The sequence below is a fragment of the Miscanthus floridulus genome, chromosome 17, assembly GCF_019320115.1.
Source record: "Miscanthus floridulus cultivar M001 chromosome 17, ASM1932011v1, whole genome shotgun sequence".
Classification (NCBI taxonomy): Eukaryota; Viridiplantae; Streptophyta; class Magnoliopsida; order Poales; family Poaceae; genus Miscanthus; species Miscanthus floridulus.
Genome location: NC_089596.1, coordinates 4,381,795 through 4,453,883, shown reverse-complemented (window position 1 = coordinate 4,453,883; position 72,089 = coordinate 4,381,795). Strand labels below are relative to the sequence as shown.

The 72,089-nt window shown below is 42.9% G+C and overlaps 1 protein-coding gene and 1 pseudogene across 3 annotated transcripts; one reads left to right on the top strand and one right to left on the bottom strand.

Annotated features, from left to right (window-relative positions):
- Positions 1 to 35,709: 35,709 nt before the first annotated feature.
- LOC136517520 (uncharacterized) lies at positions 35,710 to 39,243 on the top strand. 3 transcript variants are annotated; one of them, XM_066511109.1, is made up of 2 exons: positions 35,710 to 36,519; positions 39,035 to 39,243. In XM_066511109.1, the coding sequence occupies exon 1, from the start codon at positions 35,772 to 35,774 to the stop codon at positions 36,513 to 36,515; it is 744 nt and encodes a 247-aa protein (XP_066367206.1). In that variant the 5' UTR covers positions 35,710 to 35,771; the 3' UTR covers positions 36,516 to 36,519; positions 39,035 to 39,243. The 3 variants fall into 3 exon arrangements, with proteins under 3 accessions (XP_066367206.1, XP_066367207.1, XP_066367208.1); XM_066511110.1 differs by lacking the exon at positions 39,035 to 39,243 and adding an exon at positions 37,518 to 39,026; XM_066511111.1 differs by lacking the exon at positions 39,035 to 39,243 and adding an exon at positions 36,651 to 37,493.
- A 7,609-nt stretch (positions 39,244 to 46,852) lies between these two features.
- LOC136515112 (3-oxoacyl-[acyl-carrier-protein] synthase II, chloroplastic-like) lies at positions 46,853 to 47,762 on the bottom strand (annotated as a pseudogene).
- Between the last annotated feature and the right edge of the window lie 24,327 nt (positions 47,763 to 72,089).

The following is a 72,089-nucleotide window of genomic DNA, read 5'->3' as shown; positions in this document are numbered from 1 at the left end:
CATGATTAAGGTTCTCTAACATAATGGTGTTGGTGGTTGATAACTTCTCAAGATCTTTCTTTAGCTTCTCATTCTCATTCTTGATCTTGACATACTCATTATAGTCATCAGACTCAACCACTTGCTTGCCTTTGCTACTAGAACCTTGCTCAATGCTCTCAATAATCAAGTCATCACATGATGCAGCTATATCAATCTTAACAACATGGTTAGTAGCATCATGTGGCTCATTGGATAAAAACTCTTAAGAGATAACAAGATTATCATGATTGATCTTGAGATTTGTATATTCATCTTTTAGCATTCTATAGCTAGTGATGAGCTCATTATGTATCCCCTCAAGTTTATCATGTTTATCTTTAAGCTCTTTCTTAGAAGATTTGAGCTCCTTGAGTTTAGATGACATAGCATCATTTGCTTCTCTAAGCTCAACACAAGCCTTTTCCGCTATGTCACATTTAGCTAAAAGAGAGTCATTCTTAATTTGAAGCTTTTCATTCTTAGCTCTAGTCTTTCTAATGATCTTAGTGTATTGATTTAGCAATTTAACAAGATCATCATATGAAGGTGATTCAAATTCATCATCATCACTATCACTATCACTATCATCATTGTCAGCATGATCATCACCACTACTATCATCATCATTTGATACCTTTTGTTCACCCTTGGCCATAAGGCATAGGTGTGTAGAGGATGATGGCGGTGGTGTCGGTGAAGATGATGAAGAGTCAATCATAATAGCGGCCACCTTCTCGTTCTCACTATCATCATCAGATGAGCAACTTGATGAGTCAATGTCCGTGAGCCAATCACCGACGATGTATGCCTTCCCATTTTTCTTCTTCTTGTGGAAGTCCTTCTTCTTGCCATCTTTCTTGTTGTATGGCTTATTTTTCTTCTTCTCATCTTCATCTTCATTACTTGGTCATCTTTCTTGCCCTTGTACTTCTTCTTGTACTTGTATTTCTTGGGCTTGGTGCATTGTTGTGCTAGATGACCAAGTTCTCCACAATTGTAGCAATCCATCTCTGAGATTGGCTTCCTTCTAGTGCTAGTGAAGAACTTCTTTTTCTTCCTATCAAACTTGACGCCATTCTTGTTGATCTTCTTTAGCATCTTGGCAGTTCTTCTCACCATGAGAGTAAGACTTGCATCATCAACTTCATCATCACTTGAGCTCTCATACTCAATTCTTGCTTTGCCCTTCTCTTGGCTAGCCTTGAATGCTAAGCCTTTGTCTTTCTTCTTGGTAGAGGATGAGCCATCTTGTGGTGTGATGTGCATGTACATCTCATGAGCGTTGATCTTTCCCAAGATTTGAGTTGGTGTAGCGGTGGAAAGATCACCTTGATGAAGCATGGTCACAATATGCCAAAATTTGTCAATGGGGAGGACACTCAAAATCTTTCTTACAACATCAGATGGTTGCATTTGTGTAAGTCCAAGCCCATTGACTTCCTCTACAAGAACATTCAAGCATGAGTACATTTCATTAGCACTCTCTTTAGGAAGCATCTCAAAAGAATTAAGCTTTTTCATTACGAGATGATAGCGTTCCTCATGCTCACTCTTAGTTCCCTCATGGAGTGCACAAATATCCGACCATAGTGCATGGGCGTCTTTGTGGTTCCTCACCCGATTAAACACATCTTTGTAAATGCCTCAAAAGATGGTGTTTTTATCCTTTGCATTCTATTTTTCGTAGTTCACTTCATCGCCTTGAAGGTGTGTGGGATCCCAAGGTTTTAGGAATCCTTGTGAGGTGGCTCTAAGTATTCCAACATCTAGAGCTTCTAAATACGCCTCCATGTGGATTTTCCAATAAGGAAAATCATCTCCCTAAAAGATAGGAGGAGGTCCATCCCCGTGAGACATCTTTCTCTAGGTGGTTAAGCCTAAATAGGTGAGCATGAGGCTCTGATACCAATTGAAAGGATTAAGATGCCCAAGAGGGTGGGTGAATTGGGCTAATTCTAAAATTCTTTGCAATAATTAAACTCTACACTTAGCCCACTTTACCCCTGGTGCCTAGAATGTGTTTCTAATATTCTACCGCACAAAAGTTTTGCAACCTAAGTTCCAATCCTACTCTAGCATGACAATTCTATGAATGTAAAGATAAGAATTGAATTGCTCAAAGTAAATGCTTAAAGTAAAGAGAGGAGGAAAGCGACGATATTTTGCCGAGGTATCGGAGAGTCGCCACTCCCCACTATTTCTCGTTGGAGCACCCACGCAAGGGTGTAGCTACCCCTTGATCTGCGCAAGGATCAAGTGCTCTCTATAGATTGATTCTTCGACACTCCGTCACAGTGAATCACCCACAACCGCTCACAACTTGAGTTGGGTCATCCACAAGCTCCACCGAATGATCACCAAACTCCCAATCACCACCAATCCATCTAGGTGATGGCGATCACCAAGAGTAACAAGTAAGAACTCTCACTTGACCACAACAAACCTAATGAGAAGAGTGGATGCACACTTGCTACTCTCTTTTCACTAATGAGGCCTCTCTCTTGGATTCTCAAATCTCAATCACCTTACTAGGACCTTGCTCTCCTTGGCACTCTTAAGGGTGTTTCTCAGCTGTTGAAATAAGCAAAAGTCATCCCTTGAGTGAATAGAGGAAGTATTTATATCCCCTCATTCAAAATGAACCGTTATGTGCCTCTATAGGGTGGCCGGACGCTCCGGTCAAGTTGACCAGACGCTCCGGTCAGTTCTCCCCACCACTGAGCCGTTAAGTTGTGACCGGACTCTGACCTACGTCCGGTCACAAAAACTGCTCTCTGGAACCTTACTGATGTTGACCAAACTCTGGCACCCAACGTTCGGTCACTTTGCTGCTCAGCGTCCGGTCAGTCGCCAAAACCTGACCAGCGTCCGGTCAGCACTGACCGGACGTGTCCGATTATTCTTGAAATTAGGCATGGTGGCTGATAATCTATAGGATGCCCCTTCCTGTCCAAGCTTGGAGGATCAAATTTAGTGTCCTAAAAAGGTCTATTAGAACAATTGGCAGGAGAATTCATCAAGTAATTTTCTAAAAAGGAAATGGTAAATTACCTCTCTGTCAGAAGTAAACTCCCCATCTAGAGCTGTGCACATAGGATGGACCAACCCACAGAAGAGATGTGAATGCCATTCTTGCCACTAGGAGTCGAAGAGAGTGGAAGAGAAGCTGACTCTTGTCCAATTGTCTAGGCAAAAAGAAGGAAGATTTGATCCTAGTTGGAAAACTCTGGAGGCTTCCATTACCTCATTAATACCCTTTCTTGGCCTCAGTATGTCCTTGAAGAACAGTTGAGGAGACAATTGACCAAGACCAAACTGATGGGCTGTGAAAGAGGGATTGTAAAACTCATAAGTTGGAAGATTGCCTAGAAGAAAGGAACCTGTAGCCATTTTTCCATGGCCATAACGAAACTCAGCTGGAAGAACGTAAGGTTTGATAAAGGAATTAAAGATTGCGGCTGTCGTTTCGTCCGAACAACCTGATTCAAATCAAAATTTGAATGGGAGGACCAGCTCATTGTTCCCATTCTCATCATAGGGAAGCTAAGTCAAGATGTCTGCATCAGATCCTCTATAAAACTTTTTGAAGAGATGGCCAACATTGACATCAATTGTTATGGCCGATGCAGCTTCACCATAGCTCATGCACTAACGGGTTCTCCCTTCTTCACCTCTATATTCCTCATCAAAGTTAGAGGAAGGAAAGCTCAGGTTTCTAAAATCAGGCCTTACAATCTTGGACATATATAGGTTCAGCCATAGCTGTATCAACCACTAAGGGCCACTAATAGTATGCACTGGTTCATTCTTCAGCAACTGGGCAGTTACCTGGTGCATCAAATGGTAAGCAGCTCCTAACAGATACTTTCGGAGGGGGATATCCTTGCCCACTGCCAGATGCTCTGCCATAAGTTTGTGATTATAAGTTGGGCCACAAGATGACTCGCAGAAGATGAATCTTTCTAGCCACATATTCAGAAAAAGCCACATATTCACTTTCACCAATAGTTGATCCGCCTCCAATATGGTTCAGAATGTAGCTTGCCCATCCTGTGCATTCCAATATCTTGGCTATTTTTTTGGAACCAACACTTAAGTAATCATAAGGCTGCATTGATCTAGTTATTCTAAGGCCGGTCAATATGTAAACATCGGCCAAAGTAATGGTCATTAGACCATGACAAAAAATGAAGGCATTCAAGGCATTAGACCAGAAATAAGATGTGAAAATCTAGAGTGAATCATTCCTCTCCATCCTAGATAATGAGAGTATCAAACATTGATTCAAATCATAAACCTCCTAATCTCTAGCCTTTTTTCGGATACCCTACAAAACCAGTCTCTCCATACCTTAGGCATTTTAGGTCAATTTTTGAAGGGAGTTTTGATATTCTAGGAGGACAAATCCACTACAGACTGTTTGAAGGTGATTTGATTGGTTTCTTGGTAGATAAAATTAGATAGATCAAGGTCACCCATAGGCCCAAGAAAATAGACATTGGAAACAACAGCTGATGGAATCAAGATTTCGTTCCTCATTTCCTAGAAATCGGATGAAATAAATTTGAGAAGAAAGAGTTTGAAAAGATACTATTGAGATATTATATAAAACTCGGGCCGGGAAGTCAGGAGTCACGCGTATATCTCGGAACAAAACAGTTGCGACGTGGTAAACAGATGAATAGGAATTTTGAAATAAAATCATTTTTATCCCAAAATTGGGGGGGCATATGTTTACACCAAAATTTGGGAAGAAGAACGCAGGAACTCAAAGCTTCTAGAATTATGCCGATCAAGGAATCGATTGCATAAGGATTGATATTAGCTGATTTAGATACAATACTAGAATCGGCTCTCTTTGAATGATGTCAGTAGATAACGATAATGAGCTACGGTTGGCGTTGGAAAATACATATTGGACTCTACAAAAAGGGAAAGATTAGAGTCCAAGTTATCTTAGATTAGGAATATTTTCTCTTATGCCAAAGATTGTAATGAGTCGTGCTTAAGTAGGATTCATGCATAGGTTCCGGATATAAATATTGGACCCCGGCTATTGTAAAGGACATCCAATCAATCAAATACAATTTACCTTTTTTCGGCTCCGGCCAACCCTTACGAGTAGGAGTAGAGTAGATCTCGGCGAGTTCTTTAGCAAGCAAGGCTGCATCGGTTCGGTGAAAGGTCCTTATGCGGTTTTGGTAATTGAGTGACAACCTAGGTGGACTAATTATGTTTATGTGAGATACACATGTGATTAGTCTACAGGTACATGTGTGTGAGCAACATATGCCATGAAGGTGAAAATGGCTTAGAGATGTTGCAAAGCTCACACATGTGATCATGAAGGAGCTCATTGCAAATGAGACATGACATTGAGTCATGTGATCAAGGTGGAGAAGATCAAGACATGACTTGGCTTGATGGACCGGTTGCAAGCATGAAGGGCAAGTTGGAGGCTTTGGAGTGATGGACCATGTGGCGGTGAAGCTTAAGCAAGACTTGGCGCCGATGGACAAAGGCAACGGTGAAAAGCAAGTGAAGTCAAGATCGATGAACCAATATGATCATGTGATAATATGAAGTGGATCATATCATTGTTGATCATGTTGGTGCATGTGTTGCATCGACATTGGAGGAGATGGAATAGAATGCGCAAGGCAAAGGTATAACCTAGGGCATTTCATTTCACCGATCATAGGTGTGTAGAGAAGTTTATGACCGGGTTTAGGATAGATGGCCATACTATCAAGAGGGGCAAACTTGTTTGCATATCGGTCATCTAGTGTCACTCGAGTGATCTAACTTTGCATCGTCGCTAGGATTGAGTGCGGACAGTCTGATGGTGCCACCGGCGCCCTATACAGAAAAGACAGGGTTTTGCAGAACTAATCGAACACTGGCCTTGGTAGGACCGGTGCGTTTAGTCAATGGTAGCAGTGAGCATGCAGTCTTGGTCTCATGACCGGCTGCTCAGGGTCTGTGTCCGGTCAGTGCTGATGTATGGTGACGTAGGCAGCACCGGAGTTAGGCGCGTGTGCACAGAACTGATTGGACGCTGGTCTACGTCCAGTCATGGTGGACCGGATGCGTCTAGTCATAAAATAGAGGCTCAGGGAGTTCTCTGGAAATGACCGAACTTAGGTGCAGCAGTGTTCGGTCATTCACTATGCAGCATCTGGTTGCAACTTAACCGTTGAGATCGGGTGGCTCCGGTTGAACGCATAGCGACACATGGACGGCGTAGAGCGACCAGACGCTGGCAGGGTGGGTCTGGTCTTCCCAAAATTTGCCTAATGAAGGGGTAACGGCTAGTTTAGCCCATGGGGCTATAAATAGAAGGTGGTCTCGACCATGGCTTGGGCTGAGCACCTCGGGGGACTTTGCGTCCATGCTTGTGAGTGCTTTGGAGCCCTCCATCTCACATATACAGATATACTTGATAGTGATCATTCGATTGTGTGAGAGGGCGATTCTAGTACGATTGCATCGTGAGGTTACATCAAGTGGCACTAGGTGATCGAGTTACAAGCCAGTGGTGCTTGTTACTCTTGGAGGTTGTCACCTCCTAGATGGCTTGGTGGTGGTCTCCATCGAAGCCCACAAGAAGCTTGTGCAGTGCTATGAAGAAGAGCTTTATGAGGGGCATTGTGCTCGCCCTGTGGGAGCCATGAAGAGCAACTCTAGTAGAGTGAGACGTGAAGGGCGACAAGTGGTCCGGCCGGGTCAAGTGCTAGAGCTTGTGGTAAGCACTCCATGTGGGAGAGTGTGACTTGCGGGTCACCACTAGCAAGAGGACCGCCGGCAACCTTGGAGCTTGTCTCAACGGGGATGTAGCATGTTGGCAAACACGTGAACCTCAGGAGAAAATCACACATTGTCTTCATCATCTTCTCGGTAGTTTGCTTTCCGCGCAACATAAGCTTGTATTACTTTCATATACATTGTGCTTGTGTAGTTGCTCTTGTAATTAGTTAGCTTGTGTAGCTTGCTAGTTACCATTTAGCTTGTGTAGCATAGAAGTAGCTCCCTTGCATGGCTAATTTGGTGTGTGTAACCTTGTTAGTCACATTGCTTAGTTTGTGTAACTAAGTAACTTGCGCTCTATAATTTGGCTTGTGTAGCCTTGTTATTGAGCATTGCTAGTGAGCTTAGGTGGCTTTGTGCTTTTGCTTACTAGAATGTGTAGGAGCTCCACCGTTACTTGAAGTACTAGTGGCATAGGTTTGTGTGACCTTGCTTCTAGAATTGACTAGGTGAGCTCTAGCTAGCCCGACACCTTAATTGCTTAATTAGGATCTTTGCAAGGTGCTAGAGAACATAGATAGAGGGGTGTAGTTTCGGCTAGGCCGATAATTTTAATTCCGCATTTGTTTTGGTAAGCCTACATGATTAATTTTAGAAAGGACTATTCACCCCCTCTAGTCTGCCATCTTGACCTTACATCCGGCCGACCTCTGGGTTGTCTGTAAGTACCATCATGGTTTATACTTTGGTTTGTACGGCTGCATTGATCCGGTCGACCTCCACTGCGAACTCTAGTATAAGCTAGTTATCGACTCTTATCTAGTTCAAGTACGACCACATTGATCTAGTCGACCTCCACTGCTTGAACTAGATTAAGGTCAAGTTATCGGCTCTATCTAAGGGTGGCGTCCTTTTTGTAGATTCATTAAGTTACCGATCTTGCTGATGTTTTCATTGTTATTAGTTTGCAGCAACATCAATCTGCTCGGTCAAGATTAAGTTAGATCGACCTTATATCCTTTCAGTCCGTCGTTCGCTTTATTACAACATGATGTTTCTTACTCTGAGCGACGGGTTATGTTTCATCGGCTGTTCTATTTTAATCTTGATCATGCATAGTAAGAGGTTTGATGGCTAGTTAAATCAAGTTTATAGTTCACAATTATGGCTATAACGATCTGGTCGATCCCCACTGATGGCACTGTAGATTGGAGGATGCTAGTTAGTAGATTTGTTCCTGATTAGGCGTGACCTTAGCTGTTTGCTATGCCTATATCGGCTAAATACCCGATCTCCTGTGCATTAACGCATGCAGTGTGCGTCCATGACTCTTTTAAGCGTGAATAGATCTGTGTACTTTAAGGGTTTGATTCGTTATTTTTTTCATGGCTGCATCGATCCAGTCGAACCTCACTATTAGAGATAGCAGGTTAAGTCTGAGGAGTCTATGGGTTTGTTCATGTGAAATAGTCGATTGTTCACACGCTGTGGTACTTTTTCACCTAAATCGGCTATTTCAGTCGATTCATCTGAGCCTTCACGTATAGCATGCCTTTCGGAAAGCCTGTCGAAGTATAGATGGTTTTACAGATTCTAAGGTTTTAGTTTGTTATTATCATCATAGCTACCATCGATCCAATCGAACCTCACTGTTGATGGTAACAAATTAGATTCAGAGCGTCTGTAGGTCCATTTGTATTAGATAGTTGATTTGTTTGCATGTTATAACCTTTTCTTGATTAGATTCATTGGCTCAATGATTCATACTGGTAATATCCAACTAGCTGATGATCTCATTTATGTACGCGGGCATTGTACTTATCAACATAAAACCAATCACGATCCATAAGCTCTACTATCCGTAACAGTCGATTTCTGTGCGTATCGGCTACTTAGTCGATTTTTCCGTCTGGCTACTCCCAAAGCGGCACACTTGGAACTGTCTGGGCAAAGACCGGCATGTTCCACCTTAAATTACTGATAAACTTTCTCTCCTTATTAATTGCAGGGTCAAATTGACTGGCACGTCTCGGGAGGAATTCGCAGGATCGGTTACCCCTGTGTTGAAGCCAAGCGGATCACTAGCTCCATCGAGCAGATCCTTCCAGCTTGCCATGTGTCGACGCATTTTCGTGCCAACAGAAACTAACAAAATTTATTTCACAATTTTTGGACACCTATATGATTTTATATTAATTACCAAAAATCAGTTTAGAAATTAAATTAGAAAACCATTCACTAATTCCTAGAAAAAGAAAAACTAATCTCCCACGCGTGTTGGTGCTTTTGCAAAAGAGGCTTCGCACTTCTCCTAAATCACAACTAAGTGCTAACACTATTTCCTCCTCTCAGACCTTCTCACTTAACCCCCTGTCCTTTCCCTAATTCACCCACGCGTACCCTCTTTGGCTCAGTGCATGGCGGCGCAGCGGACGACGACACAGCATGGTCGCACCATCCACCTAAGACATGCGCTAGCCCACCTATTAGGTCGGTCACCATCCCCAACCCGAGCGGCTATGCTAAGCAGCAACATAGGGCGACGGGACTCGCTAGAGCCAACTGCGGCGATGCGCGACATTCCGTGACAGTGGCGCGGCTGCCCTGGCGAACCAGATGTAACACCTCGGGTGTTTAAATACTAAAATATGCCATGTCATCATATGCATAGCACATCATTCATGTGTTAGTGAAAATTTTGATATGCATACACTAAAACAAGTTTACCTTTATATTATATGTGTTGACTTGTATGGCTTGAATTGAGTTAAAAATCTTTGTATTGATTTGAATTTCCGAAAACCCTGATTTCAACATTTAATTTTACCCTGGAAAACCTATTTCAAAATCTAAGCACATTTTGGGGTTGAGCCTAAAAGCAAAAGTGCAGATCTTGTCAAGTTATACAAAGTTTGTTTTTGGAGTTTTCAAAGTTGTTATATAAAATTTGAAGTAATTTGAAAAGGCAAAATGTACTTAAAGTGTCCCCTTTTGATTTCAAACTTGCATTTCAAAATGTAGACCGAATTAGAGTATGGTTATTAAAGAAAAGTTGTAGAATTTTGAATTTGGAACAACTTTTATTTTTGGAGATTTTTGAGTTACTATACAAATTTGGGAGTAATTTGAGAATTTAAAATGAGTGGCAATTTTGTAATTATGGCAAACAGTGCCATCGGGCAGCTGTCACCGCCGGCGGCCATCCTCCGGCTTCTAGGCGCGCTCGTGGCTGTCTTTGGCTTTGCGTTGGCGCGGAGAAGGCTCCTGCGTGGCTTCCTTGTGCTTCTGAGCCGCGCTATAAGGCCTTCACCGTCGCTGTTTTTCGTCGTTCGTCTTCTCTGTTTTCCCGACGCCGCCACCATCGCTCCGTCGAGCTCGCGTCATTGCCTTAGAGCATTTCCATCCTTGACAAAGCCTACCATAGCTCCGCCTGTCCCTTGCGCACCCAGCCAACCTACCCTGGTCGCTTGACTTCGCCAGGAAACGCCGCTCGTCGCCTTTCTTCCCCGCGGCCGGCAGCACCACCGTTGAGTGAACACCATCGTGGCCAGCGCTCTACGGTGAGCCTTTGTCCCTGCGAAGTGTTGCTCCAGCTTCACCTTGTTCCTGTGGTGCTTTGTGCCTTGTTGCTTGATCAATTTGTCCACCGCAGCCACCGGAACATCGTCGTCGATGTTGCTCGTGCCGCCGCGGTTACTATGCTCGTCGAACCACTCCTCCGTTGATCACCCGGCTCACCCATCGACTCCAGCGTGTGTAGGGTGAGCTCCTGAGTCTTCCTGGGCCATTTGTTTAACCGCTACCGGTCCTGTTTCGCTAGCATAGCACAGCCACACTACCATGTCCGCCATGGTCGGCGTCAAGCTCGGTTTGTACAGCGATCGATGCAATTAGTGACATCAGTAGGTGCGCCTAGTCGTGGTGAACATGTTAGTGTCTTCGCCGTCGCCGTTGATCTCACCGGCGGCGAGAAATCACCGGTCAAAGCCGCTGTCGCCATGGTCAGCGCGGGAGGTCGGGGATGACAGGTGGGGTCACCTTGTCAGTGAGCGGGTTATTTGAAAATGGAAATTTTTCATTTTTAGAAATGAATGAATAGTATGAGTTTTTGTTATTTTTGTGTAGAATTATTTATAGCTCCAAAAATTATGAAAATTTTTGTGTGACATCTCTGTGATGTATATTATTTAGGAAAAATATGAACTATTGCTTTTCAGTAATTTTTGAATGTGATGAAAATTGCTCAATTAATTAATAAATGAGTTTCCATGATTTTTTTAGGCTTTATTATTTATCCAAAAATTATGAAAATTGTTTTGCCACTTAGTTATCATGTAATGAACCTTTACAAAAATTTTGAGCTCCATTGGAATAAGTTGATTTATTTAATAATTTTGAATTAAATAATTAATTCATAAAAGCAAATAGTAACCTTTAATGATTTAGGTTTTGTTTGAATTTTTGGATTGAGTGATGACCTTGGGTCATTAGTTGGTAATGATCCTTGGCAATTGAAATAAGTGTTATGAAAAAGGTTTAGATAGTTTTAACTTGTAACTGTACCGCGAAGGAAAGTTGTATTCAAGTTATTAATTTTTGTATCCATTATCAAGCATCATGTTTAATATCTCGCATCATTTTAAACATGGCATTGTTACTTCGTGTAGTGAATGATAGTGAGCACGTGGTAGTCAATCAAGTGGTTGAAGAGGTTAATCCGTCTATTGAGGTCAGATCTGATATCGGTGGGACGACTCTGGAACTAGACTTTTCCGACAACCAAGGCAAGCCCCGGATGCATTTAAACCTACCTTGTGTTTTACAAATTATATTGCTTTTGCTTTCAAGTACTGCATTAAGTGATTAGGAATTGAGTGAAAACCTAATTGGTGCATTACCAACCTTATTTCCCATATCTACCTTGTTAACCGTTTACATTCGAGAATGTCTATTTATGCTTAGCCATGCTTAGACCGATAAAAGTTAGGTGATGACCTGTCACCTACGTGATACAAATGGTTTTTGGTTATGGATGGTTATGTATGTTATCATGAGATATGAGCATGTGGAGTAATAAATCTAGACCGTGCGGACTCGGTGTGTGAGAGCCACAAGACATAGAGGTCTTGTGAGCGGGTTCTTTTCGCCTGTGTCGAATAAGAACCGTCCGTTGTTGAACTATGTGAGATGAGACTTTGTAGTACTAACCACATACTCCAGTAAGCCTTAACTTGGCGATTCTATTATGAGAATGGCTACTCGCGCACTGGGAGTGGAGAGATGGCGGAAATAACGTGTACCCACATGGCAATGGGCTGGATTGGTGGAGTACTGTATTTTCGGGTGGCGTAGACCCGTTCTTGTTTTAGAGGACCTGAGGGTAGGTTGGTATATGTAGGTCAGGGACCTACATATGTCATGTGGTCTGGAATCCCCAGCTGGGTTTAATCGGTTCGAATCGTCGTTGCTCCTTGGTTATGGAGACTCAACTCTCTGTTCATCATCGTAGTTAATAACTAGAACTTGAGTAAGGTTTGAGAAAGTGTTGGATACGAAGTTTCATGATCTCAATACGGATCCTATCAGCTTTGTATATGATCTTTTTGGAAGATAAAAATGTTGATATAAAGAATCTTGTTAGAGAGCTTTTACGCAAAAGAACTTTGATTATTGCTAAAGCCATACCTTGAATCCCTGAGCCTGCATGCCTCTGCTCTATCAATTTTATTTCGGTTAAGTCTTGTTGAGTACTTTTGTACTCAGGGTTCGTTGACCCTTGTTGCAGGTGAGCCTCATGAGCAGGTCTGCTTTAGACCGTGCTGCATGACTGTTGTTCTGATTGATGATGATAAGTGAATGTGTGACCCTTGGGCATGGTACTTATATTGTGTGTTTGTATTATGTTACTAATGCCACTCCACTACTATGGTTTGTAATAATTATCAAACTTAGTTTGTAAGGTTTGAAACAACTAGTTTGTAAACTAAGTTATTATAAGACTTCCACTATTTTACTCTGATGTAGATATTTGAATAAATGTTGTAATACTGCAATGACTCTGTAATGGGATACTGCTCGGAAATCGTGGATGATTCGGGGTTCCCCGAGGACACCCGACAGACTTCTTAAATTACCAGGAATATATGCATAGTCATCAGAGGTCATTGGACAGTGACAGATGCATGTGGGCCCTATAATTTAGGAGGTTCTACCACAGAGTGGTATCAGAGCGATCGTTATAAAGTCTTTGTTGTATTGTTTTACAAAAACTTAAAAATGATTTGGGACAAATATATATAACTTGTTAATTTGGTCCAAATTGCTTCCGACTTATCTTATTTCATTATCTCCGTTCCTTATTTGATTAAAAAGGCTTTGTGTGGTGGAGTAGTAATCTTATTATGCCCTATATAATAACAACTGTTGTTTTTGTACCTTATAAGCTTTGATGTTTTGTTCGTCAGAACGATTCATGCATCATGATTAATCCACTTGTTACTTACTTTCCCTCTTAGTCTGGAGTTAAGTAGTGAGTCTGGGTTAAATCGTGTAATCCATCCTGGCTGCTATTGAGACTTGTATTAGATTGTCTTACTTGGATTAATCTTGCTTCCTACAGTATGGCTCGTACCAAGATAACGCCCTGTAAGTCCGTTGGACCCAAAGGAGTTCCTCGTCACTAGCTTGCCCCTAGGAATGATGGTGCTAGTAGTAGCAGCTCTAGGCCTGATCCCTAGGCAGAGATACAGAGGCTTACAGTAGAGTTAGCACAGGCTACTAGAGATAGGGCTATGGATGCCATCCATGTGGGCGAGTTACGGGATAAATTGAGGTGTCTCACCACCGCTCATAAGAACTACGAGCGTATGTTAGTTCGTATGGTGGAAGGGAGAAATGAGGCTTGGCATAGAGAAGATGTAGCTAGAGCTAGAGCACATGAGCTAGAATTTTATGTAGAAGATTTAGAAGAATATTCTACCAATATGCATGAAGAAGTTCATAGGCTGAACAATCTTTTGGATCCAAATCATGAACCTCAGGCCGATGCCATGGACCTAGGTGTCATCATTGCAGATGATGATGAACTTGAAGAGGAAGAAGAAGAAGATCTAGAAGAATTAGTGATGGTCTATGAAAGTGATAATGAAGGCGGAAATGTTTCTAGAATAGATACCGATCACGAGGTTTGATGTGGTCGAGGAGAAGAGTAGAGTTGTAAAATAGTGAGATCTAGTTAAGTTAAGTAGTCTTGTTTAGGTGCGGGCTTGTGCTTAAATAAGTGAACCAGTGTAATGTGTTTGTAGTAAGTTATTTTAATAGTTCAATAAAGGCTTGTGAGTAAAGTTTGGTTTGTCATGAACAGATGCGTCGTACGCGGGGTTCGCATATTCCTAGTACTTCACAAGATGAGGACGGTATTCCTGATCCACCACCAGTTCCACCAAATCTGGCTGATGCTATCGCCGCTCTTGTCAATGTGACTGTTGAAAATGCTTGATTGCTTCGAGAGATAGCTCAGAGTAATCAGAATGTGATGCAAGGGAACCGTGGTCGCAATCATCCTAGGCATGAAGCTACGTATGTTGATTTCACAGATACAAGACCACCGGTGTTTACCAAGGCCGATGAACCATTGGAAGCTAATGATTGGCTTCGTACAATGGAGCAGAAGTTTGATCTCATTCCCTGCATGAAGTATTAGAAACCTATTTTTGCTGCCCAACAGCTTAGAGGTGCAGCAGGTGCTTGGTGGGCAAATCTTGTGGCTATACAACCAGCGGGTGTTCAGTTAACTTGGGTAGAGTTTCGTACTGCTTTCTGAGCCCATTATATCCTAGAGGGAGTTATGGCTATGAAGCTGGATGAGTTCCTTGCTTTGAAGCAAGGGGATCAAACAGTTATGTAATATGTGGGTAGATTCAATCACCTGTCACAGTATGCATCTGAACATGTCAACACAGATGCTAAGAAAAAGAAATGGTTTATGTGAGGTCTGAATATCAAACTACAGACAATGATGACTACCTGTACCAATGTTACTTATCATGAGGCAGTGAACATTGCTATTGCTTCAGAGGAAAAATATCGGCAGCATAAGGAGATCAAGAAGAAAAAGAGTGTGCCATCTGGATCTTTTGGTGGAAATCAAAAGAGGCAACAGATAATCTATCACCCAGTCAATCATTATCGTCCTCCTTATCGTCCACCGCAGTTCCAAGCTGGGCAACAATCAAATGTCCGTCCTGCCACAACTTACCAGAATCCACAACAGACAAATGCTCCTGGTGTCCGTGCTCCAACGCCCCAGGGTCATAGTTATCCATGTTACAATTGTGGAAGGTCCGGTCATTTCTCTAGGGAATGTCCGTATCCCAAATAGTATAATACAAATTTTCAGAAGGCTCCTAGCAATCAACAATAGGGTCAAGTTCAGAATAAGAACAATAATCAGAATGCTCAGAAGGGCAAAGATGAAAAGAAGATGGGGGTGGGTTTTCTATATTCAGGCCGGTGAGATTCCAGAAGGGGAGCCCGTGATGCTGGGTATGTTTCCTGTCACCGATCATCCTACAGTTATGCTTTTTTATTCTGGTGCATCTCATTCATTCATCAATAGAACCTTTGTTGTAAAGCATGAAATTCCAATTAGGGAAATAAAGGAAAATTTCTTTATATAGTCGCCCGAGGGACGTCTGTGTACTAAGGAAATGGTATACTAGGTACCCATAAACCTGGGTGGGCATATTTTTCCCACTACCATGATTATTCTCAAGGATCAAGATATAGATGTGATCTTGGGAATGAATTGGATGTATCAGCATAAGGCTGTTATAGATGCTTTGAATAGGCCAATAAGGGTGAGTTTGCCTGATAGTAATTCTCAGCTTCTTATCCAACTTTGAACCTTAAGGAGATCAGTGGAAAAAGTTTATGCGACTTCCATCAAGGAGATTAGAGATATCCTGGTAGTCTGTGAATTTTTGGATGTTTTTCCTGAAGATTTACCCGGTCTACCACCAGATAGGGATGTTCAGTTTAACATAGAGTTAAAACCTGGAACAGCTCCGATCTCTCGGAGAGCTTATAGGATGCCTCCCAAGGAATTAGCCAAGTTGAAGACTTAGTTGCAAGAGTTGATTGATAAGGGGTTTATCCAACCTAGTTCATCACCTTAGGGATGTCCTATAATTTTTGTGAAAAAGAAAGATGAGACCCTAAGGTTGTGTGTTGACTATCGTCCATTGAATGAAGTAACCATTAAGAATAAGTATCCCTTACCTCGGATAGACTTGCTTTTTGATCAACCGGTAGGAGCCAAAGTTTTCTCCAAGATTGATTTGAGGTCAGGTTACCACCAAATCAAAATTAAGTCTGAAGATGTTCCCAAAATGGCATTTACCACAAGATATGGATTATATGAATACTTGGTAATATCTTTTGGTTTGACGAATGCCCCAGCTCATTTTATGTATCTGATGAATTCAGTATTCATGCCTGAGCTAGACAAGTTTGTAGTGGTCTTCATTGATGACATCTTAGTATATTCTAAGAACAAGAAAGAACATGCAAAACATCTCAAAATTGTTCTAACCCGCTTGAGAGAACATCAGCTTTATGCCAAGTTCAGTAAGTGTGACTTTTGGCTAAAGAAAGTATAATTTTTAGGACATGTTTTGTCAGCTGAAGGAGTTAGAGTAGATCCAAGCAAAGTTAAGGATGTACTAGATTGGAAACCGCCAACCATAGTTCATCAAGTTCAGAGTTTTCTTGGAATGGCGGGTTATTACCATTGTTTTATCCCAGATTTCTCTAGAATATCTAAGTCCATTACTGGGTTGTTGAAGAACCAAGCCAAGTTTGTCTGGTCATCTGATTGTGAAGAAGCCTTCCAGACTTTGAAGAGATTACTAACCACGGCACTAGTATTAGCACAACCAGATATCGAGAAGTCATTTGACGTTTATTGTGATGCTTCTGGTATTGGCATTGGATGTGTATTGATGCAAGAAGACCGAGTCATTGCCTATGCTTCCAGACAACTTAAGCAACATGAAGAACATTATCCAACTCATAATTTGGAGTTAGCAGCGGTTGTCCATGCTTTGAAGATTTGGCGGCATTACCTACTTGGTAATACTTGCCATATGTATACAGATCACAAGAGTTTAAAGTATATCTTTACTCAATCAGAATTGAACATGTGACAAAGAAGATGGTTAGAATTGATTAAAGATTATAACTTGGAAGTACATTACCATCCTGGTAAGGCAAATGTGGTTGCAAATGCCCTCAGTCGTAAGAGTCATTGCAATTGTCTGACAGTAAAAACAATGGATTTGACTTTATGCCAAGAGATGGAAAAGTTGAGTATAGAGGTAATTCAACAAGGTAGTTTGACCAATATAACTGTTGGATCAACTATTCAAGGCCAGATTATTGCCGCTCAGAAAGAAAACAAGGGTATAGCCCATATAAAAGAAAGAGTTCGGAATGGAAAAGCGGAATGCTTCAAAATAGATGATGAAGGTGTGCTATGGTTCAAGAATCGTCTTGTGGTACCAAAGGTTCCTGAGTTGCGACAGTCAATTCTTGAAGAGGCACATGCTATTAGGTTATCTATTCATCCGGGAAGTAATAAGATGTACCATGACTTGAAACAGATATTTTGGTGGATCAAAATGAAGATAGAGATTGCTCGATATATAGCAAAGTGTGATACTTGTCAAAAGGTAAAAGCTATACATTTGAAGTCCGCTGGAGAATTACAGCCATTGCCTATTCCAGCTTGGAAGTGGGAGGATATTAGTATGGACTTTATTGTTGGTCTACCCAAGACATCTAAAGGCTTTGATTCAATATGGATTATTGTAGATCGACTAATTAAGTCAGCACATTTTCTTCCAGTCACGAGTACATACCCCACTATCCAATATGCCAAGATGTATTTAGCATGAACCGTGAGCCTACATGGAATACCAAAGACCATAGTGTCAGATAGGGGTACACAGTTTTATTCCAACTTTTGGAAATAATTGCATGCTTCGTTGGGTACCAAACTCCTGCATAGTACAGCTTATCACCCACAGACTGATGGTCAGACTGAAAGGGTCAATCAAGTACTTGAAGATATGTTAAGACGTCGTGTTCTTAACTATTCCAATAAGTGAGATGAATGTTTGCCTTTGGCTGAATTCTCATATAACAATAGTTATCAGGAGAGCAATAGAATGGCTCCATTTGAAGCACTCTATGGTCGTAGATGCAGAACATCACTAAATTGGTCTGAACCCGGGGAAAGATGGTTCTTTGGAGTTGACCTTATGAAAGAAATAGAAGAGAAGGTTAGACAGATACAAAGTAATTTGAAGATAGCTCAGTCTCGACAAAAGAGTTATGCAGATAAATGACGTAGACCTTTGGTGTTTAACAAGGGAGATTTTGTATATCTGAAGGTATCACCAATGAAGGGAGTTACCCGTTTTGATGTTAAAGGCAAGTTGGCACCTTGTTATATTGGACCATTTCAAATTCTGGAAAGGTGTGGAAAGGTGGCATATCGCTTGAAGTTACCAAAACATCTTTCAGCTGTGCACGATGTGTTCCATATTTCCCAATTAAAGAAGTGTCTCTGAGTGCCCGAGCAGAATGTTGAGGTTGAAGGAGTGGAACTTGAACCTGATTTGACCTATTCTGAATATCCTATCTGAGTTCTGGATTAGAAAGATCGTGTCACTCGAAGGAGCACAATCAAGTTCTACAAGATACAATGGAATCAACATTCTAAAGAAGAAGCTACTTGGGAATCTGAAGATTACTTGCTAGAGCAATTTCCAGAGTTTCTTGCGTCAATATATAATAATGTTAGTTTTGCTCGGTTGTTATGAACCATGTTTGTAAAGAGACGTTAGCTGTTTATGGATAGGTTTTGGATGTTTTTGGATTGACACATTTCCTTTTCTATTACTTACCCTTGGACTTTAAATCTCGGGACGAGATTTCTTTTAGGGGGAAGGATTGTAACACCTCGGGTGTTTAAATACTAAAACATGCCATGTCATCATATGCATAGCACATCATTCATGTGTTAATGAAAATTTTGATATGCATACACTAAAACAAGTTTACCTTTATGTTATATGTGTTGACTTGTATGGCTTGAATTGAGTTAAAAATCTTTGTATTGATTTGAATTTTCGAAAACCCTGATTTCAACATTTAATTTTACCCTGGAAAACCCATTTCAAAATCTAAGCACATTTTGGGGTTGAGCCTAAAAGCAAAAGTGTATAGCTTGTCAAGTTATACAAAGTTTATTTTTGGAGTTTTCAAAGTTGTTATATAAAATTGGAAGTAATTTGAAAAGGCGAAATGTACTTAAAGTGTCCCCTTTTGATTTCAAACTTGCATTTCAAAATGTAGACCGAATTAGAGTATGGTTATTGAAGCAAAGTTGTAGAATTTTGAATTTGGAACAACTTTTATTTTTGGAGATTTTTTAGTTACTATACAAATTTGGGAGTAATTTGAGAATTTAAAACGAGTGGCAATTTTGTAATTATGGCAAACAGTGCCATCGGGCAGCTGTCACCGCCGGCGGCCTTCCTCCGGCTTCCAGGCGTGCTCGTGGCCGTCTTTGGCTTTGCGTTGGCGTAGAGAAGGCTCCTGCGTGGCTTCCTTGTACTTCTAAGCCACGCTATAAGGCCTTCACCGTCGCCGTTTTTCGTCGTTCGTCTTCTCTGTTTTCCCGACATCACCGCCATCGCTCTGTCAAGCTTGCGTCATCGCCTTAGAGCATTTCCATCCTTGGCAAAGCCTGCCATAGCTCTGCCTGTCCCTTGCGCACCTAGCCAACCTACCCTGGTCGCTTGACTTCGCCGGGAAACGCTGCTCGTCACCTTTCTTCCTCGCGGCCGACAGCACCACCGTTGAGTGAGCATCGTCATGGCCAGCGCTCTACGGTGAGCCTTTGTCCCTGCGAAGTGTTGCTCCAGCTTCACCATGTTCCCGTGGTGCTTTGTGTCTTGTTGCTTGATCAATTTGTCCACTGCAGCCACCGGAACATTGCCGTCGACGTTGCTCGCGCCGCCGCGGTTGTGCTCGTCGAACCACTCTTCCGTTGATCATCCAGCTCGGCCATCGACTCCAACGTGTGCGGGGTGAGCTCCTGAGTCTTCTTGGACCATTTGTTTAACCGCTACCGGTCCCGTTTCGCTGGCGTAGCGCAGCCACACCGCCATGTCCGCCATGGTCGGCGTCAAGCTCGGTTTGTACAGCGATCGATGCAATTAGTGACATCAGTAGGTGCGCCTAGTCGCGGTGAACATGTTGGTGTCTTCGCCGTCGCCGTTGATCTCACCGGCGGCGAGAAATCACCGGTCAAAGCCGCTATCGCCGTGGTCAGCGTGTGAGGTCGGGGATGACAGGTGGGGTCACCTTGTCAGTGAGCGGGTTATTTGAAAATGGAAATTTTTCTTTTTCAGAAATGAATGAATAGTATGAGTTTTTGTTATTTTTGTGTAGAATTATTTAGAGATCCAAAAATTATGAAAAGTTTTGTGTGACATCTCTGTGATGTATATTATTTAGGAAAAATATGAACTATTGCTTTTCAGTACTTTTTGAATGTGATGAAAATTGCTCAATTAATTAATAAATGAGTTTCCATGATTTTTCTAGGCTTTATTATTTATCCAAAAATTATGAAAATTGTTTTGCCACTTAGTTATCATGTAATGAACCTTTACAAAAATTTTGAGCTCCATTGGAATAAGTTGATTTATTTCATAATTTTGAATTAAATAATTAATTCATAAAAGCAAATAGTAACCTTTAATGATTTAGGTTTTGTTTGAATTTTTGGATTGAGTGATGACCTTGGGTCATTAGTTGGTAATGATCCTTGGCAATTGAAATAAGTGTTATGAAAAATGATTAGTTAGTTTTAACTTGTAACTGTACCACGAAGGAAAGTTGTATTCAAGTTATTAATTTTTGTATCCATCATCAAGCATCATGTTTAATATCTCGCATCATTTTAAACATGGCATTGTTACTTCGTGTAGTGAACGATAGTGAGCACATGGTAGTCAATCAAGTGGTTGAAGAGGTTAATCCATCTGTTGAGGTGGGATCTGATATCGGTGGGACGACTCCAGAACTAGACTTTGTCGACAACCAAGGCAAGCCCCGGATGCATTTAAACCTACCTTGTGTTTTACAAATTATATCGCTTTTGCTTTCAAGTACTACATTAAGTGATTAGGAGTTGAGTGAAAACCTAACTGGTGCATTACCAACCTTGTTTCCCATATCTACCTTGTTAACCATTTACATTCGAGAATGTCTATTTATGCTTAGCCATGCTTAGACTGATAAAAGTCAGGTGATGACCTGTCACCTACGTGACACAAATGGTTTTTGGTTACGGATGGTTATGTATGTTATCATGAGATATGAGCATGTAGAGTAATAAATCTAGACTGGGCGGACTTGGTGTGTGAGAGCCACAAGACATGGAGGTCTTGTGAGCGGGTTCTTTCCGTCTGTGTCGATTAAGAACCGTCCGTTGTTGAACTGTGTGAGATGAGACTTTGTAGTACTAACCACATACTCCGGTAAGCCTTAACTTGGCAATTCTATTACGAGAATGGCTACTCATGCACTAGGAGTGGAGAGATGGCGGGAATAGCGTGTACCCACGTGGCAATGGGCTGGATTGGTGGAGTACTGTATTCTCGGGTGGCGCGGACCCATTCTTGTTTTAGAGGACCTGAGGGTAGATTGGTATATGTAGGTCAGGGACCTACATATGTCGTGTGGTCTAGAATCCCCAGCTGGGTTTAATCGGTTCGAATCATCGTTGCTCCTCGGTTATGGAGACTCAACTCTCTGTTCATCATCGTAGTTAATAATTGGAACTTAGGTAAGGTTTGAGAAAGTGTTGGATATGAAGTTTCATGATCTCAATACGGATCCTGTCAGCTTTGTATATGATCTTTTTGGAAGATAAAAATGATGATGTAAAGAATCTTGTTAGAGAGCTTTTACGCAAAAGAACTTTGATTATTGCTAAAGCCATACCTTGAATCCCTGAGCCTGCATGCCTGTGCTCTATCAATTTTATTTCGATTAAGTCTTGTTGAGTACTTTTGCACTCAGGGTTCATTGACCCTTGTTGCAGGTGAGCCTCATGAGCAGGTCTGCTTTGGACCGTGCTGCATGACTGTTGTTCCGATTGATGATGATAAGTGAATGTGTGACCCTTGGGCAGGGTACTTATATTGTGTGTTTGTATTATGTTACTAATACCACTCCACTACTATGGTTTGTAATAATTATTGAACTTAGTTTATAAGGTTTGAAACAACTAGTTTGTAAACTAAGTTATTATAAGACTTCCGCTATTTTACTATGATGTAGATATTTGAATAAATGTTGTAATACTGCAATGACTCTATAATGGGATCCTGCTCGAAAATTATGGATGATTCGGGGTTCCCCGAGGACACCCGACAGACTTCTTAAGTTACCGGGAACATATGCATAGTCATCAGAGGTCATTGGACAGTGACAGGTGCATGTGGGCCCTATAATTTAGGAGGTTCTACCACACTAGAGCACCTAAGAACTTAACTAGCTAGCGAGGGAGCATCAGTAGACTATCATGGACCAAACCGAGGTGACGGTTGGGGTGGAGGATGGTGGAGAAGGTGTGGCCACATGCGGCGTAGCCGTGCGATGGCGCACCGCGGTGGCACGGTCGTGTCAGCGACAACAGGGGGGCAGTAGAGGTTCGGTTATGGCACACAGGGCAAAGTGGGGATGAAGAAAAATTTAGTGGTGCACAGAAATTGGCTCAGGGTGAAGTGATGGAGGGCTGCCCTCGGCCATGGCTGAGCGCGGCCTTATCCACACGGTGGCGGGGAAAGTTTCAAATTGGAGCTTGGTCGTGCATGGTTCAAGGTTGGGTGCGGTTAGGTAGCAAGAGGACTTGATGATGAGTTCGTGGACGCGTTGAATTAGATTGAGGTGAACTCTCCCTGGCTGATTGTGAGGGTGCGACTCTGACGGCAGCAATAGAGAGAGAGAGAGACAAAACACGACAGGTGGGCTCAGCTCGGGCTCGCCCTGGTAGGACATGGTCGACGTGATCATGGAGGCATGTGCGTACACGCTATGGACAAGCACGTGTGTCCACGACCGGCATGGTTCGCATGGCCGCAGTGCCATAAATGGTAAGGCAACGGTGAGCTCCACCATATGCGTGCGGCAGTGGCAAGCACCAAACCGAGCCAGCAGCGGGGTAGGGGTGTAGAGGGAGGCATGAACAAGATGTTGAGGCGACAGCACCTGCAGCAGCTGTGTTGTGGCACGAGGCGGGTCGGCAGCGCAGTAGCGCGGCGAGGTAGGTTGCCGCGCCGCTCGGCCGTGCAAGTAGCAGTGGCAGCTCCACGTGGCAGAGCCAGTGGTGACTAGGATAGGGTAGTCATAGTCGACCATGCATGGTAGTGCACGTGCATGTAGAGCGAGCGGGCATGGTGATGTCGCACCCCCGAGACGTGGTGACCATGCTCACCCGGTGAACTTGCCCAAAATCACATCTTGCACGAATTTTGAAAAGCCTATAACAACTAAACAGTTGCTTCTGGACCTAAACCGCCTTCACCATGCTCAAGATGGCATGTGAGGCTACCAACCCAAGCTAAAACACGACATCATCCCATAACTTGATTTCACAAAATAAATTACCAAATATGACATTGTCTTGCTGTCTATAAACTTAAAAATATTCTGTCTTTGAGCTGAACTTGATTCCAAGTTGCATTTCTAGGCCATTAGAAGCATTAGCTAGTGAAGTTATTTTTTAACAGCAAGGATTTTATTGTCATCTACAAAGTCCATACTCCAAACTTTACTTAAGTGCCACATATATGTTCTATAGTATTTTTGTTCAATAAAAATTAGTTTTAAACCCTACTTGATACATATGAGTTATGGAATAGCTTATCATTTAACATTTTTATTGATCATCTGAAGTTACAAAATGTTATCTACGCATTCCATCACATGCATTATCACATAAACATGAAGCTCATGACATGGTTTGGTAATTTGTTTAGGGTGTAACACCAAGGGTGTTAGACCTTGTAGTCAATAAACATTCTTCATTTCCCACTATTTTTTCTTACAAGAACAGGATTGGCTAACCACTCTGGGTGATACACCTCCTTGATGAATCCAATCGCCAAAACCTTTGCAATCTCCTCGCCAATGGCCCTGTGTTTCTACTCGTCAAAGCGATGCATGCGCTGTTTCACCGGCTTGGAGCCTGGCCTGATCTTCAAGGCGTGCTCGGAGACTTCTCTCAGAATGCCTGGCATGCCCGAGGGTCTCCACGCAAATATGTCTCTGTTGGTGCAGAGAAAGTCAACGAGCGCGCTTTCCTATTTGGAGGAAAGTGTGGTGCCGATGCGCACCACTTTGCCCTCGGAGCCACTGGGGTCTATGAGGACCTCCTTGGTGCCCTCTAGGGGCTCGAAAGGCCCGGCCGACCGCTTAGGGTTGGGCGCTTCTTCGATGATCTCCTCCCTGATGACCGTGAGCTCTTTGAAGGTGACAATCACCGCAGCGTGTTCGCAGCACTCGACCTCGCACTCATAGGCGTGCTGGAAGGAGGTGCCAACGGTGATGATCCTACACGGACCCGACATCTTCAACTTTAGATAGGTGTAGTTGGGGATGACCATGAACTTCGCGTAGCATGGACGTCCTAGGATGGCGTGGTAGGTCCCGTGGAACCCGACCACCTCGAAGGTAAGGGTCTCCATCCTGTAATTGGTTGGATTCCCGAAGGTGATGGGCAGATCGATCTGCCCAAGCGGCATAGCCTGCTTTCTAGGCACGATGTCATTGAAGGGTGCCCTGGTCGACCAGATGCGCTACCGGTCGATGCCCATGGCATCGAGCGTCTCAGCATACATGATGTTGAGGTTGCTGCCTCCATTTATTAGTACCTTGGTGAGCCGCTTTGTGCCGACGATCAGGTCGACCACGAGCGGGTATCTTCCCGGCTATGTGACGCTTTCGGGGTGGTCGGTCTGATCAAAGGTGATGGCAAACTCCGACCATTGGAGGAAGGAAGACACTGCCGGCTCGGCCGTATAGACCTTGTGGCGCGCAAGCTTCTCTTGGCGCTTGGAGTCATAGCCGCTGACCCTCCAAAGATCATGAGGCAGCCATCCAGCGTTGGAAAGCCACCATCCTTCCCCTCGGCATCGTCTACTGCCAGCTTGGGCTCCTTCTTATGCTCCCCCTAGCTAGAGCCACTAGACAGGAACCACTTCATGAGGGCATAGTCCTTGTATAGATGCTTGATGGTAAAGCCATGGTTTGGGATTGGCCCTTCGAGTAGCTTCTTGAAGTGGTCTAGGGTACCCTCGGTGGGTTTTAGACCCCCCTTGTGGTCAGCAGTGGCCACGAGTGAGCCCTCATGTCGCTGCTGTTCTTCTTCTTATTGGAGCGGTTGGAGGTGTCTTCACCGATGTCCTCGTCTCGCTTTGCCTTGCCTTTAGGACGGTCGAAAACAGCTCTGACCGCCTCCTCGCCCGAGGCATGGCTGGTGGCGATGTTGAGGAGCTCCTTTTATGGTTTGTGGGCCCTTGCATCCCAGCTTGTGAACTAGGGACTCATAGGTGGTCCCAGACATAAAGGCTCCTATAACGTCAGCATCGACGTCGTCGGGCAGCTCGTTGCACTACCGGGAGAAGCATGGGATGTACCCACAAAGAGTTTCCCTAGACTTCTATTGGCAATTTTTGAGATCTCATTAGTTTCCAAGATGCGCATAGGTGCCCTAGAAGTTTTCCATGAAAATCTCCTTTAGGTCCGCCCAACTTTGAATCCAGTTGGGCGGAAGGTGCTCCAACCATGTTCGTGCCGAATCAGCCTGGAATAATGGAAGGTTGCGGATAATGAAATAGTCCAGGGTTCGTTTCCCCAGAGTATTTTGGGATGTTGGTCGGTGGTCGGTACCATGGTGGGAAGGCAGCGTTGAGGATGTGTCGGCCAAAGGCCTGAGGTCTCGGCATGTTAGGGCTCAGGCTTTGGTCCTCGCTGTTGTTGTAATGTCTACCACGACGAGGGTGATAGCCACGTCTGGCTTCCTCTCTTTTGCCACTTCATCCACGCCTATGGGTATCTAGGGTGTTACGTGCATCATGGTGGAGGCTAAGACGACCATGCACCAGGGCCGCAACGCACCCCCCACCGGAGCACGACGCTTGGTGGACAGACACGTCCTGGACATGTCGTCTCGAGGGTGCGTCCTGACTGGCGTTGAGCTCGCGTCATCGAGATAGCGAGCTTTCTGCCTACTGCACCGTCGCATGCTCGAGCAGCGTGTAGATCTCGCGCTAGGCCTGATGATCCTTAGGTGTCGTAGGCTTGGAAAACCCTAAGAGCAAGGCTGCGGTGGCGGCGGTGTTCTAGCTCACTCGAGCGAAGTGTGGGAGGGCTCTATCATCCTCGATGATCCTCCGGTTCACATCGCAGGCCATGGCACATGCACGCCCACCGTCTCCACGACGCTCGATCTCTTTTTCGAGCTCCATGCACTCCAGCTCCAGCTAGAGTTGCATATCCTCGAGTTCCCAGTGCCGCGCCCTTAGGTTCTCCACCCGTAGGCGAGGTAGAGCCCCTGCATCTCCCTCGATCTCATCGTCAAGGTTGTTTGGTGGGGTAGCCCTCCCTCGTGGATGCTTTCAACACGTCCCTCAGGGGTACCTGCCATAAAGCATTCTCGCGAGGGGTGATGGCTCCCCCTGCTGGAGTCAGAGTCGAAGGGTGACTCTAAATCTCCCGTGAGAAGGTCATGGAAGGATTCCGTGACATATTCGGTCGTCCCCACGAACTTGTCATTCATAGGGGATGGGTGCATGCACTGTGCCATGAGGTGGCCAACGGTCCTTGCGGCGTTGTGCAGCCCAAATAGGAATGCTGTCGGGGCGCTCTGGACAAGGTATTCTGGGGAGACCGGTTCTCCCCCAACAAGATGCATCATGACATTGGCGAATGAGAAAGTAAGGCAACACATGTCCTCCTGGGATGGTCGAGGTCCTAGGAAGGCATCGAGCTAGTGCTCTAGCCTCCCATAATCGAAGCCGAGGAGCCGGTCGCTCCCGGGGACACGGGCCTTCGACGCATGCAGCTGCAGCTCCTCAAGCGCCTCAATGATCATGTCGAGGCCGATGGAGTGGAGAGGCTGGACGGTGGCAGGAGCCTACACCAACTCTCCCTCTATCGTGATGATGAAGTCTAGGTTCCTAAAGTGCATGTGCGCGCTTGGGACCCAACTGACGCCGTGACCAGCCATCCGAGGCCTGATGATGACCAGCTAGTAAATTTGTATTTGTGTGTCTGGCCCGGATTGTGTGCTCAGAGGACACAAGGATTTATACTAGTTTGAGCAAAATGTCCCTACGTCCAGTGTGCTACTGCTCGTGTTATCAGCACTAGTTTATAGTAGGGGTTACAAATGGGCGAGAGAGGGAGAAGGTCCCAAGTCTCTAGTGAAAAGATCGAATGGAGTCAAGTCTTGCTGAGTTCGTTCAGCTGTGTGTTCGTTTCCTCTTTTTTTCCTCTCTTGGGGCATCCTGCTTCTCCTTTTATAGGTGAAGGGGAAGGCACAAGTTATATAGAGAAGAAAGGAGAAAAGCGAGGGAGAAGAAGGCCTCCAGGGCCGCTGTAGGGTCGAGATGGTGGACTAGAGAGGGAGTGAATAGTCATTTCTAAAAATAATCGCGTCGGCTAACCAAAACAAGTGCGGAATTAAAATATCGGTCTAGCCAAGACTATACCCCTCTATTTATGTTCTCTAGCTCCTTCCAAAGATATAATTAAGCAACAAAGGTGCCGGGCTAGCTAGAGCTCACCTAACCAATTTTAGAAGCAAGGTCACACAAACCTATGCTGCTAGTACTTCAAGCAACAAGGGAGCTCCTACACAAGCTAGTAAGCAAAAGCACAAGGCCACTTAAGCTCACTAGCAATGCTCAATAACAAAGGCAACCAATGCCAAATTAGAGAGCGCAATTACTTAGCTACACAAACTAAGTAATGTGACTAACAAGGTTACACAAACCAAATTAGCCACGCAAGGGAGCTACTTCTATGCTACACAAGCAAGAAGATAACTAGTAAGCTACATAAGCTAACTAATTACAAGAGCAACTACACAAGCACAATGTATATAAAATATAAATACAAGCTTGTGAAAGGGGATTGCAAACCAACGGGAATAACAAGGTTGACACAGTGATTTTTCTCCTGAGGTTCACGTGCTTGTCAACACGCTAGTCCCCGTTGTGTTGACCGCTCACTTGGTGGTTCGGTGGCTAATTGACATCACCCGCCAAGCCCGCACGTCGAGCACAGCAAGAACCTACCCCAAAAGTGAGGGTAGCTCAATGACACGCTCAACTAGAGTTGCTCTTCGTGGCTCCCGCGGGGCGAGCACAATGCCCCTCACAAAGCTCTTCTCCGGAGCACCGCACAAGCTTCTTGCGGGCTTCGACAGAGACCACCACCAAGCCATCTAGGAGGTGGCAACCTCTAAGAGTAACAAGCACCACCGGCTTGCAACTCAATCACCTAGTGCCACTCGATGTAACCTCATGATGCAATCACACTAGAATCGCTCTCTCACACAATCGGATGATCACTATCAAGCATGTGTGAGATGGAGGGCTCCCAAGCACTCTGAAGCATGGACACAAAGTCCCCCGAGGTGCTTAGCACCAGCCATGGCCGAGACCCCCTTCTATTTATAGCCCCACAAGCTAAACTAGCCGTTACCCCTCCACTAGGCGTTTTTTGGGTTGACCGAACGCGCCGGTCATATCGACCGGACACAGGACCTCAGCGTCCAGTCAACGGATGCTCGCCACGTGTCGTCTCCATTCAACCTCAGTCACTTGATCTCAACGGTCAAGTGATGACCAGACGCAGCTACACAAGCTGACCAGACGCAGCAACCCCAGTGTTCGGTCGTTTCTAGTAAGGTACCAGTCGTGACCGGACACGTCCGGTCCATCACGATCGGACGTAGCGTCAGCGTCCAGTCCTTCTCCAACTTTTCTGTGTCACCTACGTCACCGTATGTTAGCCTGACTGGACGCACCCTACCAGCGTCCGGTCACTTCCAGCGCCAGTGTCCGGTCGAAGACCGACGCCTGCACGCTCTCTGCCGCCACTGACCGGACGCAGGACCCCAGCGTCTGGTCACCACGTGACCAACGTCCGATCACCACGTGACCAGCGTCCGGTCCACTCTATGAAACCCTATCTTTTCTGTATAGGGCGTCGGTGGCACCGTTGGACTGTCCGCATTCTACGGACGGACACTCTGCCGGTGGAGTTTCAAACCCTTTTCGCCTCCGTTTCATCGCCGAGTTGATCCACATCAACTCCAACTTCATCTCCTTTGTAAATGTGCCAACACCACCAAGTGTACACCACCAAGTATATGTGTGTTAGCATTTTCACAATAATTTCCCAAAGGATTAGCCACTCAACTTGCCACGCCACTCAATCCTAGCGACGATGCAAAGTTAGATCACTCGAGTGGCACTAGATGACCGATATGCAAACAAGTTTGCCCCTCTTGATAGTACGGCCATCTATCCTAAACCCGGTCATCAACTTCTCTACACACCTATGACCGATGAAATGAAATGCCCTAAGTTATACCTTTGCCTTGCGTATTCTATTCCATCTCCTCCAATGTCGATGCAACACATGCACCAACATGATCAACAATAATATGATCCACTTCATATCATCACGTGATTATATTAGTTCATTAATCTTGACTTTACTTGCTTTTCACCGTTGCCTTCGTCCATCAGCGCCAAGTCTTGCTCAAGCTTCACCGCCACGTGGTCCATCGCTCCAAAGCCTCCGACTTGTCCTTCACGCTAGCAACCAATCCATCAAGCCAAGTCTTGTCATGATCTTCTCCACCTTGATCACATGATTCAATGGCATGTCTCATGTGCAATAAGCTCCTTCATCATCACATGTGTGAGCTTTGCAACATCTCCAAACCATTTTCACCTTCACGGTATATGTTGCTCACACATATGTACCTGTGGACTAATCACATGTGTATCTCACATAAACACAATTAGTCCACCTAGGTTGTCACTCAATTACCAAAACCACACAAGAACCTTTCAGCCGCCGAGTACTTCTTCTCCTCCAGGCGGGTCCCGCTGACGCTGTAGATGGTGATGGGGGTGGCTCCACGTCGGGCTCCTGTTCACCACTAGTGCCATGCCCCGATGTCATCAGCTGGTCGTAGCGTCCCATCCTGTCTCGACGGACGGCGTGGTGAACCGACGTGCCGGTCAGCGGCCGTGCGGAGAGTAGGCAACGCAGTGACCACGCACCCGTCACTGCTGGCGATGTGAACCCCCAGACATGGCCTGACGTGGCCATTGGTCACGTCGAGATGCGCCTGCTTCTAGCACGGTGTCTAAAGTTTGACCCCGGGGTCGTACCTTCTGACCCATAGTGGTTGAAGGCAGTATGGGTCCCCATCGGGCGAGACGGAGCAAGCGCCACTGGGGTCGGGCGAGACGGCTCCCGTTCCCTTGGGGTCGGACGATACGGAGCCCGTGCCCTCAGGGTCGGGCGAGATGGCTCCTGTACCCTTTGGGGTCGGGCGACATGGGGCCCGTGCCGAAGGGGTCGGGCGAGACGGAACCCGTACCCTTGGGGTCGGACGACATGGGGCCCGTGCCCAAGGGGTCGGGCTACACGGGACCCGTGCCCTCAGGGCCGGGAGAGACAGAGACCGTCTCTTCGGGGTTGGTCGAGGTTGAAACACATCCTCGATTATCTAGGCGAGTCGTCGTCCGCGGTCCTCAGATCCCCTCTTCGGGTATCACTAATACTGATACCCGACACCTACTCTGCTTCATGGTGCTGTGTTTGGTTCAGTTTTCAGGAGGTGCTTTTGCTGCTTAAAAGTAGGACGCCAACTAAATTGGTAGAATCTGAAGTTGTGTTTCTAGAAACAGTTATTTTTCGTAATACAATTTTTCAGCATCTTAGATCATATTTTTCGCTTTCAATTTTTATGTTATTCTAAATTGGTGGAAATGCATAGATGATTTGTAGTTGTTTTAAGGAAGATAAACGGACGAGGTAGATTCTATGGTTCTTTCAAGCAAATAATTTGCAACCTTTTGACATCACTTAGCTCACAACAGTTTTTCCATGAGAGAATTCCCTCATCGCCATCAAAACTTATAACAATTCCTTGGTTGCCATTAAAAATTATAGCATTCCTTGATTGCCATCAGTTTGTGATTTTTGATTCCTTCTTTGTCATTTCCGTTATATATGTAGATTTTGTTCCCTTAACTATCATCTGTTTAGATAATTTATTAATATTTTTATTAAAATAAGTAGATTCAAAGATCTTTTCAGTGATATTAATTATTTACTATAAATATTAATATTTTTAATATATATTTTGTTAAAATTATTCCTCGAGAAGCGACAACGACACGTATTTTAAGACGGAGTGAGTACCTCAGTATGCAACCTCACCTCTCGACTCCCGTTGTCTCTCGACACACGCACGACACTGCTCCACGTCTCGTTTAACTGAACGCAGTGCCTAAACTTGCATCGCAGGTCCATGTGCGAGATGGCGCAGTACGTGAACCTGTGGGAATAACCAAATCCTATTTTTCGTCAAAAAAAAAACAAATCCTATTTTCCTCCGAATCTCCGTGCAAACATGGAGAAGAAAAAACACCGGTGCCCAGGATGTGCTATTCCTTTTTCTGCGTACTTGTGTTTATATTATTAGCCAGATCGCTGGTTTGCTGTGAGAAAAAAATATTAAGCGCTGGCGGCCAACAAACCTGTATATATATATACACCGCACAGTGCGACCAGGCAGTCCGACTGCTTGGCTGGCGTGCACTGCGACGTGTCAGGGACCGTTCAGCGTAGTCAAGGTGATGATGTCCCAGTTCGCTGGCCTGGAGCTCTCTTTCATCGGCCTCGGGCTCTCGGTGGGGCAGTGGTCGTCTCTGGGGTAAAGCCCGTCCCACTTCATCCTCCTGCGGTGCCGACCCTTGCCCGGATTCCTCTCTTTCCCTAGCACTTCACGGGATACCCGGGCGTGCGCAAGGGAGACGGGACGACAGGGAGGAGGAGGATGGACAAGAGTGCAGCGGCAGCGGACGACGTTGAGCGGGGAGCACGGATCACGCTGTTCAGTCCACCCAATGGCAATTAAGGAACCAAATTATCTAAGTAGATGGCAGCTAAGGGATCAAAATCCACAAATGTAACGGAAATGGCAAGGAAGGGATAAAAAATTACAAACCGATGGTAATCAAGAAATGCTATAATTTTTAATGGCGACCAAGGAATTGTTCTAGGCTTTGATGGCAAAGAGGAAATTCTCTCTTTTTCTAAACATACCCTTGGTCTACTAAAAGGGTTTGGGTTCTGACTCCTTAAAAAAAGCCATGCTAAGAGCATCTTCAAGAGTTCCCTAAACATCCTCTTAATTCTTATTTTTTAGAAAGATGGAAAAAACCCCTCCAACAACTTTTAATATTTACTCCTAATCTTTTAGAACTTAGAAAATTTCTCTCCCTTCCGCGTAACTTTACGCGGACGAAGCCACGCGTGGAGACGCCGTGCACCTCCCTGGCGCTGGCGCGCTCGTCGTGCCACATCTTGTCGTGCAGGCCCCTGAGGTAGCGCTCCCCGGCCAGCAGCCCGGCCGTCGGGTTGCGCACGACGTGGCCCCACAGCGCCCGCGCCGCCGCCGTCTGGCACGTGCTCTGTAGCACGGGCCCCCACTCCGCCTCCACCCGCACGTGCAGCGCCCGCACGCCCTCCGGCGCCAGCTACGCCATCGCCGCCGCGAACTCACCCTCACCTTCTCCTCCTCCTCCTCCTTCGACTCCGTTGTTGTCGTCGTCCCTCCCCACGTCGCCATTCATGCACGGCAGCTCCACCTCTTCCTCATTCTCCTGCTTCGACGACATGGTGGCCAGCAGCAACAGCGCTAGCTGCTAGCTAGGGCTCTCTACTGGCACTGAGATTGGACAAGAGCGCGCGCGCGGGCACACAATGTGTAGCAGCTCGCTAGCTATATATGCTTGCTATGCTAGGTAGCCAATGAAGTGCTCGGGCCGGCGTGGATACACGCGGCGATGGAGAGATTCGCATGGAAAAAAAGATGACGGCAAAAAAAAAACATCAAATGGGATCATCATTTGATTTTTTAAAGTTAAATATTATGAACTATTGGAGATGAACTTCTTTTTTTTCTTTTAAAATCTTTTTAGGAGTTGGCAAACATAGACTTTTTAGAAGCAATATTTAGAGAACTCTTGGAGATGCTCTAAATAAGATGCTAAAAACAGCTTGGGCGGAGTTCTTTTTGAACAAAGAATCCTAGTCCAAAAATTTAGCTTCTACTTCTACTCTGGGAAATGATCTATAAAGCTATTTTCCCAAATGTTTTTTTAGCTCAACTAGAGAAGCTGCTTTATTTGAAAAGCCAAAGCTATAAAGCTATTTTAGAGGAGCCGGAGCCTGGACAAACTAGCACTATTTGTGTCAGTCAGTGTCAGCAAAATGCTATTTTTTGTAACCCCATGATAAGCGTCAGCCTGTTCGGTTGGCTAGTTCGTATCGTTGCTGGTTCGTGAAAAAGTACTGCTGGCTGATTTGTGTGAGAGAAAAATACTGTTCCGACTGAAAATTTACGATCGTTTACGATAAGGCACAGCCAAACGAACAGGCCGCGTGACGTAAAACTATTCACCGATCACCACGTTGGGTGATATTTGAATCAGGCAAATTAATAAGCATGTGCCAAAAAGTGCTAATCGTTATTTTTTCAAAGGCGCAAACTAAACACTATAGCTGTTGCTAACGTTGCAAATATGAACTAGTAGTACTTATAGACAAAAAAAAAAAAAAAAACGGAGAAGAGAATTCATAGATTTTTGTGAGATATTATTCGCTGTTCTCAAATATTTTGTTACACTGTGGACACACTGAAAATATCACAGGAGTGCGAGTGTGCGGACACTAGTATCCTCTTCTGATGTCGCTGAATAAAGTTTTTTTTCTGACGGCACAAAAAATGCAGCACGACAACTTATAAAATCTTTTGGTCTGCTGAGCTGACTGCTGGCGTTTTGGGCAATCCTGAAAACCTGAAACTCTATTATGCTCATGCATGCAATGCAAACATGCAACGCGCCATTGTGCAGTGTGTTTACAGCGCCATCTTGTGGCTCTGATCGGAGATGCACAGTAATTGTATCTGAGTACACTTCCACTAACGATAGTTTTCGTGGCACACTGAAACAGGCAACCTACTACTAGCTTTGCTGTTGTTTGCCTAGGCATCAGAGGTCCACATGTCCCCCTGTCGCCAATCAGATGTTCACTCTGCCTAAGACATGCCTGCTGAAATGTTCGCTTAGGCTGAAATTTGACTTATGCTGATGTTTATGCTGAAATGTTGTGAGAGGAAAATACCGTTCCACGGCTGAAAAGTAGTGCTGAATAAGCGCAAGTGAAGGTTGTCAGCAATTGATCTGCTTCATCTTTTGTACATATGTTAATCGTGCACTTGGATTTGCTAAACAGCTTTAGATTGAGGTAACCAAGTGGAGTTGGAGCTCTGAGCTTGTGGCCACTGTTGGACCTGACCTGCATGGAACACGCCGACTGCCCACAGCTTTCACGCGTTTGGACATTTTGCCTTCAGGTTACTGCTATGCAAGTTGGTAGAGACCGGGGGAGGCTCTTGTTGGTTTGCCCAGGCCTGGTTGTGTAGTGTAATCTCTATGATTCTGCACTCAGAAAGACACAGACGGTGAGAAGCCTAGTGCGTTTTTCAGACAGAGGACACAGGTCGAGAAAAGCTATGTGCCTGCCTGAAAGGTGAAAGGGACGCCATTGACGTAGGACCCCTATCGACGCCCCTTTGGGATGGGCAGGGTACGCCCTCCGACCGCGCCACAAATTCAGATGAATTCGCGGCAAGAAAGGACATCAAAATCTCGGCCATGTGATGCGAGTAACGTGTTTGAGATATTCTGTTGCGCCCAAACAGCAAGGTAAGGTAGTGACTATTGATTCGTCGCCCATATTTTCCATGCTCCAGTTCAGAGTTCAGACCCTTTCAGATTTCCATGTTCTACGTTCAGCTCGCTCGTTCAGAGTTTCAGACGCGATCACATCTATCTATCTATCTATCTATGAATGTATGTATCTATGGACAAGAAAGTGACAGACGGACAAACAATTCAGGCCGGAAGGACAGGTTTGTGAAAAAATTCACATTTGAGGCCTGACGTCTCAGCAACCGTTCAACGTTCAGACTAACAGAGCGAATGTAAGGCGTGATGAGATATCGAATATCAGTGCACCATAGCAGAAGAGGAAAAGTGATGGAAATCCAGGTTTAAGAAAGGAAAAGGAAACTAGTGATAAAATGGACGCGGCAAGCATATCTCTACACTTTGTTTCTGTCGGTTGTCCAGCTTTGAAAAACAACACGAAGACTCTCCTGCTGCGTTTTCAGAATTCGGATATATATAAAAAAAAAGAGAAGTGGACCAACCGAAATCATCAAAGCCCATTGGGCTGGATGGAGCCCGTGTCCCAGTCTGCTCGAGGCGGCCCGTGGGTAGCGAAGCCGCCTCCTTATCCAGCGGAGCGCGTCGCCCGCTCGACGTCATCAACCCAACCCAGTCCACCCCTGACGACTTCCGCACATCCCCACCGCCCAGCCTACCACGTGGCGCGATCCTACCCGCGCCGCAGCGTGGCGAGCACGAGTACGAACTCTCCCCCTCTCTCTCGCCGGGCCACACTCGTGCTGCAGTTCCCACTCCAGAAGCTGCCGAGAGGAGCCTGCGGATTACACGCATCTCGCTGCCGCCCCCATGGCCGATCTCCGCCCGCCGGAGCCGGGCACGAACGGCGCCGGCCTCGGCGTGGTCGCCGCGCTTCCGGCCGTGGACGCCGTCGCGGCCGCCGAGGCCGCCGCCGCCGCGGGCGGGGGAGCGCAGCCGCCCTACTCCAAGCGCCGCCGCCGCCCCAGCGTCCGCCTCGGGGACATCGACGCCCCGCCCCCGCGCCGCAACCACAAGCCGTCCTCGTCGTCGCACCCGCGACCGCCGCGCCGCGCGCACCCGGACGACCTCGACCCGCACACGCACAGCCGCCGGGGGCCCAAGCCGCCGGCGCAGCGCCGCCCGCGGACCGCGTGGATCCCCGCCGCGCCCTCCTCGGTGGGGGCCGCCGAGGGCTACGAGGACGACGAGGAGCGCTACTACGACGACGAGGACCAGTCCGACTCCGCCGCGGCCGCCACCGCCGCCGCCGCTGCGAAGGCTAGGGTTTCGGGCAGCCGCGACGCCAGCGGAGACGAGTCGGACGGGGTGGCGGACTGGGGCCTCCCCAACGGCCGCCTCCCCTCCGTGATGGGGTATGGCGGCGTCAAGTCCTGGCTCGATGGCTTGGGGCTTTCTCGGTACGCGCCGGTGTTTGAGATCCATGAGGTGGACGACGAGGTGCTCCCGCTGCTAACGGTGGAGGACCTCAAGGACATGGGCATTGGGGCTGTTGGCTCCAGGAGGAAGATGTATGCCGCCATCCTCAAGCTCCGGAGCGACAATGCGTCCTGAGTTGGTGAGCTCTTAGCGTCTCCTGATATCTCAATTTTTTTTTTCAATTCCTTCCCGTAGAGAGCTAGTAGTGATGAAGTCATGAAGGGAATAACTAGTGCTGCTTTTCGTCAATCCTGACTGTGCTGTATATAGGTTTCATTGATGACAGCCTCATCTTTGTTGTATTATGACGCTGCTGAGAAGCTGCTCAAAAGGAATAGTTTGGAAAGCATTGAAATAATGGATTGCGGTGAACTACTTGCATTAACATGATGCCACTGTTTTGTCATGTTCAGGCTCATAATAGATCTGACAAATGTGCACCTTTTTATTACTTGCATGATTTTGTTATACTTGCTACTTTCTATCAGAGCTTTTCCATAATTCAATATTTCGGATTGACTTCCACTAAACATTACTTGCACAGAAGGCTATTGTAAAGGTAATGGAAAGAGGGATAGGCAAATTCTGCACAAGCTAGAAAGCACAAACAGAGCAAATCGTGGCTTCATAACCAATTTTTCTGCCAATTTTTTGCACTGCCATCAACAAAGGGGAAAAAAATGCATGATAGGCTAGGATCCTCCGGTACTATGATAGAGATTCTGTAGTAAAAATACAATTCTCCGCTTTTGGTTTCTGAATTGTTCAAGGAATGTCAGTGGATAGATTAGTGTGCCCCTATGGGCACATGCAGCTTATATCTACACCAGATGGAAAATGCAAATGCACCTTCGGGAGCCCATGCACACTGAGGACAAGCTTGCTTAGCTCAGGTTATTGGAGAAGCACGTCGGCTGGGTGGCAACTAGAGCTTAGGTGCTGTGACTTCTGCCTTTTTAGAATCTTGCCCCGTGTTCTTTATGTATAGTGTGCACAAGAGCAGATACGATAGATACATAGAGAAAATACAAGTCAACGTGCCATCCATACTCATTGTGGCACATCAATGCACTTTTTTTTTCCCTTTGAATCTCTTCTTGATAATAATGGTAGGTATATATTCTCCAAATCATGCAGGGACCGACTTCTTTGTTTTGACCTTGCCCATCTTGCCAGAAGTCACTTGAAAGAAGATTTATTTTGAAATATGTGTGCCTCTTGAGCCTCCCTTAAGGCCACGATTTGATGAACAGAATCCATTGTTCTTAGGGGCTATTGAGGTCAACCCACAATATCCATTGGGAATTATTCCTTGTCGAATGAGAGCAGCAATTATTCACTTAACTTCTTCCGATAATGAAGTCAACGCCAAGTGCCACAGTTAATTTTTTATCAATACATTTTGCATCATGATTTAACCCACTTGTAAATCTTGAGCATAAATGATGTTGGGATCATCCATAAATGTTATTTCCATTATTGTTATGCATTGTATGTTGAAATTAATGCATCAATTGCCCATTGATTGTTATTGATGAGGAGCACTGTATGGTATAAGCTTTTTGACTGAGCTGTGTACATTATGTGATATACTCCATCGTTTCTGCTTCTTATGGGACCCAGGCACCCAGTTGTGACATTATTTGGTCCTTTAACTGAACTTCTAATTGGCTGCCTAGATTTTTACTTGCCTTTTCAAGTGAACTTGGTTAGACTTTCTCTTCTCCCTTTATATGTAAATTATCACTCTGCTGTGAAGAAACTGCCCTATGTATGGAGTTCATCTTCTGTTCCAATGAATGCTTATAACATGTGAAATTCTGACATATGCTGTCTTTTAGAATTACTGAAATTTGAGTTTTATTTATGATTACAAGTTTAGCATTAGTAACTAATACAGCCTATATCCTAGTCTTGCTGTTTCCATTTCTGCTTATGTTCTTTAAGTTCCATTGGTTAATTGGCTATGCATTCATATGCCTTGTGTATTTAATGTACATTTCCCATTATAGAATAGAGCTCTCCTATGCCTCAACTTTGTCCTAATTTCAGCATGAATATTTATATCCATATTTCAAACCCATAATGAATTAAAATCGATTTTTATGTGAGATTTAATAAACTTACCATTTATTTATGTTGCTGTAAATGGCACAATCACTTAGGCATTCATTGCTATATAATGCAATAATGACATATATGCTCAACTTTCTTTCTCCTACATCATGTGATAGATAAACAAAATTGGCTACCAGCCACTGCACTAAAACCGTGTCGCTGCTAGACATACTATAAAGCCATGTTAATTTATTGGTGAACACAGCAATACTAGGATGTCCACCAGGAAATGAATAGTAGTTTGTTTGGGTCGTGACACTGTTTGCAGTGTGTGTGTTGTTTTGTAGCAATTTTATATTGTAGAGGTAGATAGTAATTCATTATGTGCAAGCTGAGCCATTGTGTGGTAGCTACCATTTTAAATTGGAGGAATAATTGAGACAAGTGGTCATATATCTGAAGTAAAGAATAGAATCTAAGTTGGAAAGATATTTTTATCTACTTATAGATTATTAGGCAACTGAAGTTTTTATGTCAGTTACTTTAAGGCCAATCCTTTCGTTGTCTCAGATATTTTTCTCTCTTCTCTTTATTAGCTACTGGTTAAGGCGTGCTGGGCAGCTGCAAGAAAGGTGCAAGGAAATGATATGGTGAGGCATTGATACATTGTAAGTTCAAAGAGTAGCTGATGGATCCTGAAATCATAGTTTTTTGGTCTTTTTGAAATGTCATCTCCAAAATGTGATGGTTGTCAAATATGATAGTCTGGTACATTTTGCCGTAAGTATAAGTATGTTAGGATTATTGAGTGGGAGTGGTTCTTGGCTTGTGGATGAAAGAGGCTCAGGGTAGAAAGGACTTGCTAAGCCCAAGGTACCTTTATGCCATCTACCAAAACAACATTTCCCAGAAAAGCCTCAAGAAATCGAGAGTATCCCAACAAATTGTAGTTATGTTTGGGCGGGGTGGAATTATTGTGTCACGTTGGGAGATGATGTGCTACAGCCACGGCGCTGGGCTGGTAACACTACAATGGCAAATCAAGTGAAGAATTTCGCCATAAGCTCGAGCTGTTGACAATTGTGTCTCCTCCAACACAAGTGATCCTTGTCAAGGTAACTAGTGATGTGTTTTGTAGGCTGGAGTACCTCACCTATGTTTTGGCTAACTAAAACCGAAGAAGAGCAGGCCTGACATGGGACAACGTAAGAGGTACTTAGTTAGCCCAGATGATTTGCCCGGAGACACTTGGTGCTCCTGACTGCCATGGCCGCAGGAGCACTCAGAGGTTGCTACAGGCAAATCATCCTTGGCTATCAAAGATGCCCTCCTACTTCCATGCGAGGCCTCTCTTCTGCCTGCCGCTCGAGCTTCTTGTGCACTGATGCTCTGCGTTTGCATGCCTGGGCATGTGCGATTGCTTGTCCTCCAACCAACGCAAGTGCTCCTTGTCAAGGTAACTAGCGAGATGTTTTATAGGCTGGAAAACCTCACCTGTGTTTTGGCTACCTAAAACCAAAGAGGAGCAGGCCTGACATGGTACAGCATAAGAGGTACTCAGCTAGCCCGGATGATTTGCCCGGAGAAGCAGCACTTGGTCGCCCTGATTGCCATTTGCCATGGCAGCAGGGGCGCTCAGAGGTTGCTTAGCTACAGGCAAATCATCCTTGGCTATCAAAGATAGCCTCCTACTTCCATGTGAGGCCTCTCTTCTGCCGCTCGTGCTGCTTGTGCACTGATGCTCTGCATTGCATGCCTGGGTATGTATTTATAAGTAGCCATCAGGCTGTAGTTTTGACTTTTGCTAGGGGGCAGCAGCCGAGCAGCGTGTTTGACACAGCAGGAAGGAATATTGGCCTTTGTGACAAGTTAAAGCAGCAGATCATTGGGGTGGCTGGATGAGAGATCTGTATTGGCTGCCTTCTCCTTTTTAGAGAGCATCCAGGGATTTGGATCTTATATTCTCCCAGTTCTTCAAATTGGTTGACTCGTGCATTATTCACCAGCAGGATGGCAAATATATTGTTCATGCCTAGGCGAGCATATCGAATATATGTGCATGTGAAGAACATAGCAGTATGTTAAGGAGATAAGGATCAGATAGTCAGGTAGGGACATGGAATGGACCGGAGAAATCTTTATAGTTTGTGGAAGAGGCAAGGCGATTGGAGATTTGGGCAAATCCATCACTGCTGCTAGCTGTATCTGATCGGCACAAGCAAGAGCTGCACTCTTCTTGTGCAGGCTGAGGATGGGCACCCCTCGGAGGGGGTGTGGGTAGGATTCTATGCTTGATAAATAAATTCTGACTCCTTGATTGATCTCCTTCATCCGTGACTTCTTTGATCATCTTGTCATCAACTATTGGGGATGACACCGTTCTCATGCATTGTGGCCTAGCGTTAACTCTTGATCCTTCAATCCATATTCTAGTTACACACGCTAAGTTGTTCTCAACCCGCTTTGAGGACACTCCTTTAACTTCATGCTTTATGACCCAACATAAAAATGTTTCTTCAAAACACACATGTTAGTCACAAAGCAAAGTTGGCATCATTAACCACATAAAACACTTGAGAGGTCGATCTAGAAGCTCACGACTACTTACGAAGAGGAGTTATATTGACGAAGGCTAATCTATCCAAGCGCGAATGGCAAGGTAGTCTTGCTTTTTGTCCCAAAGATAAGACAGTTAGACACCTGTCCCTTATTCGGTTGGTCCATTATTTAGGTGGCTACTTGACTAAGTGAATCTTACAGTGTTTCTTGCTTGTTTGGTGGTTGGTGAGGTGGATTTAGTAAAGATTTAAAACCATTACTTCTGCGAGGGAAGGCTGCTACTTGTCGGCCATTTTGGCTAAGCAGAAATGGCATATATCATCTTTGAAAAGAAAAAAATATTTTTCTTGTGTAGGTTATTTACCGGCTATTTAGTTGGGCTATTCTGCAGAAAGAGGCTTATCAAAACTTGGTTGGTGGTCTTGAAGCAGTTGGCACAGGAGGCCAAGGATATTTCTTCCATGCACTAAAAATTATTAATAGTTACTAGAATGTGTAGATCGGTCTCATTTTTGTCTTGTGGCCACATGTGCTTCTTATTAGGCAAAAGTCGGGAGTACCTTTTCAAGTTCTCATATCATGTCGACCAGTGGCGGATCTAGGATGGTGATTAAGGGGGGCCTAAACAATGAAGATCTAAGGCTAACACTAAAGATTAATGGTGATTTGCCACTATGTAATAGTGATTTATGAAGAGATTAGGCTCACTAGGGGGGGCTGTAGCCCCGGCAGCCCCCCCCTGTGGATCCGCCACTGATGTCGACGTATTCTTCCCATAATTTTTATGTCGTATTAGATTTGTTCTAAGCCAAACATTTCTGACTTTGACCATCAATTTTTTTTAAAAACATGTACTTTCACAACATGTGAACTATTTATCATGAAAATATTTCTCATAGTGAATCTAAAAACATAAATCTCATGTTATTAGTCTGTATAATTTTTTTAAAGAAATTGGTGGTCAAAAATAGAAATGTTTGACTTAGCACAAAACTAGAAAAAACAAAGGGAGTAATAAAGCTTCAAGGATTTAATTAAAAGCTTCCTTTATTTGAAAAATGTTAAAGCTGGTGAACAACATATTATAGGACACATTTTATATATTACTAGCAAACATGCCTGTGCGACGGGAGGAAAAAACCTATTAAATATTTTTGGGGAACGACAATAAGAATGGTACCTATTATTTATGGAAAAAACCTATTAAATATTTTTGGGGAACGACAATAAGAATGATACATATTATTTATGTTTCTCCATTTATAAATTCAAAAATTAAAAGTTACAATTTATTTTTTGATGGCCATGACATCTATAATATAATTTATTGTTGGCAATTATGACAACAACTATTAATCCTGTATCGAACTAAAATACAATTTTGATGGTTTTTTCTCCTACTGTAAAGCGCATAAATATTTAGGGGGTGTTTGGTTCTTTAGTTGCTTCTAAAATTCATGTCACATCGAATGTTTAGATACTAATAAGGAGCATTAAATATAGATTAATTACAAAACCAATTAGAGGCTAATTTGTGAGACGATTTTTAAGCCTAATTAATTCGTTATTAGCATACAGTTACTGTAGCACCACGTTGTCAAATCATGGACTAATTAGGCTTAAAAGATTCATCTCGCAAATTAGTTGCAAGTTGTGCAATTAGTTTCGTAATTAGTCTATATTTAATACTCCATGCATGTGTCCAAACATTCGATGTGATAGGAATTCTAGGAGGTCCTGCAGAAACCAAACAGGCCCTTAGATATAAATACATCATAACTTTAATTTTTGTTCTATTTATGTGCTGGTATAATGAAAGGAAAAAGTCTACTTAACCCCCACCTTTCATACATGGTCTACTTCACCCCCACTATGAAACCGTCTGTTTTACCTCCTGAATTTTCCAAAACCGTCTATTTTACCCCCCGAGCGGTTTTTGACAGCGGTTTGATACAGTAACAGCGGGTTGCTACAGTAACGAGTGAGTTTGAATTTTCTTTTTTTTTTTATTTTCGGTGAATCTTTGAAAAATCACAGTAAATCATAGAAAAATCATAAAATAAAAAATCTAATTTTGTTGGACTCCACATGAGTAGATCTACATAGTGAATATATAATACGGTATGCTTTAGTACAAAATTTTTACTGTAGCCTTAGATTAATTGGAAAATCTAATTTTGTCTGTAATTAATTGGAATAATTCATAGCTGCAGCTTCTATGGTCCAATTGTGGTGAAATTTTTATGGTACGCTAATTATTGTATGCTTGAACTATAGTAAAAATTTCGTACTAATTGGACTATGTATAACTTAGTTATAGATAAATTCTAATTAATTACCGACAAAATTGGATTTTCTAATTAATCTAAAGCTACAAAAAAAATTTGTACTAAATCATACCGTATTATATATTCACTGTGTAGATCTACTCATGTGGAGTCCAATAAAATTAGATTTTTCATTTTATGATTTTTCTATGATTTCTAAAAAATTCACCGAAAAGAAATAAAAAAAAGAAAATCCAAAACCAACGGCACTGTAGCAAACCCACTGTTGCTGTAGCAGACCCGCTGTTACTGTAGCAACCGCCGCTGAAAACCGCCCAGGGGGTAAAATAGACGGTTTTAGAAAGTTCAGGGGGTAAAACAGATGGTTTCATAGTTGGGGGTGAAGTAGACCAAGTATGAAAGGTAGGGGTTAAGTAGACTTTTTCCTATAATAAAATATCGAGTTCCGTGGCCTTTGAGGACCCATAAAAATTTGTCAACAAGGAGTTAGTTGCGGACGTTTCGAAGATTGGTCTATCCACTGATGATTAATGTGGGAGACCTCTCTCAACTTTTTACATGCTAGCCCTCACCGTGGACTCTAAAGATACATTTATTTAGACTAGATTAGATAAGCAATAAAGTGCTCAAGATTTCAGTTCACATTTTGATTAGTTGAACTGTCGGCTAATCTAGATATCAATAAGAATATGTTTCTAATAAAAATTACGTTAACAATTTGGTATTAGAAACCTTTATTTTCTTAGAGATTACAAAAAGCCAATGGTTGAAATGTCCATAATATTATATTTATTATTTATTATTAATTTTATTGGAGAAAGAAAAAGATAACCTGAGTGGATAAACGAACAACAAAAAGATCCAAAACAAAAAAAAAATGGATGGACACTGAAACGTATAGTCAGCCTGGGCACTTTTTCACCGAAGACCGAACACCGAACCGAAACCGAACCGAATAGTCGGTAGTTCGGTTTTTCGGTTCGGTTTCGGTTTCCAGTTCTGTGAAGTTCGATTTTTCGGTTCGGTTTTGGTTTCTATGCCATACCGAACCGAAAAACTGAAATACCGAGAAACCTGTTTTTTCCCCTGTTGTTTATCAAAACTGATGGAGTACTGTGGTTTATTATTAAGAATGAACTGTAAATTTATAATATTTGATTTGAGCATTGAATCGTTAAGTTTGTAACAGTCTTGAGTCTTCAAATAATATACTGTGCTGTGCAAGTTTGTACTGTGTTGTGCTGTCAGTTCTAAGTCCTGTCTGATATTCGGTTTATTCGGTTTTAACCGAAAAACCGAATTAAAAAACCGAACCGAAATTGGTCGGTTTTTGAAATTTTAGCAAACCGATCGGGAGTCATTTTCTGGAAACCGAAATTCTAAAAAACCGAAAAAACCGAACCGAACGGTCGGTTAAAATCGAACGCCCAGGCTGAACGTATAGGAACCAAACGTAGGAAAAGAAAAAAAAATTTGTTTATTAGATCAAAACCGAAGGGAACAATAGGATCGGGTGGACACAGAATTGACTTTAGGAAAAAAAATTGCATGATTGCCGAAACCGAGCCACTTTAGGATTATTAGGTTGGACGAAAGATTTTGCGCAAGAAATTTTGCCTCTTTAGTATTATGGATAGATATAAGTATAGCAAACGTGCCCGTACGTTGCAACGGGATCCAATACGTGTTGGAATAAGATATCATATCATTGTTGTACGTGAGTGAGTTGTAGCACGGGTCATGAGTTTGAGTCAAAAATTAAATTAACTTAGTGGTAAAAATATTTGTTTCTTAAGGAGTGAAAGATTAAAATTGTTGTGGTATTTTATTTATTGTTTTTTACTCTTATTATATTTATTAGAACACAAAAAAACCAGGTGGAGAAAACCACGAAAAACAATGAAAACAAATTCAGAAAATGCGAGCTAGTGTCAAAAACAACCACAAGAAGAAAAATCTGAACATACTCGAAGCCAAGTAGAAAACGGTCATGACAAAAATTGGAATGTACTCTAGAAAATAGCCATGGAACAAAATCAGAACATATTCGAATCCAAGTTTTTTTTGGGAATTATTCGGAGCCAAGTGAAAAACGTCCAAATGAGAATGTAAAGCAAAACATACTCGGAGCAAGTAAAAACAGACAAACCAAACCAGAAAAATAGCGAAAAAAGAACTGAAAAGGAACTTAACAAAGAAATTCTACCCTTCTTTCCTCTTTATTAGATTTCTATTCTATATATATTATTTTTCTATTTAGATTAAGATTCCTATTTAGGTTACTCGGAGTCAGAGATATCTAATTGGATTAAGATTCCGTCTATATTTTTATATTTTTTATTTGGATTAAGATTCCTATTCAGGTTGCCCGGAATCGGAGAGATCTAATTGTATTAGGATTCGTACCTATCTAGATTACCTTAAGCAGTCTTGCACTGTTATATAAAGGAAAGAGCTATAGGTAGTTTCCACATTCACAAAGTTAGTTAAAAGGAAGGTCGGACAAAAAAAATAGGTGGAGAGAAATTTTGCCTTTTTAATATTAGGTATAGATATAGATTACATATTGATTACCACAAACTTTTGGCGTCTCTAAAGTAATACAGTACATATGTAGTAGTCACACAACAATTACAATAACCAGGGGGGAACACCACACCTAATTATCCATTACTAGCAAAGTTATCCGTGCGTTGCAACGAGAGAGAGAAAAAACAGTATCTCTAGACCAATAAACTATTCAACTCAAATGAGCACCTTACCTTCCTCCGTACCTCACTTTCCACCATTGGTTAGCACAGTTTAAATCTAGAGTGCGTGTTAATTTGGTGTCATAATATTTATATGTTCTTTTTTATAAATATATGGTCAAATTAAAAATAGAGATTTGGCACACAATCACAACAAGAAGGGGTGTGCAACTGCAAGCGGGGAAAGCATGGGCAAGGGTGTGCAACTGCAAGCGGGGAAAGCAACGAATAAATGGGAAGCCATTCGATTTACTTCCTATTTGGCACTGTTTGCGTTGTTTGGTGTTCACGTTTATCACGTGCTGCTACCTAAGCCCACGCAGCGTAGCACGCGCGTGTTCAGGCTAGTTTGTGTTAAGTTGAAAAAAGAGTGCCACGGGAGAGCGAGCAGAAATGCAGAACTTCGTTTGTTTATCTTGAATATAAGTAGTGTTTTGTGGTACATTGATTAATAGTGTGGAGCTCATGGTAATTTGCATCCAGTCACATATATATTGAAATTTGCAGAGGAATGAGGCCACATATATAATATTGAAATTTGCATAACCATAATTTGCATACTGAGCAATGGAGAACCATAAATTGAAATTTGCACACAGTCACATATATATTGCCCATGGAGCTCAGCTTCTGTTTGAAACTGAAAAGACCAAGACAAACTGTGGAAAACTGGAGGCAGAAGAATGAGGACTTTGGGCCACCAACTGACTGGGATAAGAGGTGCATCAGAACCACCACAGAGCATAACGTCCTGAAAGATTATGAATAAGGTCACAGATAAGAAGTTAATTTTCAAAGAAAACATGAAAGGTTGATGTTACAGCTTTGCCAAATACAAAAAGTTACTGGTAGTACTACAAGCTGTCGAAATAGAATAGTTTGGTCCCATCCATCCGTGTAAATTGCAGAACGTATGAACTATGGTAATCACAGTTATCTACATAGAAAATTATATAAAAAAATAATCAGATCATGTCACACCAGATCCATTGCAAGGATTGCAGGGCCCATATTCATAGTTGCAAAAGGAGCACAAAATGGGTTCATTTTCTTGTAAGAGACCCTCAGTGTCTCGATTGCATCATTAAAAACTTGCTTGACAGTCCATAATAACTTGCATCAGGATATGGAAACAGGTTCCATGGATAATTGGAATTCATCAAGATACAACTAAATATTAGTATAGTCAATACTGTGAGCCTGTGAACCTTCAGCCGCCCATTGCAGAACCAATGAGAACCCCACACCTGGTTTTGTCCAACTCAATCCTCAGTTCTTCGGTGAGTCCATCATTTTCTAATGCCTTCTTTCCAGCAATTATCAGATATAGCATAAACTTGTCCATCTGCTTCGCAAGCTTAGGTGCAATACAACAACCAGTAGAATAGGATTTTATCTATCCTGCAATTATCAGTATTAAAGTCCAAATACCAATCACTGCATGGTAACATTTGACCAAATTGTAAAACCAGCCCGAGCACCACTCCTAAAAAGATTGAAGGAGATCATGTGCTCTGTATTACCGTAGGGAAGTTGGAACAGTCAAACCTCTCTATCTCACTTATTCTACTAACACCATCAAGAAGATTGTTGTAAAACACGTCAGGAACATGGCCCAATGGTGTCACTACACTCATGTCAGTGACAACCACCCTCCTTTGTTTGATATCGGGTTTCTTCTTTTCGATAACACTTCTTTCAGCTTGTAAAGCAACAACCATAGCCATTCCCGCAAACCACAACCAATTTGTTCAGACCCATGTCAGGTTGATTGACAAACAAATAGCAACCTGAAGAGGTCTGAACAAACATCCACACTGGACAAAACTAAAGAAATTGTTTGCTTGATGCAAGATGGAGCATGACATATGTGACTCTTAACGCTTGATTTATTTTTAGCTTTTTGGAGTCTTCCAAACCCACCCTTTATATTTTATATTAGCAATGAGAAATAACCATTATATCCCGATTCTCAAGTCAAACTGAAAGAAAATGATGTTGAGGACAACAGTTCACAAGTAGCCACAAGCGAATGCATCCCAAGCAGAAGCAGGCAACCAAAAACCCACACACCTCATCCCTTTGTTCAGCAGCTCCTCCCAGAAGTCACGGTTCCTACAGATGTAAGTGTGAAAAGGGTTGTCTCAGCAAATGCATAAACAAAGAAAAATATAATCATCCACTAAAAACCACACAGGAAGATCTTGTTTTGACAATACTAAAAGTTCAGTTGATAATCAGATTAGAGTCTAGTTTCCTGAGTTCAAACTCCAGTATGATCAAAGTCGGCTTCCTTCAAGCAGCAATGCCATTCCAGAATGATTGAAAAGGTAAAAAACTGAAACCACCTGACCGGCGACAGGAAAAATCGACAAAACATGTGGATGCCCACTTGAATCGGATCTATTGCCAGACAAGCAATAGATAAGCACTCGTTCGGATATCTTCATGTATCTAGGCATGAATCAATATGTCAGTGTAATAACCCTCATAAGTAAAAGGTACAACGAGAAACAATATGCATATATCACTGACTATTGAAGGATATATCCATGTAATCCATCTATCACCAAGGCAATAACAGAGCTGTTTATTTGTGTTTCATACCTGGATGGATGGTGATGGAGGATATGGGGCATTCACATCTTTGCCTAACTTAGAATCCATCAGTTCTGAACATTTTGATCTCTTTAAAAGTCAGACGTCTACATTTTCAACAATGTATGATTTAATATTAGAAGAATCGATATTCTGCAAAAACAACAAAAGCTAAAATTAGTACAATGTAAAACCAAGAAATAATGCAATATAGTACTAAGCTTAAAAAAAATAACAACTCCAATCCGAATTGAGAGAACACACATGATTTAGCCTATAACAAAAATTTGGACTTCTAGATTAACAATCCATCACTGAAATACATCTAAGGTAACAAAAGATCAGAATATGTATATATAATAATCTTCAATGACATAGAACACATAGAGTCAAACGAACAGCCCTGAAATTAAAGATCTTCCATGTAATCCATCTATCACCAAGGCAATAACAGAGCTATTTATTTGTGTTTCATACCTGGATGGATGGTGATGGAGGATATGGGGCATTCACATCTTTGTCTAACTTAGAATCCATCAGTTCTGAACATTTGATCTCTTTTAAAGTCGGCGGCTACATTTTCAACAATGTATGATTTAATATTGGAAGAATTCATATTCTGCAAAACCAACAAAAGCTAAAATTAGTACAATGTAAAACCAAGAAATAATGCAATATAGTACTAAGCTTAAAAAAAAAACTCCAATCTGAATAGAGAGAACACACATGATTTAGCCTATAACAAAAATTTGGACTTCTAGATTAACAATCCATCACTGTCTGGTGCAGCACCGACATGTTCCACTTTAAATTACTGATAAGATTTTCTCTCCTTGTCAATTGCAGGTCAAATTGACTAACACGTCGTTGGGTTTTCAGAATCGGCTGGTTCTATGTTGAAGCCAAGCAGATCTCTTGTCTCGTTCCACTCAAATCATACAGCTTGCTGTGTGTTGATCACATCGCCATATTTTTGTGTCAACACACTCTTTGGCACACTCGATGGGACCACAATCGTCATGGTGGTTCACAACATAAGGACATTCTTATGGTACCTTAAGACTTACCTGATGAGGATAAAAATGTCATTGGTACAGCTATAGAGGAGTTTTAGAACAAGTGCTTGTTGTCATATACCAAAACACATGACAATAAAGTTGTTCAGAAATATCCACTGCCGAGCAGGGATGAAAACGGTACGGATATTTTCCGACCGTATTCGAAACCGAATCCGTTTAGAGGGGTTGAGATCTGTCCGTATCCGAGTCCGGATATCCAACATCCGATACCGTATCCGTATCCGAATACTCAAATCGCATATTTATGATGTCGATATCCAATCGTATCCTATCCGACATAGTTGACACTATCCGTATTCGAATCCGAATCCGGACAGAAATATGAAAACAAATGTAATATCGGTGATATCCGTCCGTATCCGATCCGTTTTCATCCCTACTGCCGAGAGTTTTGATACATGGACAGTCAGATATAGACGAAGCTGATGAATGGCGTTTCTTTGTAGAAACTGTCAACAAATCTATTCATGATGCAATGCTGAATCATAATACAACTTTTTTGAATACATTCCACAATACCATGAAGGAGGTATTTCATGGATTTTCACTTGATCAAGTTAGACCGGCTTATTACAATATTCCGCATTCATCGACTCAGGGGACTAATCAAGCTGGTACTAGCCATCAAGAAGCAACACTAGCTAAGAGTGATGATGCCCAGGCCAACAGGGCAAGTTCAAAATCAGATGGTTAATTTTGGTACATCAGACCAAATACCACTGTCGGCGCAAAAAATGTCATCATCGGTTCAAAGGATTCGTAGAGATACATATCCTAATGTTTTCAATCTGAGATTTCAAACAGTAAATCAGCAAGGAGCCCGACAGATAGATATTCCACAAGGATATCATTATGGTTCAGATTATAATACCCTCAATATGATGCCAAATTCAGGATATCAAGGCACTCAGAATTTCAATCTGTAGATGGGTCAGTAATTGCCAAGAAATCCAAACTCAAATGCTGATAAATTATTGATTCGAGTAACCAAAAGGGCAGACCTTTTCGTACAAATGTTCATATCCAGAGTGGTATAATTTGGTGGCCCTTCCTACGAACTATATGCTTTCAGAATTTGCTAAGTTCACTGGTCAAGATAGCACATGTATAATAGAACATGTCAGTCGATATCTTACTCAGTTGGGTGAAGCCTCTGTTGAAGAAGCTCATCGAGTTTGTTTTTTCTCTTTGTCTCTGTCAGGACCAGCTTTCACTTGGTTTTCATCACTAACGGTTAATTCTATTGCCAATTGGAGTGATCTTGAAAAGAAATTTTATATATATTTCTATACTGGGACAGGAGAAAGAAAGATCACAGATTTGACAACTATAAAGCAAAGAGCTAATGAATCGGGTGCTGAGTTCCTTCAGAGGTTCCAAGAAACAAGAAACTTATGCTTTTTGTTGAATTTGACTGATGATCAGCTAGCTGCGTTGGTCATTCATGGAATGTTGCCAACATGGAGAGAAAAGCTGCTTGGGCAAGAATTTGACAATTTAGGTCAATTGGCTCAACGGGTGGCAGCACTTAATAGCCAGTTCTAGAATATGCGCAGAGATACCCGATTCTAGAAGAATGCCGCAATCGTTGAAGCTTATAATCCATATTTAGTCGATGACGATGATGAAGAAGAGGAAATTGCCGCAGCTTAATAAAATTGGGGTAAAAAGATAGTAATGATTCCAAATACTTGGGGAAAAGAAGTTGAAGAAAGTTATGATTTTGATGTTACAAAAGCAGACAAACTTTTTGATGTCTTACTTGAGAAGGGACAGATTAAACTGTCTGTCGATCATGTTATATTATCTCCCAATCAGTTGAAGAATAAAAAGTTCTGCAAGTACCATAACACTACTTCTCATAATACTAATGATTACAGGATTTTTTGGCAGCATATTCAGAGGGCTATTCAACAAGGAAAGCTTAAATTTGATACAACTTGGAAAATAAAAGTTGATGATAATCCTTTCTCAAAGGATCAGAACATGGTTGATGCTAAGTTGTTCAAAGGAAAAACTAAAGTTTTGATATCAGGTAGGGCAAGAGAAACTAGAACAGTTGATCCGGAGATATAAATATCGGCTGATGAATATAGAGAAATTAAAAGACGTCATCACCAACAAAAGAACCGATATGAGCAGGGAGAAACGTCGAGAGATGGTGCGATGAAACCATGTGTTACATCTCAAATTCTGTTGAATAAATGACAACGGCAGAAGGTAATTGCAGAGAGATATAAAAGATTATCATCGCTGTTTAGAAGAGAAGGAATATCATCGCTGTTTAGCAGAGAAAGATTATCATCGCTGTTTGGAAGAGAAGGAATATCAACATCAACAAGAAAAAGAGAGATATAAAAGACAAACAAGCTGAGTCACATTGGAATTGCCTTTTCTTCAGACATTGTTGGAATGAAGGTTTGAGATTGCCTATTAGAAGTAATTGCCCAGAATGTAGCGAACAATATTGGGAGTTCAGGCAATCTCAAGTCAACCGCCAATCTATCCAAGATCGAATTAAATATCAACATAATGATGTGGATCGGCGCTTAAAAAATAGAAGCATTCATGATCGGCTTGGAAAGCGAGTTGTTGATCAGATCTGGGCCGATTATGAAGAAGAAGATGATGAAGAGTATGTTTGGCTGGAAGGACAGTGGTGTCCAGGAGGTTTAACAAGAAGTTAGAAGAGAAGAGTACAATGCCTAAGGAGCAGAGAATTAGAACGGGCTCAGAAATCTGGTAAACCGTAAGTATGGCATGCTAAACAAACAACTGATAAGGTCAGCCATTAGCTAATATTCAAATGGCTTTTCTTTTACCATATGAATTTAAAGCTCCAACAGATCAAGAAGTCTATTCGGATTTTGATGAATCAGAGTATGAAGAGATGGCAGCCCAATTGACATTGATACAACAAGCTATATTTGATAAACCAATTAAGCATCGATATTTGAAGGCTTTATATGTGAAAGGTTTTGTCGATGGGAAGCCAATGAGTAAAATATTGGTTGATGGAGGTGCTTCTGTTAATCTGATGCCTTATACTACTTTTTGCAAGCTTGGTAAAGGACCAGAAGATCTGATTGAGACTAACATGATGCTTAAAGATTTTGGGGGTAATGCGTCCAAGACTAGGGGGGCAATAAATGATGAATTGACAATTGAAAGCAAGACTTTGCTCGCTACATTCTTTGTCATTGATGGAAAGGGTTCATATAGTTTACTCCTTGGTCATGATTGGATTCATGCCAATTGTTGTGTACCATCGACTATGCATCAATGCTTGATTCAGTGGCATGGAGACAATGTTGAGCTAGTTCATGCTGATGATTCTATGAGTATAGCAACAGCTGATCCAATGTATTGGGAATTAGAAGATTTTGAGTGTGTTTCTAGCAAGCGATGGGAAGGAGGCTTCATTAGAATCAATGATGAAGGCCAATAGCCGATCTGAGCAGTCGGCTCTGAAAGTTTGTTTTAATGGATAATCCAATATATGGTACAGATGGTAAACTAGGACATGGCTTTACGTCGGCCGATGAGTTAGAAGAAATAGATATTGGTCCTGGAGATAGGCCTAGGCCGACGTATGTAAGTGCTAAATTGGATCCTAAGTATAAACAAAAATTGATAGATTTGTTAAAGGAATTTAAAGATTGTTAAACCTGGATATCAGCCATTTAAACAAGCTCCAAGGAGATTTAATCCAAATGTTCTTGATGATATTAAGGAGACTGAAAGACTACTAGAAGCAAAATTTATCCGACTTTGCCGATATGCAGAGTGGATATCGAGTGTAGTTCCTGTGTATAAGAAAAATAGGAAGTTGAGAGTCTGTATTGATTTTAGAGATTTGTGAAAGTGCAATCAAGCCTTAATTGTGGGTTTTGGTGATAATAACAACGCAATTAGAGAACTAATGAGATTTATCAAGATGACAAGCAGGGAATTTATATTCGAGGATGCTACATGGAACGGAGGAGTCCCCAATTACAAATGTAGATGGCTTCAAACTCAAAGGAGGTTTATTCTTTTATATATTGCATTTGAGTATAGGAAAAGCCATACTATAAAGGGGGGCACAATGCTTGAGCTAATATGTGCTACCAAGTGCTCAAACAACCACAAGCATCTTCAGATTTATAGTTAAGACAGTCTACACTTCACTATTACCCTTGTCTTGGATGGTGCGAGCTCCGACTCGCCCGACCCCTTGGGTGCGAGCTCCGGCTCGCCCCACCCCTTGGACGCAGGCTCTAGATCACCCGACCCTTTGGTCGTGGCTCCGACTCACCCGACCCTAAGGTCGTAGGCTCTGCCTCACCCGACCCTTTGGTCGCGGGCTCCGTCTCGCCCGACACCAAGGTCGCGGGCTCCATCTCGCTCGACCCTTTGGTCGCGGGCTCTGTCTCGCCTGACCCCAAGGTCGCGGGCTCCGGATCGCCTGACCCTTTGGTCGCGGGCTCCGTCTCGCCCGACCCCAAGGTCGCTAGCACCGGCTCGCTCGACCCTTTGATCACGTCCTCATCTCACCCGACCTATTGGGTGTAGTGTCCATTGAGGGCTGGGGGTATATATACCTTTCTCTTTCCTCACCAATGGCTATCTACGATTTGAAGTGACCGTTGGGGCTAGGGGGTATATATACATTTCCCTTTCTTTCTAATGGTAACCAACCGGCTCTCTTGTTCCTTACTTTAGCACGCCAAAATAGAGCAGGAGCTCTCTCTCTCTCACTCCATTGTTGACCTCAAGCCCCCAAGCAAATCCATTGATTTTCCCATCAATCCTTGAGGGAAAAGGGTCCAAAACTCAAATAGAGAGCAGCTCCATTGATTCCTAAACTCTAAAGAGCACTTGGTTCACGTCTTAGCTTGCGGTTGTGTTTGTTACTCTTGGAGCTTGGCTCCTAGCCGGCTAGAGCGTCGCCCGTGCCAAGTTTGTGGCAGCATCAGGAGGTTTGTAACCACCTCTTGCAGCGATTAAAATCACCCCTCATCTCAAGAGTTCACTCTCTTGACTTGAGAATGAGGTAGAGTTGCAAATCCCTAAGCCTTAGTGGTATACCTCAACAACATGGACATAGGCAAGCCTTGGTGGCGAGCTAAACCACAGGATAAATCCTTGTGTCATCTTGTGCTTGTGTTGCTACACTTGTGTTCTTGTTGTTGTTGAGGTGATCTCTAGAGTTTGAGGCCGATCTACTTGTGTGTGGTGTTCCCACCACTTTTAGCTATCGATCTGTGATCTACTACTCTGCAGGAAGTTAAGAAATTTACCCAATCTAAATTTTGTTGGGTAGATTTTGAACTATGAACTAATCTCTCTTGCAGGTGCGGCAGTGCTGCGCTCACAGAGTGGCAGTGCCGCGGGTGAATTTGACTTTGGTTTAAGTTGAAGTTTTATCGGCCTATTCACCTCCCCTATAGGCATTCCAGTGATCCTACAAGTGGTATCAGAGCCAGGTTACCTCATGTGCGCTTCGCTGCATGAGGTATAGAGCCCGAGGGAGGATCCGGTGTTGTGAAGCCCATCAATGTCCATCCGGAGGACATTGGGTTGCATGACACCGACAACAGTGAGCTTAGCGCCTCTACAGCGAGCAACTCCACGCTCCCATAGCTAGAGGCAACTGATGTCCAAGAAGCTCAAAATGAAGAAGAAAGAAGAAGAAGAAAGGTAGCTAGAAAAGAGAAAAGAGAAGCAAGAGAGAAGAAGAAGGAGCAGCAACGGTTATAAGAGAAGAAAGCAAGAAAAGAAGAAAGAAGACTTAAGAGAGAAGCTTGAAAAAAAGAAGAGAAGCAAGAAAGAAGAAGGAACAAGAAGCAAAAGCCTCCAATTCATCTTCAAGTGAGCTATCTAGCAGCTCCGAAGATGGTGATGGTGATGAGTCCTACCAAGTGCATAGCAAGAAGGACAAAAAAGGAAAGCACAAGAAGAATGACGATAACAAATATGCTGCCGTATCCTTTAACTATTCTTCTATGTCTATGACTAACCATGATCGCAAGTCTTTCATCAATGTGCCCGCAGGCAAGTTACCTCATTTCTATGGGACTAACTTTGCCAAGTGGAAGCACTTGATGAGAGGTTGTTTGCAATGGATTTGAGCCACCGGTTGATTCCAAGAATCCAACCATGGAAGAAATGAGAATCATCCACCTCAACGGTCAAGCCACTAGTGTGCTACTCAGTGCCTTGGATGGTGATGAGTACAATAGAGTGATTGGTGTGGATGTTGCTAAGCAAATTTGGGATACTTTGCATCTTGCACATGAAGCAGTTGACAAAGTGAGAAAGGCAAGAATTTATTTGTTGATGTCCAAGCTCAACCGATTTGTTATCTTGGATGGAGAAGGGCCACAAGAGATGTTTGATAGGTTGATGACCATGGTGGGCAAGATTAGAGGCTATGGTTGTGATGAGCTAGATGATCACAAAGTTGTCAAAATTATGTTGGAAGCTTATTCACCAAGAAATGAGACCATAGTAACTCTAATTAGAGACAAGAAGAAGTTTGAGTACTTCACACCAAATGATATACTTGGGAGGATCTTGACCTTTGACATGCAAAGAGAAGAAGCAAATGAGAGGAAGAAGCTTAGAGAATTGCAAGCAAAGCCAGAAGGCATCAAGATCAACAAGGATGTAGCTCTCAAGGCCAACAAATCAAGCAATCAAGGCTCTACAAGCAAGTCCAAGACCAACAAGCAAGCTTCAATTAGCAAGTCCAAAGCAATCAAGCAAGTTCAAAAAAGAGTAGAGACCACCTCATCCTCTAGTGAGAGTGAACATGATGATGACCAATACGAGAAAGTGGATGATGTTGCTCTCTTTATGAGGAGGTATCACAAGGGGCTAAAGAAGCAAGGCTACAAGGTAGTGAAGAGAAGCTTCCCAAACAAGAAAAAGAGGACATGCTATAATTGTGAAAGCATCGATCACTTCATTGCCAAGTGTCCATATGAGATCAACGACAACAAATACAAGTAGGACAAGAAATAGGAGAAGGCCAATCGTAGAAAGAGCAAGAAAAACATGGGAGAAGCTCACATTGGGCATGAATGGGATTCATCTATTGAAAGCTCAAGTGAAGAAGATGAGAAAGTTGCAACCATTGCTATCCATGAGCCATCTTCTTCACTAAGACTCTTCACCAACATGTTCGATGATGAGTACTACTCCCCTCACATTTGTCTTATGGCAAAGGGTGAGAAGGAAAAATCTAAATCCAAGGCCAAAGCTCCTCCACCTCCACCTCCAAGTGATATCTCTAGTAGTGATATTAGTGATAGCTCTAGTGATGATGAATCTAGTGATGAAGAAATAAACATGATAACTAAAATTTTAGATGGAAAGACTAAATTATTCATCACTAAGATAATAGAGGATCTAGAGAGTGTCCAAGCCGAGCTAGAATCTAGAGAGGAAACTCTTATCCAACAAGAGGATCTCTACATTGCTCGCAAGGAAGCTCTTGCATTAGAGAGAAGTGAGGTGGAATCCTTGTGCAAGGCCTTGACCAAAGAACAAGGAGACCATGCTATCACAAAGAAAGAAAATATTGCTCTCAAGAAAAAGTATTGTGACTTAGATGAAAAGCACAAAGAACTTGAGCTGCAATATAATATTCTTTGGGATAACAACTCACATCCCTCTAAGGCAAAGGATGCCTCTACTACCTCCACTAGTCAAGGGTGTGGAAAATGTTATAATATTAATTTAATTGCTTATTCCACTAACCTTGCAAACATGGTGGTAATGAGAAAAGAAATTGCTAGACTCAATGAGATCATTGGCAAGGGCTGCTTGAGTGGTAAGGCTCAAGTAAGTGACAAGAAGGCAAATAATTCAAAAGTGCCTCAATTCAAGCAAGGGAGACACCCCTCAATCAAGCATGGGCTTGGGCACACTGCAGGAGCCAAGACAAATGAAAGAAAGATCATAAATGGCTATGAGTGTGTCAAGTTTGAGAGGAAGGAAAGAGTTGTTACAGATCAGCCTGCATAGACTGCGGCAGTGCTGTAGTGAAGGTTGGTTGTGCCGCTGCCCGCAAAAAGGGGAAGGCTACCAATTCTACTCCTGATCAAACTAAGCCCAAGAAGAAGGTGTTCCAGCAGAAATAGGTTCAGCAGAAGCCAAAGGAATCAGTGTGGGGCACTATGAACAAGTATGCATACCAACCAAAGTTTCAACCACCTCGACAAAGCTTGACTTCGTGTTTTGTTTTAAGGAACAACAACAGTGGAAAAGTGGTTGCCAAATATGTTGGAAAGGAAGCCAACACATATAGGAATACTTCTATTTGGGTTCCTAAATTTCTTGTGACTAACATGCAAGGCCCCAAGTCAAATTGGGGACCTAAATCAAGCAATTAAATCTATTTCATAGGCATACTCCTCCGGTGGATCAAGTTGGGTGCTTGATAGTGGATGTACAAATTATATGACCAGAGAAAAGAGTATGTTATCATCATATACCCTGAAGATGGACTCAAATGAAAATATTCTCTTTGGAGACAACTCTAAGGGGGATGCGATTGGTCTCTGTAAAGTTGCTATAACCCTTGAGCATTCAATTACAAATGTCTTACATGTTGATTCGTTAGGTTATAATTTATTGTCTGTCTCTCAATTATGCGAGATGGACTTCAATTGTCTCTTTATGGATAAGGGTCTAGAAGTCTTTAGAAGGGAGAATTCCTCTATTATCTTTATGGGTCATTTAAAGAACAAGCTTTACCTAGTTGATTTCAACAAAAGTAAAGCTAATCTTGAGACTTGTTTAATGGTAAAATCTAGCATGGGGTGGCTTTGGCATCACCGACTAGCCCATGTTGGGATGAGGAACTTGGCCAAACTTCAAAAGGACGAACACATCCTTGGGCTAACAAATGTTCACTTTGAGAAAGATAGGATATGTAGTGCTTGTTAAGCCAGAAAGCAAGTTGGCGTACCTCACCCACCAAAGAGCATCATGACCACGACGCAACCATTGGAGCTCATACACATGGATCTCTTTGGACCGGTCGCCTACCTAAATATCAGGGGTAACAAATATGGTCTTGTTATTATTGATGATTATTCCCATTTCACTTGGGTATTTTTCTTGTTTGATAAGTGTCAAGTTAGAGACAAAGTGAAGACTTTTGTTAGAAGAGCTCAAAAGGAGTTCAGTCTCCCCATCAATAAAATCAGAAGCGACAATGAGACCGAATTCAAGAACACCCAAGTTGAGGAGTTTCTTGATGAAGAAGGCATCAAGCATGAGTTCTCAACTCCATACACCCCTCAACAAAATGGTGTAGTGGAGAGGAAGAATCGTACACTAATTGTCATGGCAAGGACAATGCTAGATGAGTACAAGAAGTCGTCAACACCGCTTGCCATGCCATCAATCACCTCTACCTACACAAGAAGTTTAAGAAAACTTCATATGAGCTTCTAACAGGTAAGAAACCAAAGGTGTCCTACTTTAGAGTGTTTGGGTGCAAGTGCTTCATACTTAATAAGAAACCCAAAACCTCTAAGTTTGCACCTAAAGTTGATGAAGGTTTTCTTCTTGGTTATGGATCAAATGAGCAAAAGATTAGAACTAACTAAAGACAATGCAGGAATAAATGGTCTAGCAGACATAGGTAGCAACCAACAATGCTCCCCTTCTTGGAAGTGAACTTGTTTCTTTGAGGAACATGAGAAAATGTTTGTATTATTATGGCTTCCCTCTAAACGATCATAATCTTGTACAACAAAAGGAAAATTCATATTAGTATGAATGTATACTCGATGTATCATATATTATCCCTTGTTGTTATATTTGCCAATAACATGATATGTGTGTTTAGAAAACCAAGGCAAATCAGCATATTTAAAAAGGCTCTCCTCCAAACAATCTATGTTACACAAAACATCAAATTCAATGTAACCCAAAGTATGTAAAGAAGACAACAGTTTGAACTCATCAGTTTTAGTAGCAATATGAATAACATGTTTATTTTCAGCACAAGTGATTGGTTCCAAAACATGTAAAACTGAAGCATCATCAACCAATTCATCTTTATCACAGGGAACATCAAGCAAATTATCATGGGACAAAGATAAATCAAGAGAGGGTTCCACTAACAATTGCTCTATGATAGCATGGTTTGTGGAAAAATTTAGTACATTAAAACAATTCTCATGTTCCGTGAGTGTAGCACCATGGGCATTACCTATGTTCTTAGCAAGAGTAATAGGTGCATTGTGAAGTGATGGTTCTGAATTTACATATGAGGTTGTGAGCTCCTCATTTTCTTCCATGTCATCCTCTCGCTTATGTACATTATCCTGTAGAAGGTTAGTCATAGCAAGAGGAATAACAACAGACTCTTCCTCTAAATGGTGCACCTCAGCATATGAGGTCAAAATAGGAGGTGGATTAACAAAGGTTTCTCGTATAAGGAGTTTCATACCATTCCAAGTTTGTGGTTCATATCATTCCAAGTTTGAGGTTTATTAGAAGGATCTAAAGACTCCCACCAAGATAAAGCAGAATATCGCAAAACACTAGCTGCATTTTTTACCTTCCTCCTTGGACACATAAAGCGAGTAGCAAATATGTTATCTATGGCAATTTTCCACTCCATGTACTCATCAGCACCTATACCATCATAAGTCGGTGGATACGAACAACCTGTCATTGTTAGAAGACAGCAAAAGACAACACAAAAGTATTATCCCTATCAACTACTTAGGTTGTGGACAAGGAAAAACAAGGCACTCAACTCTCAAGCGTCTTACCACGGTCTTACAAGTGTTCTTACCAAAGCAACAGGCGGTGCAATCGGTCGGTGACTGTGACACCATTGTAGCTTGAGTGTAACAGTTGCAAGGCGAACCTGTACTTGATTAGAAGAAGGTGGAGCTTGGACAGACACAATATAGTAGCAAGGAATAGCAATAATTTAATTCAGAAATTGCAAGATTGAAAAGTAGTCCTAAGCTAGTCTATGTCACTGGCCTAAACTCGTCCTAGACCTAGTTCAAGCAAGCAATACAATACAACTCAGCACAAGGACTCAAAAGGATGCAAGCACTTCTGAACTTTTTTTTACTTTCTTTTTCTTTCCTTCTTTATTTTTTCTCTTTTTTTAGGTGCGGCTTTTTTTCCCTTATTTTGGTTTTTGCACCTCTTTGCCTTTAACTCTTTTTTTACTCAGAAAAGTGCTGCAAAAATAATTGTAAATAAAAATATCAAGAAACTGCACTGTAGCGTGATCTAAACTCTTGGCCAGCAAAGCAATATCAGCAGTAGGACTGCCTAGGCATGGACACCCTGATAGGAACTTTCCTTTTGGATTAGCGCAAGAAAAAAACCAAAGAGATGCCCAACAAGGATCACAACTAACCAACAGTAGAAAATCTTGTGTGCATATTATTTCCAAAGGAGGCTATAACTGCCAATTAATGCTTTCATTTCTTTCTAACTTTGCACAAGAATAATCCACCAGCTGCAACCGTGGAGATCAGATGAGATATCCTTTTTAAACGTGGAAATAAGGATCAGGATAAAGATTTGTACTATATGTCTCTCTCAACTTGACTTATTCTTTTCCCTCAATTTGCTAACGTAACAACCAACAGAGATGCAAGATTTGGCAAAAAGGAACAAACTATCACTACACTAGAAGACAAGACTTGACACTAGACCAAGAACAAGATCAGAGCACAACAAACACTAAGACGCGGTGAGGGACGATAGTTCAATAAAGCAAACTAAAATTAAAAAAATTGCAAAGGCACAACAAGGCCATAGGACAGGGAATATGTGGTGGTGCATATTTTTTTTGGCTTTTTGTGGACTATAGGTAATGCAAAAACAGTAACAATCTAAAGGGGAAAACAAAGTTATACCTAACGGGCAACAAGGTCTCTGATACCACTTGATGTAGACAAGGCCTGATCTTCCGAAAGGTATGATAGCGTCGATTGGTGGAGACTCGACGTTCATGATCTAGGCTTTGAACCAAGATTGATTCGGACCCCCACAACCGTTACACCACTGCTCCGTTGGTTATCAACCATGCGAATGTGATTGACCTCGCCGAGAAGGCTTTCCTGCAAGCGAATCGAGAACACAAGCAAGAATGGGATGAACGCAATCTGAAATTGCAAATAAATATGAGGCTTATGATAATGAGAAAGGAGTTCAAGTCTTTATTCGAAAGGACTAATCACCATAGGCGAACAAGATCAAGAACTGGGGCCCTGGTTCACAGCAAGCAGCCTTGGCGGCACAGTTGCAGCAAAACGATTTCTGTTTCACAAGGAAATCAAGAACTAAACAAAACCCAAACCCTAAGGAGAGCGACGACTGCTATTTATAGAGTCTTGGGCGTCACCCCCCTGGACGCGCCCCCTAATGGGGCCAAACACGATACACGGTCCAACGGACCAAAAGACGGTGTCGTAGCACCCTGGCAGATTCTAGATGCTGACTTGTTTTGACGATTCCCATTGATTCCGAAGGGCTTTTGATGTGAGACCACTTGCATTGGCTTCCTTATCAAATTAGATTTCCAACCATATGTGGAGCGTCGAAAACGGAGTCCGGATGCGTCCTGAGTGACCAGTTTAATGTAGACTGGTCCTGGAGGCCGAGACAGACTCGAACTTGAGTTGCTTTGGGCCTCCACCTTGGGGACTCGAACCGAATTAGCCTCGGGCCTCCTTCTTGACTTGGACACCCTTGCTGGCTTCCTACCCCTCCATACCATGCACCAAACATGGTCATATGCATGGGTGTCATGTCCTCATCAGCAGTGCCGCACTTTGAATCTCAGTTGAGATTCGGCCCAAACGGTTTTACTGTAGGGCCCATTTATTCTTCATCTTATCCTCAGGTCCACAGTAACTTTTTCCCCTCTCTCTTCCCCCCAACGCTGACGCCCGTGCCTCTCTCTCCTCTCGCGCCCGCGCCATCGCCGTTGCTTGGCCGCGCGTTGCCGATCTCTGGCAGTGCCACGACAGCTGACAGCCCTCTCTCAACATCGTTGACGGCTGCTACTGCCCCTGGCCCGAGCAGTTTCTTTCCTCTCCTCTCCATTCCTCATTTAAGAAGATGGAGCATGGAGATTATGACCGAAGGGGGAAAAGGAAGATGAATAAGCAAAGAGACAAGGATCCACCTCGCCGTGGTCGATGGAGGTCAACAGCAGCAGGTAGTAGTGCAGTTCCAAGGGGACTTGGTGATAGGGGGAGGCGTGAGCAATACATTGAAGATTAGGAGAGGCTAGAGATGATAGGTTGTACCACTGATGTCATTCCTGACACCCCACAACATCTCTCAAAGCTTGATGGCAGATACATGAGAGATTTTGAGAGTGAGATCATCATGAGACCTCCAGATGACTCCCGCCAGCATGTAGTTGTCAACTATTCCAAGAGTTGGAAGCTGGTGAAAGAGGCAAGAGGGATTAATCCCTATGCAGTGCGCAAGGATTTGGGCATTGATTATAGATTCTAGAATTAGTTTCATTCTAACTTTTATGCCACTGCCATTCTAGCATCCAAGAAAACCAAGATCATCAAGATGCAATACATTGATTGGGATGTGATGCAGGAGAAGGAGGAGCCTAAGTTTGACAAGGTAATCAAGATTTGTGATAGGTTTCAGCTTTCAGACATCATGGGTTTCTAGTATAACTAGAATGAGGAGGTCCTTGCATAGTTTCATGCCACATACTTCTATGACCTGACCTCTGATGAGATTCACTAGATGATTGATGGTTGGTACTACCGAGTCGACTTTGTCACTTTCAATTGGATTCTTGGCTTTGAGGAGGAGCACAGAGGTTACACTTACATTCATGATGAGCCTCGAGCTGAGATCCGTGACATCAGTTACATGTGGAGAGATAGAAGGATTGCGGATGGCAAGAGGAGTGGTCTACACAGCTTCTATTACATCCTCAACAACCTCATCAGGAACACCATCAACCCAAAGGATGGAGCAGCCTCAGATATTAATGGCTATGTGAGAAATGTGTTGGCTAGATTTGCTCTAGGTGGGGACATGTTCAATGTCCCTAGATTCATGTGGACTAAGTTAAGATTTGCAGTGGAGGATGGGAGGAGGGATCTGCCCTATTCCCCTTACCTCATGTTTATGATTGAGAGGGTCACTGGATTTTATTTTCCGAAGGATGAGATGCACACCGTCTACAAAATTGAGAAGACCTAGTCAGCTATAGCTACTCAGGGAGCGGGGAGCTCTCATGCTCATGTAGATATCCCTGAGTCTTCCCGCTCTAGGTCTCATAGAGGAGGAAAGATGAAGAAGTTTGGCAAGTGGTTGAAGGCAATCTTTAGCAAGTGCACCTATGCAGCTGACAGAGCGTATGAGACACAGCTTGAGTAGCGTTAGCAGCATGGACAGGACCTTCCACCACTTCCTCCTATTCCACCTCCTCCATAGTATGACCTTCTGAGTCTCTCCGACATAGATTCAGATGATGAGGAGCAGCAAGGATGAGCAGCATATTGGGATGAGACCTTGGAGGGATATCGTCAGAGATAGGAGCCGAGGCGTTCCACTCATTCCACTCGCTACACTGCCACTACTCACCATCAGGGCCATGCACGTATTGACTCCGACGACGATGATGGTGATGGTAGTGCTAGGACTACTATAGGAGGTGATGATATTGATTGGACGGACATCTAGGGAGATGATGAGTAGGTGTTGATCTTTCTTCTATTCTTCTCTTTTTGGTGCTTTATGCCAAAGGGGAGAAAATTAGAAGGGTCAACAATTTTTAACTTTTCAACGCCATGGTCAGCAGCTACGCTTCATGTCCTATTCGATGAGTGTTAGTCTTCGCTAGGTGGAAAGTTTGAGAGTCGCTCAAAACTCTAAATTATGAAATAATGCTACTATTTGACTCTTTGTGTATCAGATATGGACATGTATCGTTTGTGTGGATTAGAAGTCATCTTATTGTGCTAGGTTGCATATTTTTTTATCTGAGCTAGCTGTGTGGTGCTTGACTCTGTCTTGCTCGAACAATCAGGTGCAGTAGTGCCGCACTCAGCTATAGCAACAAACACATGTGTGCATAAACTGTGATACGCATCATGTATATATTTTCTTGACATAGTGTGCAGCACCCCATAGGAGCATGGATGTAGGGGAGCCCCATCACTTTCACTAAAATGTGAATCTTGGCTTCTTATGCTAATTTGAGAATTCAATTCTCTATTCACATACTTATGGGGAGGCTCTACACCCATGGCTCGAAAGTCTCAGTATTTATTTCATATCTTTTGTAAGCTCTAATTGGGTTGTCATCAATCACCAAAAAGGGAGAGATTGAAAGTGCAATCAAGCCTTAATTATGGGTTTTGGTGATAATGACAATGCAATTAGAGAACTAATGAGATTTATCAAGATGACAAGTAGGGAATTTATATTTGAGGATGCTACACGGAACAGAGGAGTCCCCAATTACAAATGTAGATGGCTTCAAACTCAAAGGAGGTTTCAATTCTTTTATATATTGAATTTGAGTATAGGAAAAGCCGTACTATAAAGGAGGGCACAATGCTTAAGCTAATATGTGCTATAAAGTGCTCAAACAACCACAAGCATCCTTAGATTCACATCCAAGACAATCTGCACTTCACTATTACCCTTGCTGTCTTGCATGGTGCGAGCTCTAACTTGCCCGACCCCTTGGGTGCGAGCTCCGGCTCGCCCGACCGCTTGGGCGCGGGCTCTGGCTCGCCCGACCCTTTGGTCGTGGGCTCCGTCTCGCCTAACCCTAAGGTCACAGGCTCCGGCTCGTCCAACCCTTTGGTTGTGGGCTCCATCCCGTTCGACCCCAAGGTTGCGGGCTCCGGATCACCCGACCCGTTGGTCGTGGGCTCCATCTCACCCGACCCCATGGTCACGGGTACCGGATCACCCGACCCTTTGGTCGCGGGCTCTGTCTTACCTGACCCCAAGGTCATGGGCTTCGGCTCGCCCGACCCTTTGGTCGCGTCTTTATCTCGCCCGACCTCTTGGGTGCAGTGTCCGTTAGGGCTGGGGGTATATATACCTTTCCCTTTCCTAGCCAACGACTATCTGCGATTTAAAGTGACCGTTGGGGGCTAGGGGTATATATACCTTTCCCCTTCCTTTCCAACGGTAACCAACCGGCTCTCTTCTTCCTCACTTCAACACGCCAAAATAGAGCAGGCTCTCTCTCTCTCTCACTCCATTGTTGACCTCAGGCCCCTAAGCAAATCCATTGATTTCCCCATCAATCCTTGAGGGAAAAGGGTCCAAAACTTGAATAGAGAGCAGCTCCATTGATTCCTAAACTCTAAAGAGCACTTGGTTCACGTCTTAGCCAGTAGTTGTGTTTGTTACTCTTGGAGCTTGGCTCCTAGCTAGCTAGAGCATCGCCCGGTGAGCAAGCCAAGTTTGTGGCAGCACTGGGAGGTTTATAACCACCTCTTGCAGCGATTAAAATCACCCCTCATCTCAAGAGTTCACTCTCTTAACTTGAGAATGAGGTAGGATTGCAAATCCCTAAGCCTTAGTGGTATACCTCAACAACGTGGACATAGGCAAGCCTTGGTGGTGAGCTAAACCACGGGATAAATCCTTGTGTCATCTTGTACTTATGTTGCTACACTTGTGTTCTTGTTGTTGAGGTGATCTCTAGAGTTTAAGGCTGATCTACTTGTGTGTGGTGTTCCCACCACTTTCAGCTGTCGATCTGTGATCTACTACTCTGCAGGAAGTTAAGAAATTTACCCAATCTAAATTTCGTTGGGTAGATTTTGATCTATGAACTAATCTCTCTTGCAGGTGCTGTAGTGCCGCGCTCACAGAGCGGCAGTGTCGCGGGTGAATTTAACTTCGGTTTAAGTTGAATTTTTACAGGCCTATTCACCCTCCTCTAGGCATTCCAGTGATCCTACAATTTGAATAAGGCTACACCGATGGATGGTTATCCGATGCCAATAGTCAATATGTTAGTAGATGCAGTAGCTGGGCACAAGGTAATTAGTTTTATGGATGGTAATGTAGGTTATAATCAAATTTTTATGGCTGAATAAGACATAGCAAAAATAGCCTTTAGGTGCCCCGGCGCAATCGGCTTATTTGAATGGGTTGTGATGACTTTTGGATTCAAGAATGCTGGTGCAACTTATTAGAGGGCAATGAATTATATTTTTCATAAGTTGATCGGCAGGATTGTTGAAATCTATATTGATGACATGGTGGTGAAATCCAAAGGGTACAAAGAACATCTGGCTGATCTGCGGGGGACTTTAGAGTGCACAAGAAAACATGTTTTAAAGATGAATCCTAATAAGTGTGCCTTTAGAGTGTTAGCTAGACAATTTTTGGGTTTTATGGTCCACGAGAGAGGAATTGAGATTTGTTAGAAAAGTATGAAAGCAATTGATGAGGCAGTACCTCCAACTAATAAAACAGAATTACAATCTCTACTTGGTAAGATTAATTTTATCAGAAGGTTTCTTTCAAATATGTCAGAAAGGATTCTGTCGTTTTCTCCTTTGTTGAAGTTGAAAATGATCAAGAATTTAAATGGGGTGACGTACAATAAAAAGCATTTGAGGAGATAAAAGAGTATATGAAATCTCCACCTGTGTTGGTTCCTCCTCAGCAAGTTAAGCCTTTTAAGTTGTACGTGTTGGCCGATAGCCAAACGATTGGATCGGCCTTGATGCAAGAGTTTGAAGGTAAGGAACATGTTGTTTTCTATTTAATTAGAAGACTTTTGGATCCAGAAACAAGATATTCTCCTATTAAAAAGTTATGCTTATGCTTATATTTCTCCTGCACTAAATTATGACATTATTTATTATCGGCTGAGTGTATAGTTGTGTCTAAAGCCGATGTGATCAAACACATGTTGTCTATGCCGATATTACATGGGAGAATGGGAAAGTAGATTCTTGCATTATCAGAATTTGACTTGAGTTATGAATCAGCTAAAGCAGTCAAAGGGCAAGTGATGCCGATTTTATTACTCAACAACATAAACCAAGCATCGGCTATGTGGAACCTATGCCTTGGACATTGTTCTTTGAAGGATCATCGTGAAAGCAAGGTGGGGGCATTGGTATTGTTATTATTTCACCTTGGGGGGCAAGTTTTGAGTTATCCTTTCAAACCAAACCAATGACCATCAATAATCAAGCAGAATATGAAGCTATTCTTAAGTGACTTCAACTTCTTCTGGAGGTAAAGGCCGAGTCAATTAAAATATTTGGAGATTCATAGCTAGTTATTAATCAGTTGATCGACCTGTATGAATGTAAAGATGATATTCTGAAGGGATACCATGATGAATGTCAAAAGTTACTTGAGGAGTTTCCCCTTACTTCTCTTCAGTATATTCCAAGAGCATAGAATCAAGAGGCTAATCGGTTAGCTCAGAATGCGTCAGTCTATCGAGTGTTCCAAGAAATCTTAAGTAGTGAGACCTTGGCTAATGATTGGATAGTTGAAATAGCTGATTACCTCAAGAATCCATCACAGAAGGTTACCAGAAAATTGAGATATAAATCGACTAAGTATGTTTTGTTAGATGATCAGTTGTATTATAAAATAGTCGATGGAGTTTTGCTTAAATGTTTAAGTCAAGAAGAAGCAAGAGTATTGATGGGAGAAGTACATGAAGGAATATACGGAGCTCATCAATCGGCTTATAAAATGAAATGGGTTATTCACAGGTCTGGATGTTTCTGACCAACAATATTAGAAGATTGTTTTAAATATTATAAGGGGTGTTAGGATTGTCAGCGTTTTAGTAATGTTCAGAAATTGCCTGCATCAGCTATGAACCCAATAATTAAGCTATGACCATTCCGAGGCTGGGGAATTGATTTAATTGGCCAGATTTTTCCACCTTCAAGTAGAGGGCACAAGTTTATATTGGTAGCAACATATTATTTTACCAAGCGGGTTGAGGCGATTTCTTTGAAAACAATAACTTCAAAGAATATGGTTGATTTTGTCAGGAAGCATATTGTTTATCGTTTTGGGATTCCTCAAACCATTACTACTAATCAAGGGACAATGTTCACATTAGAAGAATTCAGAGATTTTGCTACCAGTATGGGAATTAAATTACTAAATTCTTCTCCTTATTATGCTCAAGCTAATGGCCAGGCAGAGGCATCCAATCAAATTTTGATTAAGTTGATTAAGAAGAAAATTGAAGAGCAACCTAGGAAGTGGTACCTGACACTTAATGAAGCATTGTGGGCATATAGGATGGCTTGCCATGGATCGATTAAATCATCACCTTATGCGTTAGTATATGGGCATAATGTAGTTCTTCCTTGGGAGATTCAGACTGGATCAAGACGTGTTACATTGCAAAATGATTTGATAGCCGAAGTCTATAAAAACCTTATGATGGATGATTTGGAGGACTTAAGTCATCATCGGCTGCGCGCTCTTGAAAATATTGAGGCCAATAAATTTAGGGTTGCAAGGCATTATAATAAAAAGGTCAAGAACAAACAGTTTTGTGAAGGTTAGTTAGTTTGGAAAGTAAGATTGCCGATTGGGTCTAAAGACAGCTGGTTTGGCAAATGGTTGTCTAATTGGGAAGGTCCTTATCGGATTAAATGTTGTGCGCCTGGCAATGCTTATATTTTGGAAACACTAAAAGGAGAAGAGGAGTTTGATAGAGCAATCAATAGAAAATTTCTAAAGAATTATTATCCTAGCGTTTAGATTAATACTTGATAGCTGATTTGTTTAGTCATCGACTCTAATAGCCGGTACCAGGAGGGTATTGCCTATAGTTCAAAAAAAATTGAACTGAAGGGGTAAAAGTCGATACGATAGGTATTGCCTATAGAGAAAACACACACACACAAGGACAATCATGATTCATATTATGGTAGTTTTAGAGATGAATTCATAAGGAATAGGCATAAACTTTATTCATTCATCGTTTGCTCCTAGTACAAACTAATCGAACACCTTGTTCACAACATCTTCGGCTGGTGTGATATCCACAATGGCCGCTGCAGCATCGTCGAAGTCCTCAATCAGCTCCTTGTGCATGTCGGGATCATCGGCCATTGGGAAGCCTGGCTCCATGGTGCAGAGGTCGTGCCTGGTCTGGACTTGCATCGTGGCTAGAGCCACCGCTACGCCTTGATGAATGCTGTGGAGGGCAATCTCCTAAGCACGTGCTGGGATGTCGTGCAGGCAGTTGATGAGCAGAGGGCCCTGAGCGTTGATAGCTACCGTAGCTACGTTCACCGCCAGTTGAAGGTTTTCCAACTGTACCATCAGGGCTAGCAATCAAAGAGGAAAGAAGATTGTCAAGAAAGGGGCAGTGAAGATAAGAATGAGGGTTTTCTTGGAACTAGGCTTACCCACCACCATGGCATCGGACTTGTCCAATCTCGCCCGAGCGGCGTTGGTTTCCTCCTCTACGGCTTGGAGGGTGGCCTAGGAGACCTCGAGACGGATCTCATGCTGACCGTTTTCCTAAGTTGTCTCAGAATAACAGTCCTTGGTAGCCCTCCACTCTCGGAGGAAGCATCGGGCATCGTCACCGGTGTACGAGTCGGAGGAGTCCAACGATGAGTCTGACGTGGGGGCGACGGCAGGTACATCATTGGAGGGCCCATTGACCCTAGGAGGAAGAGGTTGGAGTCTGTCATTTAGAATGAACCTGTAAACAAGTTAGAAGGCGATTTGTTGTCATGAATAGAAGACGTTTGATCTTACCTCATACGGTGGAGGCACTGGCTCATCGGCATGTTCTCCTCTGGGACCTCCCCTACCACGCGCTTGCCGCGGTTGTCTTCGCTAGCCATGGGTTTTAGTTTGGATTTTGAGAGGGGAAGAAGAAGAAACCGCTACAGGGTTCTTGAAGGTAGAAAGACACGAGAGAATGAGAAACAATTTTAGATATAGATGTTTTGAGGCCGAGGCCCTTGGTTGGTATTTATAGCCACAAAGACGAGATGGTAGATATCTTGGAACGTGTGAAAGCAACCCCAATTAATGGAAGGGGAAGCATCACTTCACTAATAACGAGGGGAATGAGGCGTTGATGACTGAGAAGGAATTTGAAGGGTTTTTGCAATAAGGGTCATTTTCAGATTCAGTTAAGTCAGAGTAAAGTCAGAATCAGGAGTCGACTAATTTAAATAGGCTATTATAGCCGAACCAAGAAGTACAGTAGACCAACAGGAAGAGTACAATTATCATCAGGTTTACACAGAATATATATTACAGATGATAGAACATAAATTAGAAGTTAAGAGCATCATGAATTACTCTTAGTGCTTTCAGTTGAATAGCATCAAGTTCTGCAATTTATTGTTTGTCTTCTTCGGCTGATCCGAGAATGCTCTCAAGACTGCTGCGAATAGCTTTGCCTTCCATAACCTTGGTCAGCATCTCTTGTTTCTTCTGTTTGATGACATTGGGGATTTGAGTCAAGTTAGACTCATGACGGTCAATGGCGGCTTTCACACTTTCTACTTCTTGTTCGAGCTCAGCATGATTAATTCTCAGCTGAGTCAGTTCTAGTTCAATTTTGAAAGAAGAATTCTTTAGATTGTCGATCAATTGTGCTAATTCTTTGGCTTCCTACTTGTTAGAGTTCTTCTTAGCCATCAAAGCTTCACGGTCAGTTAGGTTCTTTGAGCCCTTTTCACCTTGGGAGCTTGATCTTCGATGTTGGACAGAGGTATCAAGGCTTCAACAAGATTTGGGGGCATATCATGCTTAATGGCTAAGAAGATTCTTCTCATTGGATCTGCATCCTATATCAAATCGGCTATGTTCCTTTTGAGCATTGGCAACATGACTTTTAGCCGATATTTGGTCTCATCTGATAAGATTTCTTGAGAAGAAATGGCTGATGAGCTTATCTTGCTTTCATCTATATATTCCTCAAAGTTGAAATAATAGCTCAAAGCTGAAGAGTTAAGTGCCTATATGTGAACAAAAGGAGTCTTATTAGAAATAGCAAATGAGTTTACAATGAGATAGATGGTGAGAGGAAAGACAATACCTTTTCTGAAAGAGATCCTGGCTAAGGAGAAGGAACAACCGATGATGTGTCAACATCCTTTTCAACATCCGGTTGAATCGGCTCTAGGCTTTTGATGCTAGTGTCTGCATGCATCAAGAAGTTTTTCAGTTTATAATTGCTATAGAAGGATAAAATGAGCATATGAATTTCTTACCATCGATTGTTTGCCGAGCTAGAGAATCAATAGTTTGAGTATCAGTGTCAACAGGGTCCTCTTCAACTGGGAAATCAGTTGCTTCAATTGTAATTGGCTCCTTAGGAGGATTAGCCGATGAGAGATTAGTAGATGCTAATTTAAG

Excerpts from the sequence above, each read along its gene's own strand:
- LOC136517520 (XM_066511109.1), top strand. The coding sequence starts at position 35,772 with ATGGCCGATCTCCGCCCGCCGGAGCCGGGCACGAACGGCGCCGGCCTC.